Here is a 72,089-nt window from a genome sequence, read left to right as displayed (position 1 = left end):
AATGCAAACCTCTATGAGAGGCTATTCCTATCAGTACCCCAAATCTTGGTATTATTTCTTTAAGTAATACCTTAGTTACTTCCCTAGCTTTGTTGGTGCGAAAGGGGAAAGCTTCTGGCCGTCCTGAGAAGGTGTCAACCAATACCAGGAGATATCTATAATTATTTTGTCTTGGCAATTCAGAAAAATTAAATTTGCCAATAACCTCTGGGGGAATTTCCTTGCCTAGTGGTCCCTGGGGGCGGTCTTTTCCTGGTCATGTCATGATATTTTAAATAGATGGGGCATTTTGCTATTACAGACTTTACTATCTCAGTCATCCCTACACATATAATCGAATTTTGAAGACTGGAAATCATAGCCTCACTATGCCAGTGTGTTTCCTCATGTCTTTCTCCTACGATTTCAGTCATTATCTGCGGTGGAACAATCACCTGTTTCATGGGGGTCATTAACCAACCCTCTTTTTGTTTGCGGTACCTTTCAACAGTGATGCCAGTTGTTGGTCTGCCTTGCTATAATTAGGTCTCCGAATTGGGAGTTCAACCTGTTTTACTGGTACCAATGCAAGAATGCTTTGCTCAGCCACCTCTTTAGCAGTTTTATCAGCCAATCGATTACCCAAGTTTACTGTGGTTTGTCCAAATTGATGTGCTTTGCAATGCATTATTGCTACCTCCTTAGGTTTTTGAACTTCCTGCAGAAGTTGGAGAATTTCTTCCTGATATTTAATAGGTGATCCTCGAGCTGACAACAATCCTCGTCTTTCCAGGTAGTCCCATGCCCATGGACTATCCCAAATGCATATTTTGAATCAGTCCATATATTTACTTTTTTCCCTCCCGCTATCCTCAGGGCTTGTCTCAATGCCACCATCTCTGCCTTCTGGGCTGACATGTTAATAGGGAGGGTCCCAGCCTCTATTACCTGTGTAGTTGTGACCACCGGATATCCGCCCATCCATTTTTCATCTCGAACAAATCTGCTACCACCTGTAAACAGCTCCAAATCAGGATTAATTAACAGTTCATCTTTTAGATCCCGTCTGCTCAAATATATGCATTCCATCGTTTGCAGGCAATCATGGTGGAGTCCCTCATCTCCAAATTCGAAAACATTGCGGGCTTGATCACTGTGGTGGTTTTAAGTTCCACATCATCCTGTTCCAAGAGGATAACTTGATATTTGAGCATATGGCTTGGAGACAGCCAATGCCCTCACTTTTGTTCTACGACAGAAATCACCATATGTGGAACATACACAGTGATTCTTTGCCCTATTGTTAGTTTCCTAACTTCTTGGATTAAAAGAACAGTTGCGGGTACAGCACGTAAACATCCTGGCCATCCTTTACTCACATTGTCCAATTGTTTGGAGAAATATCCCACAGCTCCTCTCCGTGTTCCCAGTCTTTGAGTCAGCACGCCCAGGGCAAGATGTTGTCATTCATGTACAAATAGCTCAAAAGGTTTAAACAAATCAGGCAGTCTCAATGCAGGTGCTGACATCAAAGCCTTTTTCAAGTCCTTAAAGGCTACTTGGCATTCAGGGGTCCATAGTAGGTGGTTCTCTTTTGATCCCTTCAAAGTTTCATAGATGGTTTTTACCAATAGTCCATAGCTGAGAATCCACAGTCTGCACCATCCGACCATACCCAAAAATGCTCATACAGTTCTTGGTTCTGGAGTTTGGCAGATTGCTTCTTTTCTGTCACCTCCCAGTCTCCGTTGTCCGTGTGAAATCTCAAAACCTAAATAAATCATAGTCTCTTTCTCTACCTGAGCTTTACTCTTCGATACACGATATCCCCCTTGTCCTAAGAAATTCAACAGGCTTATAGTCTTCTGTAAACACTCTCCCCAAGTCTCTATGGCCAACAAAATGTCATCTATATATTGCAGTATTGTTCCCTCTGGGTTTCCCTTTTTCCATAATTCCAGCTCCTTTGCCAATTGGTTGCCAAATATTGTAGGACTATTTTTGAACCCTTGAGGTAGCACCGTCCAGGTAAGTTGTGTTTTGTTCCGGTGGTGGGGCTTTCCCATTTAAAGGCGAATATCACCTGACTGTCTTTGTCTAGAGGCACGAAGAAGAAAGCATCCTTGAGATCAAGTACAGTAAACCACGTATGTTTTTCCTTCGAGGATGTCAGTAAGGTATACGGGTTAGCTACTACTGCGTGAGTATCTTGAACAATCTGATTCACAGCTCTTAAATCCTGAACTAATCTATATTCTCTGCCGTTTTGCTTTTTTACTGGCAATATCGGGGTTTATATTCTGATTCGCACTCTACCAGTAACCCATAATTCAAAAATTTCGTTATTAATTCTTCCAACCCCTTTCTAGCTTCCCACTTAATAGGATACTGTTTTTGTCTTACTGGTTTAGTTCCAACAACGCTTGCAGTTTCATGGCTAAAATTTCCTTTACAACTATTAAGTACAGAGTTTAAGTGCAGACTAAGTGGCTCCTTGTCGTGGTTTAGCCCCAGCCGGCAACTAGGCTCGCTCGCTCCCCCTCCCCCAGTGGGACGGGGAGAGAATTGGAAAGAAACTCGTGGGTTGAGATAAAAACAGTTTAATAGGACATCAAGAGAGAAGGAAACGACAATGATAACAACAATAATAATACCGACAAAGGAATGTACAAGAACGAGTGATGCCCAATACAGCGATTGCTCACCACCCGGCGATCGACAGCCCGTCCCCGAGCAGCTATTCCCGCCCCCCAGCTAACTCCGGTTTATGTACTGGGCATGACGTTGTGTGGTAAGGAATATCTCTTTGCCCAGCCTGGGCCAGGTGTCCCGGCCATGCCCCCTCCCAGCTTCCCGAGCACCCCCAGCCTGCTCGCTGGCAGCCCAGCACGAGAAGCTGGACTGTCCTTGACTGCTCAGCAACAACCCAAAACATCAGCACATTATCAACGTTTTCTCATCCCAAATCCAAAACATAACCTCACGCTAGCTTCGGTGAAGAAAACCAGCTCTATCCTGGCTGAAACCAGGACACTCCTGTATCAACTAAAAATTCTACCTCATCGTTCCCCAGCCTTAGTGTAACCAGGGATTAAGCTGGGGATGATTCCCCCGGTCCTCTTCAGGATTCATCATCTAATGTCATCAGCTTAATGGCTTGGATGGCTGGGTCCAGGTTCCCAGCCTGAGGGCATTCCCTTTTCCAATGCCCCCTTTCTTTGCAGATTGCTCACTGATCTTCTGCAAGTCGAGGTTGCACACAGGGAGGTGATTTTCCTCTTCCCCTACTTCTTCCCATCCCTCGATAATCCCTTCCTGTGCCTCCCTCTATAGGCTCCTCTAGGAGCCTCTGTTAAAGCAGCAATTAATCTCCCCTCTTAGGTTTTCCCTTCGAACCTGTCGTGCCTTTTTTCTTCTCCCCGTTATTAAAAACCGTCCACGCTACCTGTAACATCTTTCACAAATCCCTTGAATCTGCCCCTTCTAGTTTTTGAAGTTTCTTTCTTATACCTGGGGCCGACTGTCCCATAAAGATAGAAGCCAATTGAACAGCTGCTTCTGTTTTTTCAGGGTCCAGATTAGTGTATTTCCTGGCAGTGACTTTTAACTGCTCCATGAAAGTGGATGGGGATTCATTTGGTTCTTGTTTAACCTCATATAATTTGGACCAATTAATCACTGTTGGCATAGCATGCCCTATGCCAAATAGTATCCATCTCCGGTATCTTTTTAAAAGGCCCCGGGGTCCCGGCTGGTTGGGATCCCACCCTGGGTCTGCGGCAGGAAAATTCTGATCTATCGTTCGCTGCAACTCCACATTAGCATGTGTCCCTTCTATCTGTTTCTGAGCAGTATTTAATACCATTTTCTTTCTAGTACCATCTAGCAATGTGTCTAATATTACCTGTAAATCACTCCAATCAGGATCTTGGGTCCCGATTATAGTTTCAAACACTTTAGCCACCCTTTCTGGGTCTTCCCTATAAGTACCCGCCGTTTCTTTCCAGGATCTTAGATCTGTTATCGAAAACGGCACCTTAACTGTTACTGGCCCATTATTTCCAACTCCTTGCCAGAGGGGAGCTTGAATAACTCCCCTTGTCTCTTCCTGTCTCCCCCTTGTTCTTCCTGCAGCTGGGCAAAATCCTTCTGCCCCAGCAAACCGCCCTCCCCGTTCGTTCATAGCTACTTTCTCCCGATCCTGCCGTGCTGCCACCAGCCTCGCTGGCTTCCCTACATCCACTTTCTCTTGCCCCGCTCACACTACTAGCATGATCCTCATCATCAGGACTCTCTCCCAGCCTCTGCCAGGGAGCAACCATTAGTTCCAAATCTTCTCCTTCCTCCCTTCCGTATTTCAAACACCTCTTTCCAATACTACAAGCAGAACATCTTTTTGAATTCCTGCCCTTTCCCTTTCCAGGGCTAAAACCATAGGGTCCTGTGGAGTAAGTTCACAAGCCTTTTGCCACTCCGGATGATTTCTTAACGTAAAGAATAAGTCTACATATGGTACTTCATCCCACTTACTTTCTCTTCTACAAAACAACATTAATTGCAACAGGGAGTTGTGCTTTAAAGTTCCATTCTTTGGCCATTTTTCTTGATCATCCAAAGTGTACAATGGTCACCAGTTGTTACAATATCCCACAAGCTGCCTCTTGGTGAGAGGATCTCCCCCCGCCTTTCTCCAATGTTTCATATATATCCTTAGAAGAGAGTTTTTCAGAATCCCCCCTTCCACCGACGGTTTATGACCCATTATAAAATAGCGCAAAAAGCAGCACAAAAGCAACGACTAAACCACAAGACAACAAGACGTTGGGCGCTCAAACTCCTATACCACTTTCAATGGGACTCTAACCCACTCCTTTCCAAATTCCAAACCCGGGTGTCCTACAGACTTTTGTCCGATAGGATGAAATCCTTCCCTTAGGTACCTTTATGGCCCAACACTGTGAGGCTTTTCCAGCCGCGTCTTATGGGCAGGCAACCTTTAACCTTTAATATCCCTTAAAGAAAAGAATGCCTTTACCTTGCCAGGTGTCTTCGTCAGAGCTCTTCGGTCCGGGGATTGGAGGTTCTCCCCAAGAATCCCTCGGTTCCAGAAACTGTTACTGAAAAGTCGGGGAAAGAACTCTTTAACGCCAATGGAGTACTAAAGAGCAGGCATCCTTTATTCGGCGCTGGGTGCATGCCGGATCCTTCCGCCTAACATGCACACCAACTCCTGAGAGGCAGGCATTTTTATATACATGTCATGATTCACATATTCATTGTATTTCCTGGAAGAAGTAGTCTTATGTTGATTAGTTCCCAGAAGTCATTACATAATTTCCCTCCCTTTCGCACATACTCCACACTGTCCGTGGGCGGGGGGTCCCTCGGGTGGCCTCTGGTGGTTGTGGGCCCCAAAGGAATCGTGCTCTGTGTCTCTTGTTCAGGTATCAGCAGCCTTGATTGCAGCAGTTAGCGTGTAGTTAGCATGTCCCCCTCCTAAGCACATATTTACGTATCAACAACTTTGACTGGGACAGGTTGAGTACTTTGGTACTGAGGCAGGGATGTCAGTGGAAAGGAGTGATAAAACGTCAAGCAAAGAGAACGACTTTTGCAGCAGCCCTGTGAATAAATATCTGTAGGGCAAACGTGTATGTGTCTCAAACCTGAGAAAGGTTGTTGCAGCAATGAAGGTGAAAGAGGAGTCTGGCACAGTTTTGGCTGCGAGGCTAGCTAAAAAATCCTGTATCTTGTAGATATTATGAAAAAAGAGTCTGCAAGACTTAAAATAGCCTGGATATATGAAGGTTTAAAAAGAGATCAGAACTGAAGCCTGTGGAGATTGAGAAAGTCATATAAGATATAGAAAATCAGCATGAACTTCACAGCATAAAAGACAGAGAAATGGGAATTAAACTATACTAACTCATACTACCTAGTCTCAACCTGCAGTCACCTGAGCCAAAACAAGCAGACAGCTTTATTTACTGTTTTTTCATTTTCCCTGCGATGTACAAACTGTACATCTGTGCTGTATGCCAGACCTCCCGTGCTTCTCCTGTACGGACCACGTTTCTTGCTTGCACAGGCCTTGCTCTTCTGCCAGCACCTCAAGCATGTGCTTTGGTGGCTACCTCAAAAATTGCCTGGAGGACTGAAAAAGGGAGAAGCAAGAAACTGGCTGTGTCTGGAGGAGCAGGCTGTGTGTGAATCCCACTGCTTTCTGTAGGTCAGACACCTGCCTCAGGTTTGCAGGGTTTTGCAAAGTATTTCATGTGCCACTTTCTCCTGCTGATGGGCTAGGATGCCCACCAAATGAGGCTGGTGTCCTGGTCTTGATCAGGCAGGTGTCAAGCTGCCCAGAGAGCTGCAGCTCTGGCTGTGAACAGGGACCAGTAGCTCACAGCGGCAGCTGCCTGGCAAGTCTTGGCACCACCGGGGGTGTAGCCAGCTGCCCGGGGCATTTGGGACTTCAGTTTTAGACTCAGGACCCTTAGTTAAGCATATATCCCACTCAGGTACTCTAATCTGTCATCTGATTTAACCCTCCATCCCTGCTCAGGAGTATTAAAGGTTTAATTTGGCATTTGCAACAGGACCCAGATAAATGAAGAGCTTAAGGTGAGAGGATGAGGTAAGCAGAGGGGCTGCAGCAGAGGCTGATCCTTGTCCCGTCCGGGGGACAGCAGAGAGCCCTGCCATTCGTGCTGCGCGTTGCTGCCAGCACTGGAGCTGAGCCGGCTCAGTGCGGTTTGGCCAGCCCCTGGATAAGGATGCGGTGCCCGGTCCCAGAGAGACAAGGGCAGCCACGGGAGGAGCAGGCAGGCTGCTGAGGCAGCTGCAGCAATGCCTGGGGTGGCACGGGGAGAGGAAGGGAGGGAACAGCCCTTCTCAAAGCCCTGCTTGGGCAGTCATAGCCTGGTCACAGCCAGGCTGGAGACCCAAGTCTCTTCCAGCTGTAGTTGAAGGGTTAATGCTCCAGCCTACCCCACCCTGGCTCGTCACCATTCTGCTAACCTCGACCTACCCTCCCAGGTTTGTCAGCAAAACTGCTTGTACGCGCTTCCCTCGGCCCTCTGGAGTCGAAGCACGCTGCGCTAGCTCAAGCAGTTGAAGTGCAAGGTCTGCCTGAATCTAGTTCATTCAATTCTAGTAAATAGGTCAAGGAAAGCTGGTGGGGGGGTGTGTGTGCCTGAGTGCTGGGCGAGTGCTAATCTCTTCGGCCCATCGACCTGGAGTTTAAAGCTTGGCTTATACATCTCTGTGGTGATTTGCCCCACGCACCCAGAAGCTAAGGCAGCCGACTTTTGCTTTCCATGGCTTGTTGTGTTTGGTGTGAGCTACGCCGAGAGATCGAGTCTGGTCAGAGGAACTCTAGAGGTGCCCAAACTTTTCTCATCCCCACACACCACTTGACTGCCTCTTCCCCACCTTGGCAGGTACCTACAGCTAGCATATAGGTCCACCTGGGGGTAAGCAAAGCCACACTGCCCTGCACACACTGCCAGGGCACAGTCGCTCCCAGCTGGAACAAGGTGTGGAAGCACTGGGGTGCGGACGGCCCTGGTGGTGCACGGCGTGCACTCCTCTGCCTCGGTGGGGCAAGGGAGCGATGCCACTGAGCTGCCTTCTTGCACCAGCAATTTTCATGCACCTAGTTGCTCGCTGCTAGAAGAAACTGTTTCGGTGCTTCTTTAAACACTGGGATCTTGACCGCTGGACCCTGGCAATGTAAAGGAGAGGGACATGCTCCTCCTCATGCGTGTAATACATGTCCTGTGGTGTAGATGGATTTGGGGTTGAGCTTATGACAGCACAGAATTTGCAAGTTGTCACCTCTTCCTTGCTTCTTGAGCACTCTTAAACCAACACACCACACACTCAAAACAAACCGCTTCCTTGCAAACGTCTGTACTACAAAGTTTTATGTGATTCAGAACTGCAAAATCACTTTCTCTGGATACCTTAGTAAGCATCACTGTGAGATACTTTGACAAGGGATCTGAGGAGACCTGGTGTTCACTTCTCTGGACAAGCAAGAACCTTATTCTCTCTACATAAGATGATTATCAAGGGGGTGTTTGTGCCCATTCTTGTTTTTGGGGACTCTCCCTTTGCTGCCATGAGTCATAAAACTTGTTAAACTAGAGTATGCCTAGCAGGAGAACATTTAATTACATAGCAGTTGCAGGGTAGTGATGGAATTTATGTTTGACAGGCTGATGGCAAGATGGCTTTATCTACAAAGCTGTTTAGATGTCAGTATAACCAACTCCATCCATAAGGCCGGGCAAGACATATCAAGCACCAAACCAGCAAGGGGGAAGGTAAAATACGTGCCAGGAGCAGGCTCGGGACACTGGTGGTTTGCATAAACAGCCTGAAAACCTGCCTGTCATCACCATGTCTGGGTCAACGTGTGGAAACATTATCTGGTAAACCAACAGCCTCATGCTGCAGAGTGACCTAGATAGGAAATACGATGCAGGGAGGGAGAAGGTGAGACTGTGCACTGTTGTAACACATGGATCAGGTTATTTGCTGCTGCTTTTATCTGGCTATAAGAGTTTAATAGTCAATAAACCACTTGGAAACAAGTCCTGGCCTCTCCCTTCTCAAGTAACTCTCACACCAACACAGCGTGCAGCCAAACCAATTCATGAACAATGTATTTCAGCACTTAGCAAAATATTAACAAAATATTCCAAAAACCACTGTACACGTCTCAGCTACGTGTGCACCACTTCAAGAGTACAGCCTTAAGGTTTTGGTGAAGCTGCTCACAGGGATTACACCAACACTGGAGTGCCTACTCTTCTTTTGTGTGTGTAAACAGGTTTGTTTACATGATGAAAACTCTTTCCATTCTGGCCTTTGAGATTGCAGCAGTAGACAACTCAATTGAAGTGGGCTAGGGTGACTTTGCTCACTGGAATCAAAAAGCAAAAGGAAGTGTTTCGGAGATAATGCATGCTACTGTTTGAAATCCCTTCCCATTTGTACATGTTTTGTCACGATGTACTTTAAAAGCCATACATATGACCAAGGAATTTGTCATTGCTTTTGCATTTGTTTTTTTTTTTCCTTGTAATTCACCTTATAATTAGCACATTGTATCATACATTCTAGCCCATCTAAGATCAGATGGTTCCGATTTTAAAACTCTACCATAAAACGTTAACATGCAGAAAGAAGTAAGTACTACTCTGGCACAGAAAGCACATCTCCCTCACCTTTAAAGAAATTGTATCTGGATAACACTTTCACGAAAGCAGAGGGATAATTTTTTCCCTCAGATTTCACATTTTTTCCCCAAAATAATCAAACAGGTAATGGAGCATTCCTCTTTCAAATGTAGAGTAACCAAGATTTTGATATTACCATGAGGCTGAGCTACCAGAAGTCAGAGTAAAATTTTCCTTTTTCAATCACATTTTTTAAGTTATTTCTTTTGAAAATAATACATTAAATTTGACCTCAACAAAATTTTTGTCCCACATTTAAACTGTAGGTAAATCTTGGAAAATACACTGTAGCTAAATTTTGGAAGACAATGCTTTTCAATGTGCTGTCACAATCAAGAGACCTACATTAATCAAAATAGAGAGTGTTAAGACAGATTCTTCTAGCTTCTGTAGCAGTCAGCTGGGTTTCTTCTATATTTACATATTTTTAGAAACAAAGTTCCAAGAGTTTTGCTCTTGGGACTTACTCCAGAGTTATGTTTGTGATTGTTGCATATTATCTCACTCATGACAGTCCATTGGAGCAATTAAAACATTTCTACGTGATAAACTACAGTAATTCTTACAGCATTTATTGCTGCTTTCATTGATGCCAGTAAAATCACTTCTCCATTTGTTCTGGGGAGTGAAGGACCTCTTCAGGAATGTTTCTTGACTGATTGAGGGAATATCAGGTATCTTTCTTTGTCATTTGCAGCTGATGGTTACTGTGGCTGCATTTTCCACTCTGCCAGCAGTAGTTTCGCTGTAGGATCAAAGGGAATTTCTCCCTGCCCATACCGTTTTGGGAAGAGCCTTCCATCTTAATTGTTCTCCTCTCAACCTGTCTGCAGACTTCATCTTACGTTCCAAGAGATCCCGTTCCCTGTCCCGGTCCCACCACACCACTCTGTAACTCTTCTCCGGCTGCCTCCACCAGAGCTCAGCTCTCCCCTGCAGAAGAGCATTGCAAAACCTCCTCGGGGATGAAGACCTCCTCTATTTATAGAGCACTGAGGCTAGATGAAAGTTTCCAGAGAGCATTCTGGAAGGGCTCCCATCTAGCTGCTCTGTTACAAAGGGAAACGAGCTTGCTACCTTGCTTCATAGCCTTGCCCTACATACAGCATTCACTAAACCTTTGCAGTAAAATACATATTGCACCAGCCAAGCATTTCATGGTATACATTGGCATTTATGATCCTTTGAAGAAGTTTTCTTCCTGACATGCCTCATCCATATCTGGATAACAAACAAAAAATCAGAGGCTTGGGGCAGATTCTTTAACATGAACTTACATTCTCAATTGATTTTCATTCTAGGTCTGTTCAGTGCTATCTTAAGATAACAGTGAGGGAGAACTGTTTTCAGTTTTGTGCTGTGGTTTTTTTTCTTAGAAGATTCAGTCTCTTGAGGCTGGTATTTTTAAATAAAAAATAAGGTTCCATTAACAAATGCACTGCTGAGTGTTGCTCCACAAAGATACGATTCAGCATTTCTTTTACTCATGTGACAAATGAAATACAGAATATTTCTTAAAATAGGGGAGAAATGGTCACCCTAGCTAAAATAAGGTAGGAGCCAGGCTGGGTATGCAGAGTAGGCATATCCACAAACACACAAGCCTTTGTGTGTATATTAGCTAGCCACGTGTGGCCTCTCACATTGATAAGTTGCTGTTTATTAAAAAAAAAAAAAAAAAGAAAAAGCAGCAAGCCCTTAACTACTTTTGCCCACCGCACATGGCTTTTATTGGAGGATATGCTTGCACAAGGGAGGAGCGTCGCCTCCCGCACAAATTTCAACAACAGGTACCATTTGATAAATAGGTGAGGACAGAGTCTCTATCTGTTCTCTGCCTATCCCCCCCAGTTCAAACTCTATTTGTATCACACAGTGAGGAAATTGTAGTCTGAGGAACACTTTTAGGAATCTGTTTTTTTAATGGAAACTCCTGAACATGGTCCTAGCATTAGACACAGCCTGAAGTTAACACCCCCTCCCCAAACCAACCAACAACCAAAAAACCAATCAACAACAACAACAAAAAAGAGAATAATGCCAAGGAGAAAACGTAAGCCTAAAGAAACAGTAAGAAAAAAAGTGAAATCTGCCTCCTGACAAGATAAGCATTATCATCTTCCATTGCACTCTGGGTGGATGAAGAATGTGTAAATTGCTTGCTGACCTGTTTTTTGCTTTTGCATAAAAATGAAAGGCCATTTCTTCAAGTACTAATAAATGCCACCTTATCTCTAGGTCACTAATTAGCTAGCTGGGTGAGCAAGGAACAGGTTTAGGGGTAGCAATTCTAACAGTGACAAAGTGATGCAGCACGATAGCAAGAGTCAGACACAACCCAGCCCTAATTACAGCTCTGTAGCAAGTACTATCACTCCAAGAACAAACCAAAGGTGTTAATTCATATTCAGCTGTGTGCTTGCACACACTCCTGGTAAGTTTAATTTTCCAGGACCTAATATTTAGGTACTGCTTTGTAAAATCTCTCCAGTGTACAATTCCAGGATTATGTTTTACTGGATACGTTAACAGTGTTGTGCTATCTGAATGTCCATTGAAAGAGATAAAACGAATAGTGTCAATTTAGATCATGCAAGGGGAAGACAACAAATTTTCATACTAATATAGGAATTTAAATTACTATATATCCACTACTAGCATTCCTGGTTTAGTAAATATCTGTCCTTGGCATAAGTTGCATGGGAAGGGCTTTAAAGCGCTGAAATATCTTACTCTGGTATTAGACTAAGAGTATTTGCACAGAGAGTTGTGCTTGTTAGCATAGGAAACAAGAAGACACAGAACACCATCATAATGAATGTGTGCCAATATCACAATTTTTGATACCACATTTGTTCAGTTACAAAATCTCAAGAACTATTTTAATCAACAGACAGAACCTTTCAACTACTGAAACCTGAAAAGAAAAAAAACAAAAACCAACAAACTTACAAAATGTGAGTCTCTGCCATGCTGTTCACAGAATCAGTAGCCTAAAACACCTCTCTCTGCATTCCTTAGATAGCAGAATCAGCTGATGTTAGCCATCATCCTGTCTTGATATATAATATCCTGCACTTTGGATCTGCTGATTTTCTCAATACAGTTTCAAAAGGAAAGGCTTCTCTCTCGGTTAGGGAGAAAGTAGAAATGGGTTTTGAGTTATATATATGTATATGAAGTAAATAAGGGTGAAGTTACATGACATGACTGAGTCAGCTTACCGTTCTGACTTGGGTGGTCCTGCTTTTCCCTCCCTGACTCCTGGCCCTGCTGGTCCACGCCCTCTCCTCTTGCACCACATCAAACCGCTTGTAACCCAACAGAAAACTCTTCTCTTGAACTGACTCACCAAAGGGCTTGACAAGCATGGTGCCAAGGAGCATGCTGCTGGAGGGAGCAGAACCACCCCTTTTGGTGGGCAGCAGCTCAACACCGTGACTTAAATGTACCACAACCAAAGAAAGCGTTGCAGAAGGGCACGAGAGGAACACTGAAGACAAACACAAGGGCATGGGGTAAAAGCCTGTGTCTTCAGGAAGGATGGAAATGCAAGGAAAGTCACCACAAAGCCCTGGGAAGACACTGAGGGGGGCAATAGCAGGAGTGCAAGGGGACGTTGCATCCTGATATGCGTCAGAGGGGTGCATGGGAACACACAGGCACCGTCCTGGCAGAAGGGGGAAGAGGGAGTGCAGGAAAACATGGTGCTGAGCTGTACTGAGTCCATCTAGACTGCGACAGCTCTTCAGGGTTCAGGCTCACAAAGCTCGTGTGCATGTCTGCAGCCAGCCCTGGCAAAGGTGAGCTCTTCAGGACACGTGCTATCTTGATAGTTTAGCAAAACATAGGTTATAATATTGTATCCCCATTGTTCAAGAAAAGGGGGAGGACACCATTGTTCACTTGGAAAACAAACAAAAATGAAGCCTGTCCCCATTCTTCTTGAGAAATTGCCTCAAAAAAAAAAAAAAAAAATCAAACCCCCAAGTCTTATTGAGGAATAACACCTAGTCAGTCTTATCAGCTCAAAAACTCCCTCATTATTATCTTTTCCTTCCTCTCTTAAATTACTGAGACAGGTTTCTCCTTTTATAACAACAAATGTTTTAAGCTCGCTGTTTTCTTAGAATCTCTCTTACTGGTACAACTGCGTCAATAAGAAAAAGAATTTAGAGATACCAGAAATTGTGCTAGCCAGCTGGAGAAAGCGAAAAGAAACTTAAGTTCACCCAAAGATAGAATGTCCAGTCTTTTAACATCTTCATGGCTTCAGGAACAGTTCCCGAGTTGCTCTCTTGAGCTCTGGGTAATAGTTTCTAGGGAATTGGGGGGGGGAAAGTGGAGACTGTAACTCATTAAGTAGCAGGATATTTTGTAATGCACAAGCTGAGGCTCTCTCAAGCTTCCCAAACCAAGGGGCACAGAGCAAACTGTCCTTCTTGCCCATACCCCAGGGCATCCCTGTTCTCTTTTCCAAAGACAAGGCCAGGCACTGGCAGAAGAATGAACTACGTGCCTGGCAGCTGAAAGACGAGGAAAGAGAAAATACGATGTGCAATAAATCAGGTACGCGCAAAATAATCATGTCAGGCCACATCATCCTAACACTGCTCCGCATTGTTTCCACCTTGATGATCTTTCAGCATGTCATGATGCTGAATCATGATGACACAGGGGCAGGAAGCACATACTGGATGCAAAGTGAAAAGGTCATGTTATGATTGTGGCCCTGCAAAGTGCTGGAGAGACTTTCTTTACGTTGGAGTCCCTTGTTCTCACACTGGAAGACTTGTCTGCACCGAAATTGAGAAAAGCTTCTGGAGCAGTTCAGACAAATTTGACCTACATAGAAATAAAACAAGATTTTTTTTTTTTCCAAAACTGCTTATCTCTGTATCAGTGCGTGGATTTCAAATAGTGTTTAAAAAATGTTCTTTAAAAGTAACTTTCTGTCCATAACTGGACTTTAAGCACCCTGAGGGCCTGCTGGCTTGCTTAAGTTAGAGGCCAAAAATGTACATAATTGTCAATCTTTAGCAAGACAGGGAGTTCTTTCCTAACCAAAGCCAGAAATACTCCCTCTGGAGAAACCTCACAAACAATGTGGAAAAAGCTTTTGAACTTTCCATGGTACAAAGTTTAAAATGAGGACAAAACTAGAATGAGTCAGTCTTGAGCATTTTCTAAGTTCTGCTGCATTTCCATAGCTCTATAGATACAGACATCTGGTAGCAGCATTTTCAGTTAAAAAAAGAAAAAGGGAGGACATTGTCTTGTACTTCCCTAGCGTAATTCATTTTTCTTTAAATATGAATAAAATTATTAAAGCAGGCCAATATTTTAATCTGCATAAATCTCTCTGGATCAGCCCTAACCATATTTTTGGCTTAATAAAATAGGCTGTGTTCCCAGAAGAGCAAATGCATGTCATTTCAGACAGATTCAGGGACAGCAAAAACAATTTTAGTTCAAGAGCCTGGAGGAATCCTGCAATATTAAACACAAGTTTACACAAAGTAATTGAGAATACTTGTCCTTATAATTTAGCCTAACCCATATAATCTTAGATTATAATGAAAAGTTTTTCCTTTAAACATTATACCACTATGATATTCAGTGATAAACTACAAAATTATTCTGTTACTTTAGTTTCAGCAAAAACTTTTAGGGAAACTCTACAATGGCATCAACAAGCACTAAGCGGGATGAGAGGTGGTCCAGGGTACTGCGGATTACTTTCAGGGCTCTGAGCCTGATTCTCCATTGTCCCAAGGGCCGTGTGCCACTTTATATGGCCACAGGAGAAAATCAAGCTCTTGGCATATCAGAGAGATGAAGCCTGGATCTTGCTTGATGGGACCCCGTAGTGGTGTGCTCCTCTGTAATGGTCAGCACCGGCACAGCCAGTCAATAACCCAACACCTTCCTGATCACCTCTCATGGGGGACCCTCACTTTCCTGAAACAGTGGGAAGGGGAGGTGTTTCGGAGATAAATAAGCCACACTAACCCTTGGAGTACCTCAGGAAAAGAGCATGCATTCAACAAAGGAGCACTTGCATAGCCTTGTAGATGTACTTTGTACAGTTTGTCCCAATAAGAAAGGAAGTGAGTTTAACAGAGAATCCATCTCAGAAAAACAGTTCTCTAGTTTTATTTGGAAAAGCTGCAAACCTGTTACAGTTCACTTGCTAGTATGAAAAGCCAGCTTGAAAAATGCCACTGTTGAGACCAGTGAATAATGGTTTAAGTGGAATAAGAGCAGTCAGGCTGAAGAACACAGTGGAGTGGTCTGGGGGGAAGAGAGCAAATGCTACAAGCCCCCAAGTTCTGAATTTTAATCGTGATGCTGTCATGGACACATGTCTATCTGACTGATGCCTTACACTACCACCAACCTCAGGAGCACGTGTAGTTTCCAATTAGCCTTCTGGCAGCAGTGGAAAACTTAGCCTGGAGTCCCAGGGACTTTTTTCCTGTTCACAGCAAAACTATCTGAAGATGAGATTACTTTTTATTTAAACTTTGTTTCTAAGATGATTTTGTTCTGTGAATTAAACTTCTCTAATCTTGTGACTCTGCATTCCCCCCTCTCCCTGGGCTTCAAAGACTCTTTTTTGGTTGCTTATACAACCTTATCGCTGCAGTACTCCAAGTACATACAGCATGGTATAAATGTAACTATTATTACTACTTAATGAAAACAGAAAAGTCATTCATTGACCAACCCTTTTTTTTTTTTTAATTTCTAATAAACATATCAGATCCATATCTAAGTGGTGACAAAAAACTATGACCTCGCATTAAGTTTATCCCACAACATCCTCATCGTGACTGGTATTCCTTTGAAGACTTTTAATCTGCATTCTGTGCAAAGCACTATGTCTCATCATTACCTAGTCACCGGCCAAGTTCTTTTCCAACTTTCACTGAGACAGACAAGAAATTAGCTATCTTGGAAATGCCGTGTTAGGGAGCAAGTGAAGAGTAACCAGCAGAAAAGAAAGAGGAGGAAGTCCCTTCCCCCTCAGTTTTGGCAACCGTCATGTTGGTCATTTTGCTTTGTATACCATATGTTGCTTTTTGTCATGCTTTGTCCTTATGCTGTCTTTTAAGGAATAAGCTCTTTGGCAATGAATAGAGTCTTTATATGCTCGGAAAACATTTCTAGCATGTTGTAGACACTATTGTGATATAAATACTCATTGTATTCCAGAGTTTCCTTATCACCACCACTCTTTGCTGCAGCTTTGTCACTGGACAACAACCTTCATTAAATTGTTTTGTGCCACTGGTGAACTGCTGTAACAGTAAAATATGGCAAATGCTTCATATACCCAATGATGGATTTTGTTGAACTTGACATTTCTGTTGACCACATTGGGGAATAATATGTCAAGACAACATGAAGTAACTCAGCACATTAGCAAATGTAAAAACTAAGACCAAGACTTTTAATTGCATCCCAAAAGACGTATGGGAAAGAAAGGGAAAGAACAAAATACTTTTGAAGCCAAATTAGCCCATGAATTAATAACTCTCATTAGGTTTTAACCAGATACCGTATTTGTCCCTTGGTCTTTTTCTTATTCGTTTCATAGTTGGACTATTGAGTTTCGAGTCTGTGACTTTCATCTCCATTATGTTTGCTAAAGGAGTAAGCAACAAATACAGAAGGTCTTTAACTCCTCAGTTTCTTTCTGGCAGAACATCATTGTTTGCATTTCTTAAGTTTTTTAAAATAACAGCCTTGACTCTCTTCTCATTTAGCCCAGTTTAACAATGCTTCAAAGTCCAAGGAATCCAGCTGCATTAATCTCAATTTAAAGGAGTTTATCCTCAGTTTAGAGGAATGCCTAGCCTAGTATTTGACATACCTCATATACCTGTAGCTAAAGAAGAACTGTCATTAAATCTAGATTAGAAATCTGTCCACTTTATGCTCTGAACTTAAAACTTGTTTTTAACCCACTTCCTTCTGCTTCTACTGCTGTATTTTCCTCCTCTGAAGAGCAATGAACAAAGAAATTACTAATCTGCAACTCTATCTGCTCTTAGCTCCCAGCTTTTCCAGTTCATTTGTTTTGTTTGGGTTTTTTGGTTTTTGTGTTTTTTTTTTAATTCAGCCTTGGAGCTTGCTGATCACATTCACCTTGAAATCTCATTCTTTGGGCTTTCACAACCTTGTCCTCTCAGTCCTCTTTTTGCCTTTCTAATAATTCACCCTGGTTTTTCTTCTCATTTTCTATGTATGTGCTGGCTTTGGCTAGGATAGTTATTTTTCTTCATAGTAGCTAGTATGGGGCTGTGTTTCAGATTTGTGCTGAAAACAGTGTTGATAAAACAGGGATGTTTTAGTCACTGCTGAGCAGTGCTTACACAGAGGCAAGGCCTTTTCTGCTTCTCACACCACCCCACCAGCGAGTGGGCTGGGGGTGCTCAAGAAGTTGGAAGGAGACGTAGCTGGGACAGCTGACCCCAACTAACCAGACCATATCCAAGGGATGTCCCAGACCATATTACGTCATGCTCAGCTATATAAAGCTGGAGGAGGAAGAAGGAAGGCAGGGATGTTTGGAGTTATGGCATTTGTCTTCCCAAGTAACCGTTATGCATAATGGAGGCCTGCTTTCTTGGAGATGGCTGAACACCCACCTGCCCATGGGAAGTGGTGAATGAATTCCTTGTTTTGCTTTGCTTGTGTGCACGGCTTTTGCTTTACCTATTAAACTGCCTTTATCTCAACCCACGAGTTTTCTCACTTCTACTTTTCCCATTTTCTCCTCCATCCTACTGGGAAGGAGTGAGTGAGCGTCTGCGTGGGGCTTAGTTGCCAGCTGGGGTTAAACCATGACAATGTACCACAGGCATTCATAGCCTTAGTACACTTTGTTTCTCCTTTTACATTCTTCACGTAGTACATGCAGTGCCTAACATTCCTCTGAGTCCTATTGCTATGTCAGGTAATTTTAAATCCAGTTCTATATAGAGAGATGATAAGAACCAAACCATTTTAATTGTGTACATAAAGCCATCTCACTATAATAGAGAGATATTGCAGTCTTAAGCCTCACAACAGCCTGTGAGGAGCAAAAGCATTACAATTCCTCTTCTACAGTGGCAAAGAAAAACTGATCACACAAAAGCCTGTGGTAGCCTATGGGTTATGAACCAGAGGATTCATTTCACCTTTCTACCTCCAGATCAGTACATTGGCTCATGTATTTGACACTTCTTGGACTTTAGAATGGATTTGCTTAACTTACAGGCAGTGCACACCAACTGCAGGCACTGCCTCTCACCAGCCCAGCCCATGGAGCGAACACTTGCTCTCTGTTCACCAAATGGTTTTCCAAGAGGGTAGGCAGGGGAACCCACAGCCCAGGAGGAGTCCTTGTGTTGGCTCACCATGAGGCTCTGATGCACCAACCACCATGTTGGGTATTTGCAGCAAATTGGCAGAATACACTCCACTTTACTAACATCTACCACAAGCAAGCAAAGCCAGGGTTAAGCCAGATAGATCAGAGCTTACACATCACCTCAGAAGAGTCCACATCCTCATGTGGCTTCTGACAGCCAATGTGACTCTGTTGGGACCTTGGTCCCTCCACGATGCTCCTCTGACAAACTAGCTTCCTTTTTCCTGTCGGGGGCTTTGCCATGTTGATTACAGCACTGGCCCCAACTCCTGGCCTCTCCTCGTTTCAGCAGCCACATCACCTGCTCCTTTTTCCTGCTTTTTGCTTTTTCTTTTTTAATTGGTCTGACTCCAGCCTTCAATACCATCGAGTTCAGTGGGGCAGAAGCCACAGATTATTTATGAGGGAGGCAGCGCGTGTCCTGCTCTGCCAGCCACCTGGCGGGGATATTTTCGGGCCTACAGGAGTGACAAAACCTGGCCCTCCGCTGTGGCCGGGTGCTGCCGCTGCCACCCTCCCCGTCACTCAAGGCCGCAGTGCCCGGGGGGGCAGAGGGGCAGCTCTGGGGACAGGGACAAGGGCACCCACGGACTAGCGACACACCGCCCGCCGGGGACGGCTAGTCCAGACCGGTGACACCACCCAGCAGTTTCCCCCTCCGTGCCTGGCGGCGGAGGCGGCCGGGGAGGCCGCGCTCCTCGGCGGGCCGCTTCCGCCCGCCTGCCCTCTCGCCGCCGCGAGGGCAGCGCGGCCGAAGCCGTCCCACCCCGGCCCCGGCCCGAAGCCTGGCCGTGCGCTCGGCGCCGGGGCCGGGCCCGGGCCCCGCGGCTGCGGCCGTGCGGCGCGGCCTGCCCAGCCCCGGCCCCAGCCCCAGCCCCGCCCGCCTGGCGGCGCGGCCCCGCCCGCCTGACGCGCCGTCGGCGCTGGCGGGCTGGAAGTGGCGTACGTGCACAGCGGGCCGCGAGAGTGGCGCCTCCTCCTCCTCGCCCCGACACAGCGGCGGAGGCGCGGCGGGGAGAGGCGGCGGCCGCGCCGGCCCGCGCACAGGGCAGAGAGGCCGGCGGGGAGCGGAAGGCAGCCCCCCCCCACCGCCGCTCTCCCCCTCGCGCGCGCTGCCGCCGGCGGGGCGGCGATGAGGCGGCGCTAGCGGCGTTAGCGGCGCAGGGAGGGCGGCGCGGGCCCCCGCGGCAGCCCCGCGCCCGGCCGCCCCCAAGGAGGCCGCGGGCCGGCGGAGGCGGAGGGCGGCGGGGGCCGCGGCGGAGCCGGGCGGCCATGATGCAGTGAGCGCTCCCTCCCCGCGCGGCCGGGCGGGGGCCCGCGTTAGCGCCGCTCCCGCCCGCCTCCTTACATAACCCCTCGGCGGCAGAGCGGGGCTGCGGCGGCACCACCAGCGCCATGGCAAATGACAGCGGCGGCGGCGGGGCCGGCCAGGGCAGCGGCGAGAGCAGCAGCGGCGGCGGCAGTAGTAGCAGCAGCAGCAGCAGCGAGCGGGACCGGCAGTACTGCGAGCTGTGCGGGAAGATGGAGAACCTGCTGCGGTGCGGGCGCTGCCGCAGCTCCTTCTACTGCAGCAAGGAGCACCAGCGCCAGGACTGGAAGAAGCACAAGCTCATCTGCCGCGGCGGAGGTGCGGCGGCGGCGGCCGCAGCAGGGGGCGCTGCCGAGCCCCGCGGCGGGCACCCCCCGCCGACCCGCGCCCACAGTGCCGGGGCCGCGGCGGGAGGCAGCGGCCGGGCCGCGGGAGGGGCCGGGGCCGCGGCGGGGAAGGGCGCAGCGCCGCCGACCCCGGAGGCCCCCCCTGAGGCCGCCCCGCTGACCAACAACCACGTCGTCGCCGCCGCCGCAGCCGCCGGCGGCGAGGCGGAGACCCCGGCCGCGGCCCAGTCCCCGTCGCCCTCCGGGGAGGCGGTGCTGCTGTACCGGGACAAGTCGAACCTGTACCCAGGCGGCGTGCAGGCGGGGCCCGGCGGGGCCGCGCTGCGCCCCAACGGGCAGACGAAGTCGCTGGTGCCGCAGCGGCTGGCGCTGGAGTACATCGTGCCTTGCATGAACAAGCACGGCATCTGCGTGGTGGACGACTTCCTCGGCAAGGAGCTGGGCGGGCTGGTGGCCCAGGAGGTGCGGGCCCTCCACCACACCGGCCGCTTCACCGACGGGCAGCTCGTCAGCCAGAAGAGCGACTCCTCCAAGGACATCCGCGGCGACAAGATCACCTGGGTGGAGGGCAAGGAGCCGGGCTGCCAGACCATCCGGCTCCTCATGAACAGCATGGACGATCTCATCCGACACTGCAACGGAAAGCTGGGCAACTACAAAATCAACGGCAGGACGAAAGTGAGTGCGGGACCCGCGACCCCCGGTGCCCCGCCCCCCCCCTCCAGCCGGGGTGGGGTGGCGGGGCCGGAGCGGGGCGGCGGAGCCGGCGCTTCCCCGGGCAGGGGCGTGTGTGCGCCCACGTGTGCGCCTGTCCGCGGGTGTGCGTGCGCCTGTCCGCGGGTGTGCGTGCGTGTGCGCACGTCGTGTCGGTGTGTCTGTCTGTGCGGGGTTGCCTGTCGGGGCCGGGTTGGCCGCGGCCTGGGCGGCGGGCGGGTGTTGTCGGCGGTCAGCGCCCGGGGGTTGCTCTCGGCCGGGAAGGTGCGAAGGGCTTGTTGGCCTTTTCCCTTTTCCGGCGCAGGTTAAAACAAAAAAAAAAAACCCAACCAAAAAAAGCGATCTCATTTATATCCCTGCTTTTTGTTGAGCTCGACCTGGCAGTTTACCCGTGAGTATTGAAATGCAAGTTCTCCCGTGGTCTCCCGAAAAAACTGGGGGCGATGTACTCACCGGCCCCTGAAAACGGGACGTAGCCTGCGTGGGCACCGGGCGCTCTCGGGAGGAGCAGCACTGCGCACCTTGCCCGCAGCAGCCCGTGCTGACTAGTAGGAAAAAATTCCGTGCATAGCGTTGGCAGGCTCGCGTGAATGGGTCGAGTTTTGGTAAGTCCTGGCTCAGGATGCGGTCTGTCTCCCAAGTGCCAGACTCTTAAAAATGCGGGTAGGAGACCCGCCTGGGTGAACGGGTGTCCCTGTGGCACTGTAAGCGGCGGTGCTGCAGCAGTCACATCCGTGCGGAGCAGGGTGGCTTTGGGGAGAGATTTTTTTTTTTTTTTTACTATCATCAAGTCTCGTCTCTTCAAAAAACGTTGCTTTTCGGCCGTACTTTGGGGCCAGAGAACTGAGTCAAAATCTCCCGTTGTATTAGCCTTATTTACAATTCACTTCCAGTCCTTTAAATAAAATTCACGCCTTTGGTAAAAGGGCTAGTAATGAATATTCATCAGTATCTTTTCAGTGGCGGGGGGGGGAAGCCCCTTCACAATTTGCTACCTCTGTGAAAACATAAGGAAGCTAGTGAATCGGTAGGAACCGTCCCGCCGTGGTGGTTGCACTATCACAGACAGACTGTTGTTGCTGCAGCTGCAGAATCTCAGCTGGTAGGAAGCTGCGGGAGGGAGGAGGGAAGAAACTGGAAGGCAAAAAACCAGCCTTGGATTTGTTTGGGGCACGGGAAACTCCCGTGATAAAGAAAAGTGGGTGGGCATTGTTTAGTTTTGGGTTTTTTTTTTTTTGAAATGCGGTCTTCACGTACCTTTAGTTGAACCAGTACTGTGCTAAAACTTTTAAATGGCAACATGATCTAGATTTCTCCTAGATCCCTGTTAGCTTGGACTTTTCTAAGCCAACTTATCTTTCAGTAAGTCCTAAATCTCTTCAAGGCCCCAGTGTTTCAAACTTGCACTCTAAAAATATACGTGACTTTGCTGAGTTTCAGTATTGTGCAGCAGAGGGGAATACAGCTTTTGTTTCTATGTGCAGCGGTATGCTTCTGTAAATAATACGTGCCAGGGCTTTAGAAAAGGACTTTTGGAACTGTAATCCTGAATCATGCGTGCAATTCCTAGACCACCGAATCTTAACGTTTCTAAATAGTAACTGATACTTTTGCTAATTGTGAAAGATAGAGAAAAAGCTCTTCATGCTGCACACTTCTGTGGAGCAACAGCAAAGCAATGAAGATTGTTTAGCCCCACTTGGTTTTCAGTCACTGCTGAAATTCCTCTGTATTGGGGGGATCAGAACAGGTGCAGGGATTGGATCAGTGAAGGTGCAGTGTTTTTCTCCTTGGTGGTACAGAAGTGCCACTTTCTGTCCGTTGCTTATCTCCCCGCAAAAATTGGTGTTTGTAGTGCTGCAGGAAAGCTCGGTTCCCTACAGCTTCGGCAAGAGCAGAATGAAAACTGGCAGTTGCTCTCACAGGTTCACCCCTGAGTTGAATAAACAGAAGCAGTTGGTGACAAGAGATGGGCAAGTCAGCAGGAGAGTTTGATCTGTTGAAAAGTGGGGTTTGTCAGTGTTGGGGAATGCCTATTCCTAAAGTCAGCAGGGACAGGAGCGATGGGCCTTTCACCTTCTCTCTTTTTTCATCCATGGAGAACGGCACCTTTCCTCTGCCATAAATGCCACAGTAAGTTGAGTCGAAGGGCTGTGGCGGGGGAGCAGTCCGTCAGTGGAAACTTCTTCTGTGCATCCCTTCAGGGCTCCTGGGTGTTTAGAGGGGGAAAGGGAAGATGTAAAAAAAAACACAGAGAAACCTCTTCGTTATCTGAAGTAATTTTTTCTTCACTTGTTGCCCCTGCTTTTTCTGAATCGAGATTTGATTGCGTTGCTGACTGAGTCCCAGTATAATTTTTGTTCTTGGCAGTATAGATGGGTGTGCAGTGGAGATGCTGTTAATAGCTGCAACAGGTTACTCCAGAGCTCTTCTGTTAGTGCACTTTGTGTGGTGACAAGTGCTTCGTTCATTTAGTCAGATACAGTCTGCTTTCAAATCTTGATGGGTATGTCGGACTTGCATTCACAGCAATGACTTTATAAAAGGAATGATCCATGTGTAATATTTATTCTTGCTGGTTTCATTTAAAGTAATAGGACCAAAATGCATGGAGGATGCATTGACTGACTGAGCTCTTACAGAATAGCTTTACTACTCCTGTGTGTGTATGTTGCAGTACTGTGGTTTGCATAGTTGGTGTGTGGAGAACTTCGTGTACCATTTTACTAAAGGTGCTAAATAAACCAACTTGCAGCATCACTGGTGAGACTTGTAATTCCCCAGCATCTGAACCAGCAAGAGAATTCCAGCCCTTGGGGATCCCCCTATCCTCTAAACCACTACCAATGCTGGCCGCACAAGGTGATGGGTTGGCACGGTGTTAAATGATTGCAGTTTGGTACGGCACCTCATGCAACAGGGGACCTGCTAGAATTGTGCTGTGGTGGTGAAGTCTAGGAGATTGTTTCCTCAAAAAGTCATTTACTGAGAAATCAGATGTGGAGTGTTGTAGCTTTGAGGGGAAGGTGATTTTGTATGAACGGTTCTAAAGGTGTGTTGTTTTGGGTTTTTTTTAAGCCTAACTTTATTTTTTTTCATTAGACCTTTAAATGAAAAACAACCAAAACGCCCAAACCGCTTGCAGCCAGTTATTTAAAATATTGTTGTTGGGTTCACTGCAGTGTCTTCTTAGAAAACTGGCTTTGTTTTTGAATGTTGTGCAAGGGTTGGCATTATGTCACAGGAGTCTCAGGAGCTTTTATTGAATCTTTAACCTTTACCAGATCTAGTTCAAGCTCTGTAAGCAAGCATGTCCTATTAGAGGGAATGAATCAAATAAATCTGCTCCACAGTGTGCTGAAATTCCTACCCTTTTTCTATTACTGAGTCTTCAAAAATGTTGTGTTAACTAAATATGCCTATAAAATCTTAAAGGTTTATTCTGTGTGCTTTACCTAGCAGCTGGGTACTTTCAGAGAAATGAATGGATTATTGATCAAAGGTTTTAATGACACTTGATCAAGGCTAATTGTTTTTGGTGTTGGGGAAAAATAGCTGTATATAAAATGGAAGAGGTGATACCTAGCATATCACTTCAAATTTAGTTAAGGCTTAACTTGTATACCTGTTAGTGGTGTTGGCATTGAACTTGCCATCACTTCTGCAAAGTGTAGAAGCAGTACATGAAAAGGGGAAATGTGTCTTGAGATGTATACCCTGCATCTCTTAGCCTGTATCTATCAGGGAAAAAGATACATTGTTTTAATGGAATCCATTTTAAACGGATTTACATTCACCAGCACTGGTCTCTTAAGGTAAAGGACATAAAATAAGGTAAAATGTTAAGTGTGAGAAACCTGAGATGTTACATTTGAAAATCTCTGTTAGGGGTTTTCTCTAGACTAACTGGGCTACCTAGAGCTCATCTACTTAAACTGATGTGGTTCTGCTTAGATGTGACCAGCAGTAGATTACTCTTCAGCCTGAAAGGTTTACACACCAGTAGCCAACTACCTTAGTAGCCAAATACCTACGTATTCAAAAAACTGTAGCTGTGGCACTTCAGGGTATGGTTTAGTGGGCATGGTGGTGTTGGGTTGATGGTTGGACTTGATGATCTTAAAGGTCTTTTCCAACCTTAATGATTCTGTGATACCTTTGAGGTGTGTGGACAGTACAGCAGCAGGTATAAGAGAATGGCTAACTATTTAGTCATCTCAGAAGTCCTGACTTACTGCATTCCTTGCTTTTGTTCTCTTAGTCTCTTTCTTTCCAGACTCGGCTTGCTTTTTTTTCTCTAGCAGATGATGGCACATAATTGCATACATAAGCTGTAGTGTCTTTCTCCTACTTCCTGTTATTTTCTAGGTTTTTCTTCCATCTCTTCCCAAAATATTCTCTTCCCTGCCCCCCGCCCCTTCTTTTATCAGTTACCACACTGGTATGTGTACATATTTCTGTTTCCTTCCTGTCCTGTCTTAGATAGCTAGTGGAGGTATAAACCTGCTTATCGAAGTCAGGGAATGAAATCCTCCTGAATCTCACCCAGGTGAGAAGGTTGTTCCTCCTTCCACACACACAGGGTGAGAAGGTGTTAAGGGAACGGGGGGCAGCTTTATGATTTTTTTGCTAGACTTTTCTTTCCCCTGTTGTGGACTCTGCTGATCATCTAAAACTTCATATAAATCTGAAGTTTGCATCCTTTACTGCTATTGCAGTAATATTGGGACACCCCAGTGTGGACTGGGTTCTTAATAATGACTGTATAAACAGACACCTGCTCTGTCAGCTGTTCCTGCTTCTGCTCCCATCATACCCAGTGCCTTCTAACCCTATTCTGTGCCTTTTATTGGTAGGAGATTGAATAGACAGTTTGACAGTCCCTGTTACGTCCCTTTAGTTTTTGCTTCGTTCCCACTCCTTGTAATCTGTCAGAAGACCTACAGTTCAAATTGCTGCGTTTTAATGCTCTCCTGTCTCTGCCAGTAGGCCAGTGGCACAAAAATTTGCTGTTAGCTACACATTGTGCAAGACTGCTTTTCTGCTTTTTCTTGAAATTGTTGAATTACGTAATTGTTCATCTCCTACTCTCTCCCTGCCTCCAATCTCAAAATAAACTGACCTGCCTGATTGTAAGTACTTTAACTGCTGCTTATAATTCCCTGGATGCTCATCAGTTTTCAATATGATGCTGTGCGCTAGAGCATCCTGGAGTTTTCTGAAGACCAGAGGGCTCTGGATTCAGACTACTCTGACTGTTCCCTATTAAATTAGCTTCTTTCAAAGTTAGAAATGCTCCTTTAGAAAATAATCCTCTAAAAGTGAGTGGATTTCTCATACCTTCCTGTTAGCTTTTCTATAAACTGGAAAGAAGAGGCTCTGTGCTCTGGCCATTTATTTATGTTGCAGCTTTCCTACAAACATGTTGGATTAATGTCAGCAAGGAAAGAGAAATGTAACTAAGGAGCAGTCATCAGCTGATAGAGCTGAAGCTGTCAGCAGCCATGGAGCACTGAGAGGGGGCAGAGGGAACATGGGAGGAGGATATGTTAAATCTGAGTTTTGTAGATGCTGTTTAAAGTAGCATACAGGAGACCCAAGCAAGATTTCTGGATGTTCTTTCTGCTTTATCTTACTCTTCAAAATATAACTGTGAGCAGCATATAAGAAGACAGATGAAAATAAGAGGCAGAGAATAAGGACTGAGCAACCCAGCAGGTACTGGGAAGTGATGATGGTGGCAAAACGCTGGTAGAAGGAAAGTGAGCATAGAGGCGGGAGTGGGGCTCTGCGGCAGCTCGGGTGAGTCCCGCTCTGATCGGAGGACCAGCTGCGGCTGTGGGATCCGGGATGAGGAACATCTGTAAAGTGGGGGGCTTCCCCTCAATTTGCTTGTGGCATGCCTGGTTACAGAGATCCTTCTGTATCACAGTAGAGATTTATTTCACTATCACACCTTGAATTTATTTCATGCTAGAAAACTTACTGATGTATTTGGTTCCTAATGGATGACCATATGGGTTTGAATTTGTCACTGAGTTGTGGGGAAGTGTGGCTAGGTCTCTCTCGGTCTCCCAATACTCACTTGAGTGGCTTGACCTTGTTATAGAATATGACTGATGCTCATCTGACTTTTGACTGAGAAGCACAACATCCAGAAAAGACTTGTTTTTGTCCAGTGAAAATGAAAACGTGGATGTTGTTGAGATTCAGGCAGGTTCTTATACTAGAGAAAATTAGAAAGATGTACTAGTGTCTGAGGGGCAACTGTGTGGTGATTGTAACTTTGAAGTGTGGTATGAATATAGTGCGTCTGAGGGTGGGGAGCACCGCCTGTGACTGCTAGGGACTTCTCCACACCCCCGTGTCTTAGGCTGTAGTTCAACGAACACCTTCGGCTGGCGCTGCTGGAGAAGTAGTCACTCTTCTTTGCCAGCACAAGTATTTACATGGCCATCCTGTGAACTGGTTTAGGGAACTGATCCATCTGAAAAATAAACTGGCAAAAGAAGTGCTCCTGGTTCAGTGTTCGGATGTTTGTGCTGGCACAGAGGACTGGCAGATGGTGAGACTTTCTTTCAGCAGCAAGGCAAATTTATGCCAGCTTAAAGTGTTTGCCAAACTACAGCCTTAGTTTAACACTTAGGGACTGATTATCCCAAAATTTGCCCGTGAAAATTAGAACACGGTTTAAGAAATCTGTGCTAGCTATGTTGTTGTTTTTTTTTTCTTTCTTAATCTTTCTTTTCTTTGTTCCTCCATGTTCAGTGTGAGACTCAATTTTTGCCATCAGAAATGCATTCTCCTGTCCTCCAAGGATCTTCTTTGTGACAGTTTTATACAGAAATTTTGCCAGTCTACCAACGATGTGATCCCATGTAACATGCACAGGGAAAAAAGTATTTTCTCCAAATGAAAATATTTTTTTCCCCCATCTCTGTATCCCGCCCCTCCTCTCAGCTTCAAAACCAACCTACTAGCTAGATTTCTTATGCTTTTTGGGTGTCCCTGTCCATTGTTCTAGAGTTTTATTAGCACCAAAGACGTTCTTGGTTTCTCTGTTTCAAGACAGAGCTGGACTGGCATCCTCTGCGATGAACACTGTGTTGCAGATTGCTCCTGTTTGCTGCTGGCTGCCGCTGCTAAGGAAGGTCCCTGCTCAGCCATGTCCCCTTGTGACAGGTCCAGCACTCATTCTGCTTCAGGGGCTCTGTCTGGAATGGGGCAATTTCAGTACTGTTCCGTTTTTCTTGTCCTGTTTCCTGTCTGCTCCCTGGTGCATTAGGATAGCTGTATGAAATTCTGGGTTGGTTTGTTGCTTGCTTTTTCCCGGCCATTTTTGACTGTGCAACTGCTGTTAAGTTTTTTAGTTGTTGCTGTTCTGGAGATTAGGAACCCGTAGCCTTGTGGTTTGTGCACATCAGTGATTTCAGTACACTATGGGTAATTAATTTCATTTTTTTCCTGTCAGTGCTATCAGTGATTTTCTGACTGTGTCGCTGCTTTGAAGTTCTATGCTGTCTGTCCTGCGCAGAATGGGCTTGATTCAATAACACTCAAAAATCAAGCGGGATGCTTCTCATCATAGCTGTACAGCTCGAGAGGAAGAGCTGTCTTCCCTTGCCGGTGGCCTCTTGGACTGAAATTCCTTGGAAGTGATGTCCTGCCAAGTCATAGGATTGTCTGAACAGCAGTTCTCAAATCTCTGGGTTAGTTATATCAGTAACCTTGACTGGGTGTTGGAGAGATGTTTTCCCTTTTTCTTGATGATGCTTAATTTCTGAATAGGTTGCCAGCCATTTCCTGCAAATAAATCAGCAGTGTATTATTCTTTGTCATCATATTTACCTAAGTTCGTGACATTTGTAATTCACTTGTGGTGTTTAGACTGTCCTGGTTAGTATCTGACAGCTTTTGGCTCAAACAGGCTAAGTTGCTGTTGGAATTTTACAAAATGCTGTCTTTCTAATTGCTACTCTGTTGTCCTGTACTGAGTGCTGGTATGTATATATGTATCTGTAGGTATGTACATAGTATAGTTGTAGCTAGTAAGCTACATTTAACCTTGTAGCTTAAACGAAAGCTTTCTGCTGCAGCAGAAAGGAAACTTTTTTTTATGAAAGGGAAACGGATACTCTGTACAGAGCAAAAATTCCTTCTTGCCCATCTAGAAACTAAATGGGTTTTCTTTAGGCGCCTTGAAGAGCTCTTGTACAAAGACGGCACTTTTTTCAGTTCAAAATTCGGTTTGGCACTGTTGCGAGTGGGCTGGTTAGTTAATTCTTCAGTGGGACGCTCGTGGGGCTCCCTGTCTCTTGTGCTGCTGTATTTTGTTACTTTACAGTAAGGGAGTGACTGTGGACAATCCAAGGACTGTGCAAGTGTTTTTTTGGAAATAAACTTACTCAGAATATATCAATACAAGATCTTTAATCATTGGCATGTTTTTTACACTGCACTAAGGAAATAGTATTTTGAAAGCAGTATTTTCAGTGAACAGAACCGTAAAGTTATCTGACTTTGCAGCTACTGCTGAATGGAGTTATTTATGATACCCTTTTTATCTTCCACGTTTGTGACTTGCTACTTGGACCCTTCAAAAGGAGGACTGATGCTGCTCTTTTGTGGCTTTTTGGAAAAGCCATTTGGTGCTCATTAAATCCTTGTAAACTCCATCCAGTTTCTGATGCTCGTTGGTTAACGATAGCTGACCAAGCGTATTTTCAGTGCAGGTTTGTGCCGGAGCTGGCTGATAAGCGGCAGTCCTAAGCTTCAGGTCGAAAGGGAATTCACTCGCTGTTCCAGGGCAGCGTCTCTCAAAAACAGAGCAATGCTTTTATGCACGTAACAGCTGCTTACACTTGAAGGCTTTCTTGTTCTTTGGTGTTTAACTTAAAACTACTCGAGAGTATTTTTGTTAGCATATAATGTTACAAATAGGAATTAGGGAGAAATGTGCGTGCCTGCACGTCTTATGTGGATGTTGCATGTGAGGGTAGGGCAGTTAGTATATGTTGTGTGCGTAGTGCTCTAACGAAGAGATGAGGGCCATACCTGTAGGGTAATTAATGGGGCCTAGCAAAAAAGACTAGTTTATACCCAAGGATTAATTTTACACATTAATTTAGGGTCAGAGCACACAGTTTGACATTCTGGACTGTACAAATGATGTACAGCTTTGAGGAGATGCTGCTATGTGGCCCCAGCATGCTGCTGCGCGAGCGAAGCCCGAGACTGTCTTGCCTTGCTTCAGCAAAAACAAGCATTATGTCGAAAAAGATACAAAGGTGAATGCAGTGAGGGAGTTCAGGAAGCTGTTCTCCCTCTTGGTCCTAACAGGGTGGAGGAATTGTTGCGTCTGTTGCCAGATGACTGTAAGGAGTTTTAAAACGCAATAAACTGGCTGAAGGCTTGAGGGGTTTATATGTATTTGCTTGGTTTGGGTTGTTTGGTTTTTAAAATACATATATTTAATAAATACATATTCAATATTAAAACATAAGATAAATATTAAATAAATATGTTAAATTATATAAAGGTATTTTAAATCTGTTTACAGGAGGAGCTTGTATTGTCAATTCACATCACTTTGTTCTGTTGATACCTCGAAATTCTTGGTGAAGTGGCAGAGGCCATAGATTTCTCTGCTGGGCATACGCTTGCTGTGGCTTGCTGACCTTCTGGTGTGCCAGGGTCTGTTATCTTCCTGCTTGTGTAGTTCAGAAGGCTGCAGCTATATAGTTAGAACAGTCCTGAAGTTACTAGTCAAATTAAACCAAAAAGTTACAGTAATAGACTAACCTGACTGCTGTGATAATGTGGAATTTAAATTGCTATAGATCAAAAATGTGGTCCATACTAATTTTGAGGCAGAAATCCTCGTATGTTTAAGTTCTCTGCACTGTGAAAAAGTCCAGGGATGCAACATGTGAGAGGTTTCCAAACCAGTTTATAGTAGGTTAATAACTTCTCTTTCTTGTTGCTGCTCTCTGTCCCATTCAAGCATCTGTTCAAGCAGCTAGCCCTCATCGTGGACGCCAAGCTCCCTCAACAACTTCTGCGGTATTCGAAGAGCGTGTGGTCTGTGCGTGGCTGAAGGCACCGGGCCCTTCCAGTTCCAGCAGTTGCTGCATTGTTGTTCAGGCAGCTGGCATGCAGCCTTGCTGCTGTGAGAAAGGAAGCTGTGGCCAGTTGATAAGGGCATCTTAAACTGACTCAGTTTCAGCAGGCATGTTATACGATGCCCAGTGAAGTAGATGTTGGCTAATCGTACCTCTATTTGGCTTAACCTTGTTTGTGTCTCCTTTAGCCTCTATATGACAGGGCATCAGCCAGTCAGTAGCACTCTTCATAATAATGGATTCGCTTTTTCAGGTCATTTTGGGGAGAGCCTGACAGAGCTGGGGCTGTTTATGCTGGAGAGGAGAAGGCATAAGTACGTGGGGGGACTGTACCAGTGTGTACAGATACCTGATGTGGGGAGTGAAGAAGAGGGAGCCAGGCTCTTCTCAGGGATGCCCAGTGATGAGGCAGTGGGCACACTGAAATGCAAGAAATCCTATTTAAATGTAAGAAATGCTTTTCCCACTGTGAAGGTGATCAAATGGAGAGGCAGGTTGCCAGAGAGCTTGTGGAGTCTCCATCCTTGGAGATACTCAAAATGTAACCTGCTGTGGGTGACCCAGCTCTGAGTAGGGGGCTGGACCAGATGATTTCCAGAGCCGACCTCAGCCCTCCCACGGAAAAAAAAATACTGCAGTTTGGAGTGGAGGAGGTACAAAACAAGCCAATTTTTGCAGTCTGTTAAAATATATTTCCCCCCCCCCAGCAATGGCACAGTCAGTAGTAAGTCCTGCTTATTGCATCTCTGAGTGAAATGACCAGAAGTCTGTCTTCCTACTAGTGGTCATTTGCTCCTTAAAGGAACATTGTGGTCAGATATGTAAGTAATGTGACAGTTTGAAATATTCCTGGCTTGGATCCCTTTGGTCATCCAGGTGGTCACTTGTACTACAGTCTGTGCTTGTGCCTCTTCACTGTTTTCTCCCATGTTGCCTGTTTTACAGGCAGTTCATATGTGCATATGCCCGTTGCGCAGTCCTGTCCTGGGATAGCTTGCTGATTTAAAGCATGTGTACACTTCACAAGATTGATTTGAGCAAAAGTTTAAGAAATTAAAATCAGTTATTTATCTATAGGGGGGCTTATACTTTCTCTCAAAAATTTAATTTTAAAGTTATATATGACTTTGGGATGTCTTCTATAGTGAGAGGGCATAGTGTACCAGGGATAGCTATCCTTTCTTTGTTAGACAGACAGAAGAGTGAAATACGCTGTTTCAAAGACACAAACTACCAAAAAGTACTTTAATATTTCCCATATTTTTTACTTTATATAGCAAATTTGTAACAAACATCTGGACAAGTTTATTATTATAAAACTAATAACTACGTTTTAGTTTTATTTACTTAAGAAAAATGCCACCCATGTAAGATTAAAAACAGTTTTGGAGAAGTGTGAGGAGGGAACCTTTGAACAGGTAAGAGTCAGGCTCATACAATTTGTCAGGTTTTTGTATAAATGAAAAACCTGCAGCTCTCAAGTTACAATCCTCGCCCCCCATTTAACTCCTAGCTATTTTTCTTTCATCTGTATTCGCCATGTGTACTTGCTGCTCCTGCCTGTGCTCCCCTGGAGACCTCGCTCCGCAGCGGTGGGCTCCTTTGCTGTTGAGGGAGAGGAGAGGGAGAAGGAGCAGGTGCTGAGAGAGGCAGGCTGCCCCGGCAGGGGTGCAGAGGACTAGGCTTGCCCTGGTTGCCACTCTGTGCCAGGTATTCAGCAGTTGCAGGCGCCCTGTCGATGGGCTATCCTCTGCAAGGACTGCGTTCAAAAGATAAGAGCCGCGTGCCTCGCGGGAGATGCCAGTTTGACCATCCGTGCCCTCTATCTAGTCGCAAATTGAAACCAGATGGAGTTGTGCTCATCTGCAGTGACCTTCTGTATGAACTAGATGCTAGACCATCCCTGAATTGTAGGTTAAAGCTATGTGTTTTTGAGGAGTATCCAGTCTTACTATTAAAAAAAAAATAAAATGCAGTGAAACAGAGTATAAACCAGCTGTTGTTACTGTTCAAACGCTGATGACCCAATCTGCTCAAAACTTAGGCTGTTTTTGCACTCTGGCTAATTAGTTTCGGTTTCTAGCAAGTTTCCTTCTCGTATTTGCTAGATGGGAGTTCTTCCTCATCGGATGCCTCTTTCACACAAGGATTTGTCATCTATGTTCATACCATTATGTATTTGTTTGAAATAATCAATAATTGCTGTGTATATGAAGCTTTGAAATATATATAAACTGGCGCTTTTATATACCATCCATCTTCTGGCAACTCAGGATCTCTCTGAGCCAGAGGTTGCATCTGGACCACTGCTTGTAGTGTGCACAGATGGATGGACATATTTGCCATTAATTTATGTAATCTTGTTTTAAAAGCCATTTGTACTTTTGGCCTCTGCAACATCCTGTAACAACGAGTCCCACAGTTTGATTAGATGGAAAAGGAACTTCCTTTTGTTTAAAACCTACTGCCTGGTGATTTCAATGTCTCCTAGACTCTCTATTGTGAAAACTCATTTCCCAGTAGTTTAACTTTTTATGGTTTTAGAAGTCTGGCATTTTCTTCCATCTATTTTTCAACCGGTACTCTTTCCCTCCTAAACTGAAGAATTGTAGTCTTTTTAGTATTTCTTCAGATGGGTGCTGTTCCACATTTCTGGTCATTCCTGCTGCCCTTCTGCGCAGCTTTTACTTTTCTGGTTCTGCTAACCCCTCTTTAAGGCAACCAGAATTACAGTATGACTGTACAAGTACATCATGAGTTCGTATGCTGGCATAGTGACGTGGTCTGCGTTGCCTTTCCCTGTCTAGTGATGTATGACACTTTAGTTGCTTCTGCTGCTGTGCTGAGATGATGTTCTTAGGGTAACTGTCTGTATTTGCTACTTTTTTTTCTAAAGTGGTGCTAGCCAGTTTAGAAGACATCGCTGAAGACATCACAGTATATAGGGAGGCTGCTTTTCTTCCTTCCCCCCCTGCCCCGACAGTATTCCTTTGCACTTACCCCTTACTGAATTTCACCTGCCATTTTGTTGTCCAGGCACTTGGTATCATTTTACCCTTCTGTGTATCTTTCTGCAGTCAGGGCTAGGGTGGATTATGCAACATATGTCCATAATGGCTGTAAACATTGCCACTCTGCTGCTCACCCCATTTTCCCAGGTCACATATGAAAATTACAGGTCCTGTGGGGATCCTGCTGGTAAATCTCATTTTTCACTAAAAGGAGGTTAGTTTGCTGTAGTGAAATTCCTACTGCAGTTTACTATTTTTATTGCTATTTGCTTTGCCTGTTCCAGTACTTTGGAATGCCTCGGGAGTAAGATCCATACTTAAAATGCTTTATACTTTAAGATGTTTAATTTTTGCATTAAAATTAATGCCTCGAGGAAATTTTTATTAAATCTCCGTTATAGCTTGGAGAAAATGACATGTAGTGACTCCCGAAGGCCTCCTAACACCTGGCACAGACTCAAGAACAACACAGGAGTTCCTAGACTGGAGCCCTGACTTTGTCATTTTCCTCAGCAAAAATAGAAAACAGGAGTGGTCTCTCTCATGAGCCAAAGGCTACGCCAAAAGTATACTGTAGGCTATATAGGTATTAATAAGATAAACACACATTATTTTTACCTATTTAGCCCTATAATTTTATAGAGCCTTGCAAACATGGAAAATAATATTCCTCCACAGGACAAAAAACGTGGATGAAGATACTATCAACTGCCATTAATTTCAGTTTGTCTTCTCATATAGCAACATGGATGTTGCAGAGATGTTGCTTCTGATTTTTACTCTTTACTGTGCCTTTTAGTCTTTCTAAACGTACATCCTGCTGCTTTGAATGTACATCCATTGAAAGGCAAAGCTAGTAAGAAATGACTCTTCCTCACCATTGAGGCTTCAGCTTCTACAGTTCAACTGCTAATAGCTCCATAGTAAAACCCAGGAATTTGCCTTAGAATGAGGGAAAATTCCAAACCACTTTCCCCCCTCCCAGTTTGGGTACAGCTTTCCAGAGGAAGTGAAGAAATTCTTCAGAGCTCGGTGGAGAACGGAATTTGCCAGTGATAGGAAGATGGAGTCCCTTTGAGGTTTCTCCCTTTGAAAAACCCCTTACACTTTTTTTTGTCAGCTGTCTTTTATTTGCGAGGAAGAGTTATCTTGGCTTTGGAGCCCTTAATTGAGGTTGCCTTTATAAAAGAAGAGTCGTCTTGTTTTCTGGAGTAACTTTCGGTAGTCTTGCTGATAGCTGCATGGCATTGCTTGTATTGATTTTATAAATATATTATAGTTGTTTTACTGGCACTTGAGGGTTTGTGTGTGTGCCAAGCTGGGGGACCAGTCCATAGGCTTGAGGGCAGAGCGGCCATTCAGAGAGATAGAGGCAGGCTGAGGGCATGGGCCAACAGCAGCCTTACGAAGATCGGCAAGGGCAAATGCAGAGCCCTGCACCTGGAATTGCCCCGCGCCGTGGTACGGGCTGGGGGCCAGCAAGTGCTGGGTGAGGGGGCTCATCACCTCTCTCAGTCTACAGACTCTGCTCCTGGCAGCGCAGCCCGGGGTGCTGTTGTCCTCCCCAGCTGCCACGGTACACTGCTGGCTTCTTTTGAGCATCCTGAGCTGTGTTGTTTTCCTATCTGTGAATTTAGTTTTAACTAGTTTTGAAGTAACCAGATAATACTATTATGTGTTACTGCCTATAGACTTGAAACCCATTTTGCTCATATGAATAAGCAGTACAAAAACAGTGCTTTCCCTGAAGAATTTATAATTCAATATAAGCTAAATCTTCATATATAATAATTCTGTGTGTACGCATCCTGCACCAAAAACTAGATAATTATTTAGAACATGAAATAAGCTAATTCCACTTGGAACTAATGGAAGACTTTTGTTAGGAACACTGCAGTTATCTCAGTACCTGCAATTTGAATTGACTTTTTTTGTTTCTAGTTAGCTTTTTGCAAGGCTACTCCCTGTGAACATTTTATCTGGAAGACAGATTATGTGAGCAGCCTTCTGCACACGGTGGGTGAATATGAGCCACGATAGTGCTGTGCTGGGCATGGAGCAATGGCTTTTTTTCTTAAATTTCAGTTGCAATTCTGTGCTGAGAGTAACGTCTGATGGCTGAAATGTTTTGTAGCGCAGTTGATTACAGGACCAGAGGACACAGAAAAGCAATTATAGCTGAGGCCTGACGAGGTATCTCAGTCATTAGTGCTTGCAGCTTGATTTCATGGGGTTAGTAGCAGGGCAGTAGCAATTAAAACCCGTGCTGTGGAACTTGCTTCCTTTTGTTATCACAGCTCATGTTTGGCAAGTGCCTCTGCCGTCCACAGGTTCTTACCTGCTGCTCCTCTTCCTCCCTCTTCTTCTCTTCAACCTTTCTCTGGCTTCAAATTGGTTTTCTTCTTCTTTGATTGCACATCTTGGATCAGGTGAAGACTTAAGAGAGGATACAAAGTGCGCTCTGGGATCTGCAGTTATCTTTAGTGTAAAGATGCAGGGCCATCTACTACACGTAATAGAAATTAGTAAATCGGTTGGATGCCCGCAGGTAATGTCCTGAAATGCTGTCTCCTATTCAGAAACAACTGTCCACTGTTAGTGTACAATAATAGATACATGTTTTAGAAGATATGTTGTTTATTTTCAGTAAAAATGTAGAAATTTAATTTTAAAATACTGTCTGTGGCTGAAAAATATACTTCTGCCAACCCTCAAATCTGAAGTGATTGCCTGCTGACTTGAAGGGGAAGTTGATTTCTTGTATAGAAATCTGGAATCTAGTATTTTGCAGAATTGATTGCTATTCCACTCGTTCCTTAGTTCTCATGCTACTCAGCATCGTTTTCCCCCTTCCAGTAATGCAGACTTTTGTCAGTGCTTGAGTTGTTTCAGGGTGTTTGCAAACTGAGTCAAACAGTTTTTCATCAATTATCTTCTTGCCTTTTTGGGTTTTTTTTGGTCACAACTTAAAGCTGGGAACAGGCTTTGAAAAATAAAACTAAAGCTCTGCAGATCTCGCATGTGGGTTGCATAAATATGTCCTATGGAACAGTCCTCACGGTCTGATGTGACACCTCTTATCTAAGCTACTATTGCTAATCCCTGCAATCTCTCCCTACTGAGTATGGTAGATTGTAAAGCCCTGACTGCCCTTTGTTTATCAGAAAAGTTCCTGCTGATTGGATTTTTTTGGGGACATGGTGGTGCTGGATTAATGGTTGGACTTGATGATCTTGAAGATCCTTTCCAACCTAGTGATTCTGTGATTTACGGACAGATGGAAGGTTTCTGCAGAAACATGAGAGAATGGGGTATGCATGTCCTATCTTGAAATCCATCCTTTATGGGTGGGATATAGAACAATATGCTTCCCTTTTTTACTAAATGCAGTGCTTTTAAGAAGGTTTAGGAGTATGTAAGTACTGGCTGCATGCCAACTCAACCAGTGTTGGGATTTCTAACTTTCTGTGTGAGCATTTGGGGAGAGAGGTCCTGGTTCTGTGCTCTTCTGAATGCCTTGAAAGAGGAGAAAGATCTCAGTGACAAGTTGTTTCAGAGAGGCTTTCTTGTTCCCCTCAATGTCAGGTTTCATACACTTACAGCATTTCTTTTCACATCATCATTTTGTGTGGGTTCCACCACCTTCTGATTTTTAGAGTGGAGTTTGAGGTTAGCATCCTGCTTCAAACCATGATACTTGTCGGGTTACAGACAGTCATAGCAACAGTGATTGACAGAATCCTTGACAGATAGCATCAACAGGCATTTTTGTTGTTGTTCACAGAAAAAGGCTGATCTGTGGAGAACCCTACTTGCCTTTTAGGAAGAGTGAATGTATAAAATACTCTTTTTGTTACTGAAATTGTGACAAGGAGGAAAGTAGGTAACTTTTTTGCCTGGATTGGTTGTTTCTGTAGCATGTTTCCCAATGCCAGGTACAAATGGACTTGGAACAAACCAGATAGGTTCCTTTTAATCAATTGATAGCTGGTAATGCAGCACATTTTATTTTTTCCTAAGGCATGAGGGTGATGTGTTTTTCCATCATGCTGGTCTCTTGGGGCATAAGTGGTTGTGATGGATGGGGAGAGTGGGGAAAAGCCTGGTGGAGCAGCACCAGGGAGCTCTGCTCTCTGCAGGAGGTCCTAAAGATGATCTTGTTGCTTCCATGAGCGTAAATTTGCTGTAGAGTCAGCTGAATTGGCGTCTAGGAAGACTGTGGGGCCCTTGTATCGGCTAGGCCAGGATGGGCAGCTTCCTCAGGCGTTTCTTGCTGCCTGGAGTCAGTGTTGGGTACGTGCGGATCTTTCTTGTGCTCACGTGGCCACGTACTCCGAGAGCAAATACATCGCATTCCTGAGCCGCCCTCCTCCAGCAGTTGCACAGAGCCGGCACAGCCTCCCCATCGCGGCAGAATGCCTCCTTAACCGGAAGTAACGTGGGCGGCTCAGCTGGGATGTACATGGAAGGGGTGGGTTTTGGAGTCGCTTCTCTGGCTTGCATGCCAACGTCAGCAGTCCTGCTCCTGGGGTTTATGGTCAGCCTTTAGCTCTGCGTGGCCACAGCTGTTCCTCAAGGCTTTCCCCAAGCCCTGGTGGAAGCCCAGCACAGCTGGAACACCAGTAGATTTGTAGAATGATTCAAAGGAACCGACTCGCAGACGTTGTAAAGCCAAAGCACCTTTATTTTCGCTAGCGGGGAGAGCATAGGGTCCGCACCCTACAAAATGCACCTCCGCCGAGGTAGAATTTCAGTCGGCTTATATATATAGCAATCTTATCGACCATTCCATACATCCTGAGGTTAATCTCTGTTAAGCAAGCGGTCTGGATACAAAACTCTAGTGCTCTATTCTGCCTATTGTAACTAGTTTGGTGGTTTCCTAGATAGTAAGACGTACGTGCCTAAAGGCAGCTGTCTTGGTATATATCGTACCCCTGCAGAGCGGTAGGCCCCTGTTTGCGACTAGTCGAGTTAGAACATCTGGTTAAACCAAGAACTCGCAGTATTTGCTAACTCATACCTGTGCTAAGAGCGGCCTGGTTGTGTCAAACAAACCTTTAAGCCATATTTAATTTCATTCCTTAATTCATAATGCCTGCTTACGTTTGAACTGGGTACGCTGGGTGATCTGGTTAAAACCAAAAATACCCCAATTGTTGTTTATAGCGGCTGGGAGAGAGGCCCCATTACAGTATGGTGGTGAGATTGTAAACAAGGGCTTGGATGGAGACAGTTTATGTGTGAAAGGCCGTAAAAAGCTCTGCGGGCAGAGTCAGCATTTCTTGGATTTTAAATTGTAGGTGACTTGAAAGCATATTACAGGCTGTTTGTTGCTATTTGGTTTTAAACCTTAGTCAGACTTTCATGCAGTGTTGATATAAATTAAAGCAATGCTTGGTCTATTAGCATTTCAGTGCATAGTTATTTGATTTTTAATTTATAAATAATTTCAAAGAATTGTCTGGACTCTAATAGTAGCAGTGAATGCTATAGTGTATGGTGTCAAGTTTGGAATGCTGTGGGCATTTTGAATCATGTATGTCCCCTTCCAAATATCATTAAAAACTATTTTAAAAATAATTTTCCTCAACATACTCTTTATGGCAGTAAATCCTTCTGTGGTTAAAATCTAGAGGTGGTAGCTGAGGCTTGGACACTTCAGTAAATGTTCATGTAGATGCAGTAAACTTAAGATACTTACAGTACCCAAATACCTTCAAGTATCTGGCTAACCATAGTACTAAACATACAATCCTATCACCTTGCAGTTGCACAATGTTCAAATTTATATAAAGATCTATTTCCTGCAAGCTAATTTTCAGTTATGGTTACTGTGCTCCTTAGAGCAGAAACAAAATTACAGTTTTAAGTAAGACATGAAATAACTAAAATAAGTTCTTTTTATCTATCTATCTATCTGTCTGTCTGTCTGTCTGTCTATATATCTATCTCTCCTAGTATTTAGCAAAACCGTTATGTACAGTTTCTTATCTCTATAGGGAAGACTTTTCAGGCTTCTCAGTATCTATAGTTTTGTGAGGAGGATGGTAGTGATGTTGAGTGATGTTCTTTAAATGGCAAATCTTTCAGCCATTCACTTTCACAGATATTACAGTGAGGTTTTGTTTAAAAATAAAACCAAGAAACAACCGCCCCTTGCCCACCCCTAAACCTTAGGGTTTCTTCCTCAGCCTCGCTTGGTATTAGGAAGTATAAAACTTCTCCAGCTTTGAAGTTTGAGCTAGTGTGTATGCTTTATTTTTAAAGTAATGTACGTTCAGTTTATCCAGTAGATCTCACACAACTAAACAAATTCACTGATTGTATAATAATATTCTTAAAATAGGTAAACTCATGTGTCATCCATCAGTGTGCCTGCTGATGTCATGTGGTTCGCACTGGAAATGTGGTGGGCACAAACTACTGTCAGAATATATTTTAAGTGATATACCTGAATGAGACTTAACTTCTTACTATTTTAGTGCACTGTTGTAATTTGTTTTAGTATTGTGTTATTTTTAGTTCTTAAAGATGTTGCTCCTCTGTGCTCTTTCTGAATGCTCAGTGATGAAACTAGTAAGTTGACTAGTCTCACGTGAGAGCAGAACATTCTGCCCCATCTTGGGGGGGAAAAGTTTCAAAGTAGTTATTTTCTAAATGGTATTATTCATTTAAAAGCATTTACGATGTTAAATTAAAAACAGACTTTTAAAATTTGTGTTGATTGACTTACTTCTCTGTCAAATTTTTGTACAGCGCCAAAACACTGAGTCACCAGTCTAGTTCTCTTGGAGGGAATGGAGAGTTATCCATGGAGGCCAGCCAATTCTACAAACACATTTTACAATATTCAACAGTTGTTTGAATCTGAAGTGTATTGGTCAACTTATTTAATCATAATGTAGACAGATTTAGGCTGACACAAATCAAAGTATGCTTTAAACCCTTCTCAGCCACAAAGTCGACTGTTGTCAAGCAAAGCAGTTAGATTAAGTTAATGGAAGGTAGGCCTTCGTAAGATTGAAGAACTGCAAGGTTATTTGTACCAGTTTCACTGATTCAGTTTTAAAACCACTTTTTGCTTAAACTGGCACAATTTTGAGAATAGGAATGTCCTACCTAACTTGGCTAGCAGCCTGGAAAATGCAAATGTGTTAACTATTAAAGAAGATACAATCTTTATTTTTTCCCCTGAAGCTTGTAACCTGACTCAGCAATCTCTTCTCTTTGCCTTTGGAGATTTGAGACTTGCAACTTTACAAGCTCAGGTACAGGAGAGCAGAGAGAACCTTGTTAATGTTTAAATGTTATCTCAGTTTAGTAGCGGTGGGGGCTGCAGAATCTTCATCTGGGAGTTAGGAAGTGTATTTTAGGTCTTCCTGTTATGTCTGTCTAGAAAACTGGCTTCAAGTCGCTCATGGGCTCACCTTTTGAGATGCGTTTCTCTGATTGCCCTGCTTTCCTCACAGCTTAGTCAAAGCCTCTGTGCCAGGGACTGCCTTCTGTCCCCGCAGTGAAAATCTCCACCATCTCTGCCATGTTAATGGCTCTTGCTTGATAGGAGCTTCTCTATCCTATATAAGTTTTTTTATTTATTAGATGTGTTCATCAAAGTGTGAGCACCTCTCACATTCACAGTAATTTCCTGAATATCAGACTTAAGCAACTGCAGTTCTGTTGTTTTTTTCCTGTGCCATTTGGAAGAACTGATGAATTATCCAAACTTGTATGCATGTTTCTTCAGCGATTCAAGAGCTCATGAACATTTCTTAGAGCCTATGCACATACATAATGAAAGGAATGTTATTTGGAAATGAACTTTGTGTGCTGTACTGTTGAGCGCAATTAGAATTGAATAATGAAGGGGATGTACCAAATTTTATGTAGCTACAGTGAAAAATACCTGAGCTTGTTTGCTGAGTGGCAGCCTGGTTACATTCAAGGTGTTTGGATCCAAACTCCATGTGGATCTTCTGGCCCTAGAGTGCTGGCCTGAACCAGCATGGAAGTTTCTGCCTCCTGATTTATGTCAGCTTATTAGGATGCGTGAAGTGAATGCTGTAAGCAGGTAAATGTCACATAAAACTGAAAACAAGAGTAAAGCAGTGACTTCATTTAAAGAGAAGTTGAAGAGCCTGCTGCTGAACTTCTAGGCTGGCAAAGTTTTCTCTGAACTTTGGTCTGAGAAATCAACCTCTGATTGGCAAGCTAGAAATAAGCAACGTAGCAGAAGTGTTGATCTGTTGTGCCAAACTTTTGATGGGGTGTTACGTGGCCTGCTTTTGTATGCTTATGAAATGTGGTTCTATCAAAGCAAGTGTATTGGCCATTGCATTGAAAGGCCTGGGAAGGAGTGAGGTAGGTCAGGTTACCATTAGTTTCTGAACTCCCTAGAAGCTCATGGAAGATATAATCCATGTACATAGCCATGTGCTGATTCTATTTATAGTGTAAGCAGCTATGTCAGCTCTCAGTTTTTCCTCTCTTCCTTCCTATCTGAGTTCATTTTTCGCGTCTGTTCTCAGTTCAGTTCGCCTTCTCTTTGCCAGCTCAAGAGCTGGCAGCTTTGCCAAGCCTACTTCTCTGTTGAAACTTCTGCTGCTACCTTCAGCAGCCACAGGAGAGGAGTGACCCACGTTTGTCACCCATGCCTTCAGTTGTTTTTTCCTAGAAGAGCAGCTTACTCTGTGCTTGCTGGAAGATGACCCGAATAGCTGGTGTTTGAAGTAGTTTGGGTTTTTTGGGTAGTTTGGTTTGGTTTTGTTTTTGTTAATTGGCAGCTAGGTGTTTTACCATATCTGCAGAGGAAAATGCAACAGAAAATAAGAGCTCATATTCCTTTGCTAATAGACAAATTGAACAGCTGTAGTGGTAACAGTACTAGGAGAGAGGGCTTAAAGATAAAGGATTCAAAGCTGCTGCGATGTGTCAGTCTCTTCTTTATGTTAGCTTCTAACTCAAATGTACAGATTCCTGTTCTCTCTTGGGGATACGTGAACTAGTGCATTGGTTAATTTTTAAGCCCATAAGTAGTCGTTTGCTTTCCTCTTGCACATTCTCCAGTTGACGATTGCAAGGCATGGATTTTTAATGAGGGAATCTTTGTGGGGGTGATATTTCTCTCCAGCTTTTCAAGTTTCACCGTGTTGACTTGTGTGAAAATTTGGTTCTCTAGCCTTGCTTACTAGATCACGGAGGATATCAGCATAAAGTTTTACTCAGGTGAAAGTTAGTGTGGAAATACTTGGATTAGCTGTGTCCCAAAGAGTCTATTTTATCCCTTTCGGCTTCCTCTGTTTTGGGTAGGGCTGACAGGAGTTTCTCCCTGTTGATTCTTTCTTTCTGTTGCAAGTTTCTGTCCCTGCTTCTGAAGAGTTTACAGGAGAAGAGTTACGAATCCAAGCCAAATTGTACCATGTTAGCACATTTAAATTGGTAGTATTGATGCTGCTCACACAAGGTAGTACCAATACAGTCGTCTTCCCTTCAATTTGTTAATTTTGTACACCTTGGGAAAAATCTTAGACAGAGGTGTGCTTAAACTGAAATGTATTTCCTCGGGACTGTTGCTTGTCAGGGAACAAATTCTTGAACTAGAAATAAATCACAGATGGACCGAACAGGGACAGATAATTTTTTTTTCCCTTCTTTTTCTTTTCTTTCATTCTTCATTCCAGTGGAGTGTTTTATTTCTTTCTTTGAATAATCTGTCAGATGACCCATGCCAAGGATTTCCAGTGAAGTCTTTGTGAGACCATCTGATAAATTTTGGTAGGAAGTCATCGGTCTTGCATTCAGACATTTTGTTTTGCTCACTGAGATTTGCAGTTGCTTCAGCAAACAGCAAAAGTGACATCTCCTTGACTGATGCAGCTGTCTTTAATCTGAGCTAAACAATAAAGTTATTTTACATTAATAAATTAATATGACAGAACACACATCCTCCCTACATTTTATGTTTGTGGTTTGGGGCTTTTTTCCCCCCTTAAGGAATTTTACATTGTCACGTAACTGGTATTTTCCCCTCTTTCATAAATTTGCTATTATTGCTTCCTTTTTTTTTTTTTTTTAAGGAACAATACCTAAACTTGCAGGTATCCAGCTGTGAGAGGAATGGAGAGGGTAGAGAAAAAAGCTTCAGTCTGTTTACCTGCAAGTCTTCCTTCTTTATATATGGGTGAGGCTGTTATACTTCTGTGTGAAAGGAGGTTGAGGCTACTCCCAAATTAAATCACATTTGCAGCTGCACTGATGTGCTGTGCCTCCCAGTGTTGAGTGTTTCAGCTGATGCCCCTTTACATAGTGAACAAAGCCCTATGGACTATGGATTATTCCTTCTGATGTTACCTTCAGGCATTTAATTGTTGATTAGAGTAACAGCTGACACACTAAGGATGCCGATGCTTAGCAAAATAGCTGTCGTTTCAGTTGGTTCTTCTGTTAACAGCTTAATGTTGCTCGTTTGGGCTGATGGCCTAAAGTTAATTTTCCAGAGTTAAACATTTGCAAGTAGAACATCTGTGTGTGAATGAGCGATCAGCAGCTTCTTAAGTGTGGGGCTACTTGGGTTTGATAGACACAAGTTGGGCAGATTGCAGAGTGGTGAGGGCGCTTTCATGTTTTCTCCATTACTCATGAATTCCAGAGGGTATCTTAGGACAGCACTCATGTGCTAGGCATGAGTGCTCAGACTAAAAGAGAGTGCTGTTGAGTTAAAGAAGGTTAAATCTTAAAAGTGTTTGCAAAGGAATCCAGTGGGTGAACAAATCCAGCGTGTGACTTAAATATATGCTTTGCAGAAATTAAGTGTACTGAATGCTTAAAAATTATGATGCCCAAGAAGCACAGAAGGAGGGGAGGCCTCCTTGTCTATTAAGAAAATGCAAGTAATGCCTTGAATTGAATTAATCGATTACTTTTATCAGATAACTGATGAGACAGGTAGCTTTTTGGTTTTGAGAGCTAACTGCTTTGTTGTTTGTAGTCTAAATGTTAAGGAATCTTGGACGTTCTGCTCTCAAATGCATTGCTCTCTTGACTGCCATTAACAGTGTTAAAAAAAAAAAAAAGCAAGCTGCAAACCCGAAATTTTCTCTCTGCTTGTCCTACATGTATTTGCTTGCTTATTTATACTGTAAAATGATAAAACAACAACAAAAGTATGTGAGTTCATTATTTACCTGGGTCACTTTTTTGTCCTTTCCATGTGGGTAATCTTGCAGGGCATGACAGTTTGACACGAACTCTTTATTGTTTCACAAAGCGATATGTTTCCCATGTCCTGTAAACTGTTGCTTTCTGTGACTTTCCTTATCATAGTTCAGCTGGGGAGAGGGAATTGTTGCACTAACTGGCAAAAGCAACGTGTATTATGTTACACTGGCCGATTCGCCAATTTGTTTGCTTTCCAATTTGCCGCTAAAGGCTGAGTCATTCTTACTGCTATAACAAATACGTATTAGATAAGTTATCGCAGCAAAACTGTTTCTTGTCTCTTGCAGTTGATGATAGCAGAAGTTTCAGACTCTAAAGTCAAAACCAAGGGCTTTTTTAAAACATTGACAGTATTTTAGACTCAAATGACTGTATGAAACACTTCTGACACTGAATGTGGCTGCTTTTTATGTGAAGCTGATGACAACTGGTGTTTCCCCAGACTTCCCAAAAAGTGCTGCTGGTCCTCTTTTTCTTCAGCAATGTTGATGTTAAAGATTCCTTTCTTGATTTCCCTTCAGCAAAGAGAACAAGTACCCATTTTCAGTACCTTATAAAAGAAACTATAGCAGTAGGATGCAAATTTATGCTTCTCTAACTGCAAAGTTGTCTTTTTGAGAAACAGAGAGCAACCAAGTGTGCCCTTGAAAGAAACCACTGTATTGGCCAGAGAGACCTGGGAACTGTCCCAAACTTTTAACACTTTTTTTTTTTTTTTTTTTAGCTCAGTGATGGATATTTAAGTCACTTACGTGCCTGAAGACCTTTCCATATCTGAGTCTTAACTCCTCATGCTTTCAGCAAGAATTGATGTTGCTTTAGCTACTCAGTCTCAATGTTTTCTTCATTCTGAATGAGTAGATGTTTCGCACAGATGTTGAGCAACAATTAATGTGGGGTTTAATTTACATGATACTTCTCAGCAAAACCCCTTAAATTAAAACTTTTCTGTTATTAGAAATGCTGTTACAGGATTGGACCTGGATCTGCTTTCAGCACTGTTCATGCTCCATGGGAGCTTCATAGGGCTTATGTGGTATGCGGGACCTCTTTCAAGAGGGTTGACTTTCAGTGGAAACCAAATATCTTCCTCTTCCAGCCCAGCTTTGCTTTTGTTTTGTTCCTTTTTTCTCTGTAAGAAAGGAAATTACAGAACTCTTATTACATTTTTTGGTATCTTTAACTCACTGTTTTGATTTTTGTGGGTTTATCTTCCTGCAGCAAAACTGATAAGTAATGACTTTGCCAAATATTAGGTCACATTACTTGGTACATGTAGTATGTTTACATAACATGAGACCTGTAAAGATGACTACACTATGATTACAGTAAAGGGATTGAGAAGCTGAAGTGCATATCCTCAAAATTACACGTATATTTGAATTTTGTAGTATTGAATACTTTTCATGTAGTGTAGTTACTTCCATGTCATGTGAATGAAGTTTGGCTTAATATTTAGGGTTTTTTATAACCACAGTGCTACTATATGCCAAATACTATTTTCTGATTTATGCCTAGAAGGAGCTACCAAAAAAATTTGCTTCTTCCTTTAGTGGAGTATATATGGAAATAAAGATTTTTAAATGGTTGCTACTATAGCGAAATCCATTCTGCTTACAAGTGATATACAAGTATTTTACTGGTTGAACTTCAAGTACTTCACACTATTTCTCAGCTTGCTCAAAGCACAGTTTCTTGAATAGCTGTAGAAAGCTTTATTTGTTAGCTTAAAAAAGGGCAGAAGAATTCAAAATTACCGTTATAAAGCAAAAAATGCACTGAAACAGTTGATTTGAAATACTTTAATCTGATGAGTTACATTTTCACAGTAACATTTTATTGGGAAACTATTTTTAATATTTTACGTGAGACGTGAAAGTTTGCAATCCAGACGTCTGCCTTCAGTCGGCAGGTAGGATGAGAGGAAATGATAGGACGAGAGGAAATGGCCTCAAGTTGTGCCAGGGGAGGTTTAGGTTGGATATTAGGGAAAATTTCTTCACCGAGGGAGTGGTCAGGCATTGGAACAGGCTGCCCAGCGAGGTGGTGGAGTCACCATCACTGGAATTATTCAAAAAAACGTGTGGATGTGGCGCTTCAGGACATGGTTTAGGGGGCATGGTGGTGTTGGGTTAACGGTTGGACCCGATGATCTTGAAGGTCCTTTCCAACGTTAATGATTCTGTGATTCAAAGTCTAACTTAACAAGGCTAAATCTAGAGAGGAATTACTGCGTTTAAAAAAAATTAAAAACTTTTAGACAGCAGACATTCATTGAGGTTAGTAGTGTATTGGATTGTTGGTAGAAACTCACTTTTTGGCTTTTCTTTTAAATTCATGTTACGACTTTTTGCAGATAGAATATTGTCACTCCAGACATCTGAGTACTCTGGTGACAGTGGATGACTTGGCCTGGAAAACTTTATTCTGATCTCTTTCAAAAATCTGAAATGATTACTGTTTCCAGCATGTGTAAAGATATGCCGTACAGGGATGTGCTGTACAACAAACCGGCCATGTGAACTGATAGCTAATCAAGCTAATCATCCGTTAGCAAGATGGCCAGTTTGTTTCACGTTCACATCCGCATGTCTGAAGACTCAGAAACCAAACCGTCATCTAGGGCTCTTTCAAGTCATCTGAGCTAAGTGCAGCATGGGAAGTTAAATATACTACTGTACTGGGAATCGTTTGATGTCAGAAGGTTATTGCAGATTACTGTTCGGTGCCTGTTTTCAATTTCTCACTTCTTGACTCGAAAGGATGTTTTTGTTGTACATGTAGGCTTGTTTCAACAAAGGTTCAAAGACCTCCTATGTACAGGACAAAACACAAGCCCAAGAATGCACTTGGAGTGATTGAGTAAGATGGGCTAATGGTCTTGTCTAAAAAGTCTCCTAAAAATAAAGTTTGACACTATTTTTTTGAGGAGGAATTCTGTGCATTGGAAACACGGCCGGGGGCGGGGGGGAGGGAAGAATAAGGTAGTTGTCTGTGAACTTGAGTCTGGAAAACAAGTGTTCTTATCACAAGGAGAAGCACATGCTACTTAACTATATGCAAGCCATTTTTCCTCGCTTGTATTTGATTCAAGGGAGGGAAATCTGAAGGATTAGTCACAACATGGGAGCAGCCCCACCTTCCATACCTTAATTAACAGTGTTCCTCTCAATGTGTTTCATGCCTTTGTTGCAGACATCTGTTTGTGTTCAAAACCAGTTTTTAACTACAACGAAAGCACAGATAAAAAAATTATTTCCCCATTATTTCTAACTTAATTAGTCTGTTGCTTATGTATGAATTACTTCAGAACTAATACAGATAAATTGTAGACTTTTTTCCCCACAACAGAATTAATTATCGTGTTTGGTTCTTTGTCTCTAGGCTATGGTGGCTTGTTATCCAGGCAATGGAACGGGATACGTGCGCCATGTTGATAATCCAAATGGAGACGGAAGATGTGTTACGTGTATATATTATCTTAATAAGGACTGGGATGCCAAGGTATGCCATAATTTTCTTCTATAATTTGTTTTTTACATATACTTGCTAATGCTACGGATCTTTGCTCATGTCCTTATTTATGTGCCTTATTTGTGTTCTTACATTATGTTAACTGCGGATATCCTTTGCCTCCCTGATTCTGCTGTTAGTGAGAGCAGATAGAGACAAGGCATTTATTTTCAAGGTTTTGAATGATGCCAGCAGGAACTCTTTGACAGTGAGATTGAAGGAAAGTTGCATGTTTTTTGTGTATGTTTCTTAATTATACATACAAGTATCTGCTACTATCCAAGTTTCATAAACATCTAATTATGCAACTTGTACATTATTTGTATGGTAACCCCCCCCCCCCCGCCCCAAAGAGTAAGTAAAGAATATTTGAAAGATTTGCTTTTAGTTTATTTCTGATATTCCTGTTGAATCTTGAGTTTACTCTTTGTGCAACTAGATTACTTGAGTATGCTTATAAAAAGAAAGGTGCTGTAGCTTGGGAGCAGTTTCAGATAAGCCAAGTGTTACGGTTATTGCTGTATCAGTATACTTCAAAGCAGCACAAGTCTTTGTATGATTGTACATGCAGGGTGTAGAATAGATAAGGATTTATAATACAGTTCAAGTGGTGTAAGAATTTACTACTAGTGACTCGAAACTCTCTATGATGTAGTCACTATGATAAAGTAACTTTTTTAATAAGGATTTTCCTAGTGATTCAGTGGGATTAGGTAAATTTGAAGAATGGACATAGCTAACTGGCTGTATTGAAAGCATGAGAGAGTAATGCAAAGATAGCTTTGTTTATTCCTTGATTGCTGTGAAGTTAGCTATGGAGAAGTTTATTCTCATTGTATACGAAAAAAAAGATAAAACTACTGATACTTGTATCGTACTTAGGAAGTAGCATGTGGAAGAGCACGTAAGCAGTCAGTTTCTGTGAACTGGGTGCAGCAGATATGGATAACACAGGCTGCAGCTGAGTTTTTCTTTTTTTCCCCTTTTTTTTTTGGTCTTGAGCACTGTCCATCTCTTATAAGAGCTGGATGAGACAATAAGACTGATAACAGACTCACATAACAATGGTGGATCGAAAAGCTGAGTCAGAAATGAATACACCTGAAGCTTTCTGTTTCTGACTTGCTCTTTGAAATGTCAAATTTGATTCTTCAATTAGAAAATAAATTAGTAGCCTTTTTTGCCACAAGAGCATCTTTGCATACAAGTGTTTTGGTTGGACTGAACATCGTAAAATGCAGCTTTGGGGCATTTTTAGTTAATTTATGGTTTCTCTTCTGGGAAAAAAATGAATACGTACCAGAGTGTAGAAGTCAAGCAAATTGCATTTTCACAATACCTGTGGAAAATTTACTAGCTGGGTATTTGTTTTATGAACAAAGGTATTTCATTTCCTGCAAAATCTATTTTAAATTGCAAATCAATATATTACCAAGTATATTGGTTAGTAAAGAAAGAAGCTCAAACTTTCTTTAGGAGAACAACTTGATCTAATTGATCTAAATTGTCACTTCTTGTTCACTGATTTAGATCACAATTAAAAAACAGCCATTTATCAATTTACCTTGTTAATACTTGCACTGTTATGACTTTCCCATGAAGGCCTACAGTGCCTATCTGTAGTTAGATTTAACAACATCAATACCATCAGTAGGAAGAAGTTAACGTAACTTAAAAATAAATAACTCCACCTAGTGACTTAAAATAATTAACTTGTGCTGTTTTCTAAGCATGCATAGGTAGAATTGTAGAATCATAGAATCTTTGGGTTGGAAGGGACATTTTAAAGGTCATCTAGTCCAACCCCCCTGCAATGAGCAGGGACAGCTTCAACTAGATCATGTTGCTCAGAGCCCCATCCAACCTGACCTGGAATGTTTCCAGGGATGGGGCATCTACCACCTCTCTGGGCGACCTGTGCCAGTGGCTCACCACCCGCATTATGAAAAATTTCTTCCTCATATGTAGTCTAAGTCTACCCTCTTTTAGTTTAAAACCATTAGCCCTTATCCTAATAGCAGCAGGTCCTGCTAAAAAGTCTGCCCCCATCTTTCTTCTAAGCCTTCTTTAAGTACTGGAAAGCTGTAATAAGGTCTTCCTGGATCGTTTTCTTCTCCAGGCTGAACCACCCCAATTCCCTCAACGTTTCTTCATAGGAGAGGTGTTCCACCCCTCTGATCATTTTTGTGGCCCTCCTCTGGATCCACTCCAACAGCTCCATGTCTTTCCTGTGCTGAGGGCTCCAGAGCTGGATGCAGGACTCCAGGTGGGGTCTCACCAGAGTGGAGTAGAGAGGGAGAATCACCTCCCTTGATCTGCTGGCTGCACTTCTTTGGATGCAGGCCAGGATATGGTTGGCCTTCTTGTGAGTGCACGTTGACGGCTCATGACCAGCTTTTCATCCACCTTTCATGCCCAAGTCCTTCTCAGCAGGGCTGCTCTCGATCCCTTCATCCCCCAGCCTGTATTGATACCAGGGGTTGCCCCAACCCATGTGCAGGACCCTGCACTTGGCCTCATTGAACATCATGAGACTCACATGAGCCCATTCCTTGAGCTTGTCCAGGTCCCTCTGGATGGCATCCTGTCTCTCAGGCATGTCAAGTGCACCACTCAACTTGGTGTCATCTGCAAACTTGCTGAGGGTGCACTCTATTCCACTATGTCGTTGATGAAGATATTAAACAGTACTGGTCCCAGTACGGACCCCTGAGGGACACCGCTTGTCACCAGTCTCTATCTGGACACTGAGACATTAACTACTACCCTCTGGATGCGACCATCCAACCAGTTCCTCATCCACCCAACAGTCCACTCATCAAACCCATATCTCTCCAATTTAGAGAGAAGGATGTTGTGCGGGACCGTGTCAAAGGCCTTGCAGAAGCCCAGATAAATAACATCTGTAGCTCTTCCCTTGTCCACTGATGTAGTCACTCCGTCTTAGAAGGCCACTAGGTTGGTCAGGCAGGACTTGCCCATGGTGAAGCCATGTTGGCTGTCTCGAATCACCTCTGTGTGCCTTAGCGTAGCTTCTAGGAGGATCTATTCCATGATCTTCCCAGGCACAGAGGTGAAGCTGACGGGTTGATAGCTCCCAAGGTCCTCCTTTCTACCCTTTTAAAAATGGGTGCAATCTTTCCCTTTTTCCAGTCTCCAGGGACTTCACCTGACTGTCATGACTTTCCAAGTATCCTGGAGAGTGGCTTGGAAACTACCTCAGCCAATTTCCTCAGGACTCTGGGATGCACCTTGTCAGGTCCCATAGACTTGTATATGTTCAGATTCCTCAAGTGGTCACGAACCTGATCATTTCTTACCAGTGGGAGGGACTTTGCTCCTCCAGACCCTGTCTTGCAGTCCATTCACTCAAGGAGTGTGGGAAGAGAGACTGCCAGTGAAGACTGAGGCAAAGAAGTTGCTGAGTACCTCAGCCTTCTCCTTCTCTGTTGTTACCTGTTTGCCAGTCCAACAGTAGGTCCAACTGTTTTTCAAAGCCTGGAAGAGAACTAAATTGACCAGGAGCAATACAGATTCAAGCTTTAGTTTGGAGTTTCCTCATCTTTCCTCATCTTAATTACAGAAACATGATGTAAACTTGTGCTGCTATTAAATGAAACAACCTCTTTAACAGAAAAGGGTGAAACTGGGATGTGAAATATAATGTTTCTCTCATCTGTATTGGCATATTTTTAGCCACCTGTGTACTATCAGTCAGTCTTACCCTTTTTTTGTGAGTAGGTAACGCAGCTAAAAAACAACCAATCTAAACCCACAGCTTTTTACTTAAACATGAATGGAGGTTTAATATTTGCAAGCATTCTGAAATTACTCAGTGAAAAATGTGTAAAATGTTTTGTTAAATGTATCAACAGAAAAGCCGTAGATTCATAATTTCTGTAGCATCTGATAAAGGCTTTTATTTCAGTTCCAAGTGTCTGAAATGTTTTCAAATGTGATATCCAATACTTTTAAATACGAGACATTGTTTTCAAGCACTGGTTTTAAATATTTAATCTGTAGGTAAGTGGAGGCATCCTTCGGATATTTCCAGAAGGTAAAGCCCAATTCGCTGATATTGAACCCAAATTCGATAGACTGCTATTCTTCTGGTCTGATCGCCGCAACCCTCATGAAGTACAGCCAGCATTTGCTACAAGGTAGGACTAATGGACTCGCTATATATTGCATGATGCCTCTTTTATCAAGAAATGAGTGAATCCTACTGAGAAATGATTGACACTATGAACTATGACCTGATCCCAGGTCTTCCCATGTACAGTTCCAGTTGCACTATGATGAGGTGGTTTTTTTTTTTCCCTACTGATTGATTAGGCTTCTGCTGTGCTGCTGAGTTTGTACTGATGTCTGATCTCTTATTTTGGAGAAAACATCCTCTTGGGTGGGTAGGAGAGAGGACTGGGAACATCAGAAGTTTCTGAGCATGTACTTGGCAGAACTTGGGTAGGAGCACACAGAGCCATAAGCAGATCCCACCTTAACCAAGGGGTGTTGCCTTTATTATTTCTCTGTAAGGGCTTTACACTCTCCTCCCTTCCTTTCGTCCTTAGCACCTTACTGTATTACTGGAAGATTCACTAGGTACTTCAGTTTTATGTCACCTCTTGTTGGGGGGAAGTTGTTAGAAAATAGTTATTTTCAAACTAAGCCACCACATTCTAGTTTGGGAACTGAGAGAGGGCTGTGGGGCAGAAACGACCACTGATACACACATTCATTCTTTCTCTGGAGTATCAGAGGAGTTGCTCCCAGTCTGAATCACAGGGGGAACTTCATATCTCCTTTGTCCCTCAGTGTAGGACAGTGGATGATGCTAAAGGTACCTGCATTCACTGCCCCCACATCTTGAGTGGCCTTTCCAGATAGCATTAATAGGTAAATCATTGGAGTCGTCGATCCGAACTTCCTGTTGCCCATGTTGCAAGCTGTTTTGATGGCCAGACCACTGAACACTGACTGGAGCTGTGAGATAACACAAGTACCTTTGCAAGAAGTAACTTGAAACTGCCATCAGTGTGTCCTCTTGCAGCCTTTCCGGAGGCTGTACCGCTCTCCCTTCCCACTTTGTGCTCCGAGGAGAGTCGGAGGGTGAAATGCCATTTACTAAAGCTCCTTAAAGTCTTTTCTTAATAGCTGGCATTTCATATTTAAATCCTTTACTGGCAGTGGAAAACCAGAGCAGCTGTGTAAGAAGGGGTAGTTAATTTTCCCTTATGGCGAATGTCCAAAAAAGAGGTTCTTGCAGTGTGATTCAGTGATGGACTTGACCGAGTAAAGTAAAAGATGAGGTCACAGGGCAAGGTAATACAGACTGAGACTGTATTACAGATTCTGGGCAAGAACCGTAATAGCAACCCATCAAGAAAAAGAAGTCTAAGCTTACAGCATCAGTGTCATCCTTTCAATGACTGTTCAGACAATACCTGCTAATAGGAAAAAAAACCTGCTTGTTTTGTGCTTTATGAAATCTTTCTTCTGTCAGACTGCAGAAGTATCATCTCATTTAGGTTGTGTTTTATGTCAAGTGCTTCACTTTTTTTTTTTCATCATAGTTCAGGAGTTCTTTTTCCATCCGTTTCCCTAGGTACGCAATAACAGTGTGGTATTTTGATGCAGATGAAAGAGCACGAGCTAAAGTAAAATATCTAACAGGTAATCTCTTATTAATATCTTCTGTGTTCTTTTTTTCTGGAAGAATAGCTAAGTGGTCCATCTTCATCTCCTTGGCCCACCCTGTAGACAGAAAGGGGGAGAAGGACAGCGTAAGTCAGAGTCAGGTTTTACAGGGAAGGTGACCCAGTGGTTTTGCCGCAAGGCAGTGACTTGGGAAATCCCGGTCAGTGCCTTGTCCTGCTCACACTTCCTCTGAGACCTGAGGCTGCTCAGTATTTTTACACGGGGGATACAGCTTTTCCCTAGTCTTGTCTGTGATAGGTGTGGAGGTTAAATACACACCAGAGACTATGAGGCACTGCAGAACTGACAGCCCTGGGAATAGTTTTGATTGAATATAGTGATTCAACAAGTGAATATAACTTAACTTGACTAGTGTCTCTATATAGGAAAAACAAAAGCCTAAAATTAAAATCTGGAATCGAAGAAAGGAGTTACTTCCTCCATTTCCAATTTCACATATCTAGCATCTGTTTTCCTTTTCTGCCTTTTCCCTGGAGAGGAAGTTGATCTAATTTTCCTGTTCAAATTAGCATTATAAGGAGAAATGGCCTAGGATTTCTGTCATACTTGTAATTGCCATCACGATTTTGTGTTTGTTACAGTAGTTTAAAAATAAAGCAAAATCAGGTGTACTTGCAAGTGCACAGATGCGCAGGGCCAGTTTCTCCGCGGTTTCGTCAAGAGCTCTGAAACCGGTGGTGTTGAAGACCTGTGCCAGTCATTCCCAAATGAGATTTCCATTCATTGCTGTTAGGCATCTGAAGCTCGTAAGTAGCCCCAGAGCTATCTAGCGGCTGCGAAAGCTGCAGTTTAGCTCAGTCCCCCTTGGTGCAGCCAGGGATTTTGTGCGTTTTGGGAGCAGTGAGAGCAATGCAGCCCCTGCCTGGCTCGCAAAGAAACGCAGGGAGTCCCCCGGCTTCGGCCGGGCAGGCTGTCGTGCTACTCGGTGGCGCGCGCCCGGCCGGGCACGCTGGCTGTCCAGGCAGGCGGGAATGCTGGATAACGCCTTCCTGGTCTCCGCAGGAAGCTTGTCTGTCTGTCCATAAGCCGGGCTTTGTGTCAAGCGCGTGTGACCGTGCAGCTCCCGGAGCCGGGAGCTGCATCCTCCTTGCCGGATCAGAGCTGTTTCGGTTGTCTCCGCGCAGCTTCAGCGGCCGCCCTTCCGGAGAGAGCGGAGGGAAGTGGTTCGGGTGGGCGTGTGTCTGCAGGGGAGGTGCTCCCTCTTGGCCCCCCTCCCTCTCCAGGGTCCCCCTAAACTGCAGGCACTTGAGGAAGGAAGGCTGGGTTGGAGGGGTCGTTTAGATTTCAGTATCTTAGTATCAGTATATCAGTAATTGATTTATATTATCATATTGTTGTGGTTTCAGTTTTCATTTGCAATTAAGATTGCATTCTTTGCTCTGTATCTGCGGGAAGAATTATGCTAGATGCCTTTCATTTTCTACTGACAATAAAATATAAAATTATAGAATAAAATATCATTAAATAGAAAACTATTCATTTTTGGTTTAGTGTCAGTCTAACCAAAGCTGTGCAGAATATGTGTGAATTTTTCTTGAACATGGGATACTATGTCTGTTAATGTTTTGATAGCCAAACTTGTATTTGGGGGTACCTGATGTTACCTAGGTCAATTTTTAGAAAAAAGGACAGAAGAAGTATGGGTTGGTTGGTAGTTTTGTTTGTTTATTTTTTAGCAGCAAGTTAAATGGAATGTTGCATTTTAAAAATCCCTCAGAGTTTCTTTACAAAAATAGAAATCCTAGAAACTCTGGGTGTTCTGTTACAGATTTCCTCAGGTTTCCAACTGGCCGTTCCTAAAGCTTACCTTTATAAAGGCTGAGATGATGAGCTTCGGAACTGCACATATGATGTGAAGTATCCAGTTTTCTACTTGGGCAGCCAAATACATGCCTGCTTTCAGAGAGGATGAGTAACCACGGCTCATTAACTTTACAGAGCATGTATGCAAAAATATCTGTCTTACTAGATCATGTGTATAAGACCAACTTCGAATTACTCTCTTAAAAGTAATCTGGAAAGTGATGTAGCAATTCTATAGACTGTACTTTGATAAATGCTGAAAAATAATGCAGATTTCCTTTTCATATTTCTGCAGGTGAAAAAGGTGTGAGGGTTGAACTTAATAAACCTTCTGACTCAGTTGGGAAAGACGTTTTATAAGCCTTTGATTTAGCAACTCCCCTTGCTATTCTCCCTGATAAATCTTGATGCTATCTATTAACTTTTGAATGTGAATAACAAGATAAAGGAAAATCGACAACAAACCAACGTTTTAATAAAGAAGCGAACAGTGTTTCAATGTTGCATCAAATAGAAGGTTCTTTGACTGCTGAAGCATTGTACTATGTGATTGTGACTCCAGGCCTGTGACTGCTTATGTGAAGAAGATAAGCAATCAGTAAGAAACAGCATATGCATCTGGACATAAATAAGTGCCCTACATAGAATTTGTCCATCCTTATATTTTGCCAGACCTGTCATCCAGCTGAATCCAATTCATCTCTCCCTTTTTTTATATGGTAAAAGTTTGAATTTTGGGTAATTTTTGTATGACCAGGTACAGTTTATCAAAATTGAGTCTTAAAAAAAAAAAGAAAAACTGAAAAAAAAAAAAAAGAAAAAAATCACAGTATTCTCCAAAATACCATGGATCTATTTTTGTAAAACTCTTCATACTGTTCTCCTCTGCCATGAAAGACCTAATTTAATGTAAGGGTTGCCAGTAACTGATAATCACTTTAATTTTCTTTACACCTTACGTCAGAAAAGGAGCACTTTAATTACCAGCTAAAAACCTGATTGTTTTATATCATATCTCACACTAATCTTAACTTTTAAAGATTGCTGCTGTATTGTTTTTTTTTGACTATGTCCTCTTGAAACTTATTAACAGAAGCAAATCAGTATCTTGCTATTAGTAACATTCAGTTTGTGGTTTTGTATGTTGAATCCACAGAGGGGAAGTTTCTGTCTCTTTGGTTTTTTTTGGTTTTTGTTGGTGTTTGTTTGGTTGGTTTTTTTGTTTGTTTGGTTTTTTGTTTTGTTTTTTTTTTTTTTTAAGTGACTGGCACTAAGTGAACTTGACACTATCGGTTGCTGTCATTGGCTTTGGGGACCTGGTAAATACCATCAAGTTACAAGAATATACAAGGGCTTTCCTAGGCTATTAGAGGTACCCAGAACCTCCTTATGTACTTGACAGAAAATTTTGAGCTTTCTCCCTTTTCTAAAGAATACTTGCCACCACCCTTTCCTTTGTATATAAGTTAATAGAATACTTAAAATTAACTTTTTTTTAATTTCCTTTTCAAATGTTGGTGTCCCGTGCAGTCTGTAAGTTGACACCTTGATCTATTATATAGTATCAAGGAGATAGTCTGCACACTGAAGCTGAAGTGCATCACTGTAGGCTCCTTGTGCAATACATCTTTAGGTTTTCACTGTGCTGAAGGATTTCCCCAAAAAGGCACTGCCCTTTGACCAATAGTGAGGTATATATTTAGTAAGAAAACATTTACTTTGTTTTACATTGTTTTCATTTTATCAAGGAGAGGGGACATCAGAGAATAAAAGTGAGATGTGCAGAAACTTTGATATTCTTATTTTTAAGAAATGGATGTTTTGGACACTGATTTCTTCTTCTTCTTTCTTTTTTTTCCTGAGCTTTAAAAGCTTGAGAAAACAAAAGCAAACCTATAAAAGACAGCATTCATATTTACAGGAGTTTGGGGGTTGATTGACTTACCCACTGCAGTTTTCTATCTGTCCCTTATTTCCTTACTTAGCCAAAACAATGTGAGTGTACAGAAATATTTCTGTATATATTACAACTTGTGACAATTTTAGCATCTGTATAGTTTGTATTCAATTAGAGACCTTTTCTATGGAAAGCTCAGTAATTTTTTATTAAAAAGATTACTATTGTTCATGTAAAACATGAAAAAGCTAATTGTTTAGTAACAAACTGACAGAAGGGGGAAAAAATTCAGTATTGGTATATCACTTAGGAGAACCAACAGAAATCCCAGGTTTGTTTTGATTTTGCTCTTCCTTTTTTTAATAAGTTCTTTCCCTTTACAGTTATCTTCCTCTTCCCTCTTTTCTTCCCAGAAAAACAGACAGGATACCTTTACTGCAAGTGCCTCTGCCAACCTGGCCAAGGAGTGCAAATCTCCATTACTGTCTGGTCTGCAGTGCATTTAGGCTAGCAATGAAACAAGCAAAAAAGCCACCTCTTCTACTTCATCTTCTTTAGTGCTACTTTAACGGAGGTTTGGTTGGTTTTGTTTTAGAAATGTAAGCATAAGCCTTTAAACTCATTTCAGTCCCTCTGTAATTCAAATTTCTGCAGTTACACGGCGTATCAAATTCTAATCACACTGTAGGTTTGTGCTTGCCAGACAGGTTTAAAAAGTGCTTAATTTTTCACTCCATGTGAGTCATTACAATAGGGTCAACAAATCAGGTCAGCCATTTCTTCCATGTTCTTTAGAAACTGTTCATTTCATGTCGGTTGAATATTCAGTCTTGAGCATCACCAAGCAGGTCCTTGTTTTAAAACTATTTTTTAAACTGTCTTATGATCTGTATGTGTCTAGTCCTGGTTAAAGATAAAGCTTCATAATGCTATTTTTATTCATGATGTTAGCTGGCTGTGAAATATGAGACCTTTATCTATAGCAGGCAAAGAAATTCAGGATTCATTTACAGGTTGCCTATAAAGTTGTGTAATTTGAAAAGCAGTGTTCATTATGAAAGAGCTCTCAAGTTGCTTGTAAAGCTAATCTAATTAAAAAAGATGATGTATAAAGGTTCTTGAAAACTATGTGGTTATTTGTAATCTTTGTAACTTTCAAAACTACTCTGTAGCAAGTAAGGATTTTTGGTGGTTTTCTAGGGGATATTTTGTTTTGTTTGGGGTTTTTTTTTTTTTTTTTTTGTGTGTGTGTTTTGATTTTTCGTTTTTAATCAGAGCTCTGGAGAAGGGTCTGTTTGGGTGTTTTTAGGCTGCCTACAGTTACCTGGGGGTGGTGATCATTTTCCTGATGATTTTCTCCCTCAAAAACAGCACAAAGTTTAGGCTGGCTGGAGAGTGACAGTGGACATAGAGGCAGCTCTAGTTATTTCACCACTTTTTGACAGGTACGTGAGGTGCAAAATGAAAGTCCTCTTCAAACAGGATTTGTAAGGTTTAATGGGAGCTCTTCAGTTTTACGTGGCTCCCGATGAACTATGGGCCCTTTGAAGATGTCAGAAGAATGGTATGAGTCTACAGATGCCAACCCATACGAGATGCCACACAATTTCCCTAAGCTTTTTGATGAGCTTCGTAATGACTGTATGGTAATCAAGGAAACATCTGGCTGGCTGTGCTTCTACCATTGCTCTAACTCTTGCGAAGCCACTTTGCTTCTGCTTGTCTGTCTCGTGTTGGTTCGGGAAGCGTTACCTGTATCTCCGGGTGAGTCTGCCAGCCTTAGTGCACCTTTCATGGCACTTGGGTACCTCTTGTGCTCAGTTCTGCCCTAAGGTGATGGTTCTTGCCAGTGCATTAGGCTGAAACCTAAGTGCAGCAGCACTGACCGGATCCCAAAGTGCTTTGAGGCTTTTTCCATGCTTCAGTGCTGTGTAATTTCTTACATGTTCTCTTGAAATAGCATCTTCCCTGTCTTTCTTTTACATTGAACAAGGAAGAAGCCTTTCTAGCACTTGGAACCATCCTGTATAGACCTGTTTTTTTTTTTTTTTTTAAAATTATCACATTGTTGAGCACTATATGCAGGGGGATCATTTTGCATAGTAACGTCAAACACTGCACTGGGGAAAGATGAAGTATCTCTTGGGTGTTTCTCAAAAGAAAGACACTTGCAAATCTAAGCGGGAGCTAGCTGACAGCCTGGATCTTATGTAAAACATCTGGCTGTGCTGACCACTTTAAGGTCAGGAGTGGAAAGATCACATCTCTGAGTCATACTGGTAAGTATAATCAGACTGGAAAGTACCATTTTTGTGCTTGCTGAAAGCTTTGAAGAAGAGGGAAGAGTGCTAAGCGACAATAGCAAACTCAAAGTCTCAAAGCCCCGGAAGTCTAGCCTTGCGTACCTTGCCTGCAGGCATGCAGATATGCAGATAGCAGTGTGCACTTGCAAATACATGGTGGGAATTTAGGAGTACTGAGCAGTAAAGACTTTGAAGAAATTCATAAATTCATGGGACTTAACTGGATTTGGATCTCATCTGCTTTATTCTTTTTGTGGGGGTGGGTATGAATCTGCAGAAACTTGGGTCTCCCATTGTCGGCTTTCATACAAAATACTCGCTTAGCTTTTTTGGCGGATGTAAAGTAAAGCTTGAATGTAAGTAATTACTGCATATGCACTGGAGTCTCTTTGTGCTATTACACTGCTGCAGGAGCTGTGTTCACTCTGCAGCGTTTGCCGAATCCGAGTTGCCTGACGCTGTCTAGTGGGGGTGCATAGCAGCTGACAGAAGCAGGTTCAATGTCCTCTGTCCTACCAGACAAAACCAGTTCCAGAGAATTTGCTCTCTTGACTTTTGCTACCGCTGACGCAGCCATCAAGTTTTTCCCCATAGCTTTGAAGATCAGGGAAAATACAGCACATTTTTCCCTTCCCTGAAATAAGAAAAAAACCCCAACCCCATAGCTCCCAACTGGGCAAACCAGGTACTAAGAGTTGGCTCTAAAAGTGGAAGGGGCAGATGAGATGCAAACCACCAACCCATTGGAAATAGACTCAAGTCCATAGCAGGACAGGGAGGAAGGAATGTGTTGAATAGAAATGGTAAAGTAGGATGGGAAGAGACCGATGCATGAGATCAAGATAAAATACGTGTGTGGGGTGGGTATGAGGTATATGGGACATGCCAAGTAAAACTGTGCTATAGGTGTCTGCTTTGGGGAAGAACACGGAGTGAGGAGAACCAGTACACTATGTGTTTGCCTCACGAAAAACAGTTGTTGATGCATCCCATCCATCCTTTCTCTTCACGGATGTGTGTTGTAAAATAGCTTATTTTTATCTCTGAAGATGAGAGGTTCATAACTTTTTGCTTGAACTATGAGTTGGTTTCCTCCTCTGTCTTCTAGTTCTAAGTTGGACTTTGGGGATTTTTCCCCCCTCTTATTAAATGTGCAGCTCAGGATTAAACTTCTATTGGTAATAGTTTATGGGTTCTCCTGGAGAATTTACTATAACTACCTTGCACATAACGTGGTGATAAATGCTGGAAAACGTGACCAGCTCGTTTAGCCTATAAGCCCAGTACCAGCATCTTCACATGGCTAAAATTTTGCTGGGCATGCCTCACATCTGAACGTGGAGAGATGTAGAACACACAGATGGACTAACAACTAGCCAGTTATCACACACAGCTGACTCACTGCTTCAGGGCAGTGTCTAAACAGGAAACCCATCATTTCTTTCAAATACAGTTGGAGACGGGAAGCCAAATTTAATCTCTGAATATTCACCATGTGGATGGAGTGATCCTTGTGGTGGGCCTGTCTGTGTGTCAGTGTGGTTTGCCAGGGTGGAACCAGTTCCTCTCCTGGGCTCGTTTCAAGGGCTGGTGTGGTTCAATTTTATTTCTGCTTTTAAATAGATGAATCCAGAATGACTAAAATGCAGAGATTTGACTCCTACTCACAAACAGAAAGCCTAATACCTGAATATTTTATTGGGTTGTGAGCTGGTATTTCACTACCTAAAGAAAGCAAGGGTCAAACAAAAAGCCAAACCAAAAAATGATGAGAATTGTCTTAACGCAAGTTACTTAGGTTGTAAATGTATCTTGCTTACATTACTGTATCTAAGCAGGCTTTAAAAAGCTATTAATAAAGATTACATTATAGCAGAGGAATCTAGGAAACATAAGGAAACTAGAATTTTGGAGCTTGATTAATTGCCGTTGCAATCCTGAGAAGTTTTTCCGTAGAGTGAAGATGGGAGTGAATGTGTCAAAAAAACCTCCAACAAACCACTAGCCAGGAAGAAAACTACATGCCACCACCCCTAAACCTGAGAAGTGCAATCTTGGCTGTTGGTAAGTTCAGTACCTTGGGTGACCGGAACAGAAAGATTTCAGAAGAACTGTTTTTATTTGAGCACTTGGCAACATCTTTGGACATCAAGAAAAAAATACTTCTCCAAGGAAAATGTGATTGTGGACACCACTAACGTTTGGCAATCGGGGCCATGGGTAATAGCAGAATTTGTTTTGTGAGATTAGAGTCCAGTTGATGGTGTTCCCGACAGCAAAGAGCAAGGTTTGAGCTGTCAGATTGGGCATATTTATTTTCCCTTCACTTCCCCAGCCACGACATAATAGTGAGTGATGTGGTGCTGGGCACGTCCTGCGCAGTCATATTTAAATGAACAAGCAAAAACTGTCGTAAGTTAACTCTCTTTGGTCCTTCTGTTACATGTAGGACTCTTTAGTAGGATGTAGGTGGCAATTTCTAAACAGCTTTCGTTACTTCTATTTTTCCCTACCTGCACTGTGAGAACACTTTAGTTTTTAAAAAAGCCCTTTATTTAAAACAGCAAAATAGCAAACAACTGTAGACAGTTAGGAGCTGCTGCAAGTTCATAACCATGCAACGTTACGCAATGGCGTAACCAGGCAAGGCATGTATTTTACAGTGAAAAATTAGGCTTATACAAATCGAGGAAACCACGCAGGGTGCGGGGGCTTTGTGCGGGTGAGCAGGGGAAGGTGCCTGCGGCACGGCTGTTACGGGGGCGCGGGGACGCAGAAATGCTTCGGGAACCTGCTCCCAGGGACAGCTGGAGGCAAGAGCGGGTGACTGAGTCCCCTCGGCGTCCTAACCGGGACCAGGCCTCCCCCTAAGAGCAGAAAAACGTGCTCTTAGTGTCCTAGAGACCACAAAGAGGCAAGTCGCTCTGTTTTAGGTGGAGGATGTTGTGCTGCGCAAACAAAAGTTATTTTAACTTGTAGGGATCAAAGGATGTGTGTTTTGGTCGGGAGGCTTTTTTGTTGTTGGATTACGATGGCGTAAGCTCTTGTTTAGATACTCACGAGGCAGCTTTACCTACAACTAAACATCCACCGGTGCAGGGATGAAGGAGCGGGGGAAGCAGGAGGTGGGTGGTTACACCTCCAGTCCCTGCGGCGGGTTTGCAAATTTGCCCTAGTACCTGCAGGCGGGAGGGCAGGGAGAAGAGCAGCTCTGCTTCCTGCCTCCCCGGCGCGCTCCCTGGCCGCGTCTGCTGCCGCACACGCCCGGGGGCCTCCCCTGCCCCTCGCGAACCCAGCGCTTCTGCGCCCTTCCAGCTGCGTTAGCTCCCCGAGCGTCGTCCCGTGTGCTGGCAGCCGGGCTGGCAGCTTTTGCGCTACACCCCTTGCGTGGGTGTTGGATGAAATTATGAAATACTTGGCTGAGGAAAATGTTTGGGTTTTTTTTTTTCTCTGAGATGAAGGCTGGCAGCAGCCTGGTGGCTGCTTTTCCAGGTGGCCAGGTGCTACCTAAGCCCTTGGCCGAGAGTTGCGAAAAATGCCTAGAGCGGCTACCAAGCCATGGCCAGCAGTGTAGCCTCTGGCTGCTGCTGCTACCTGCCCTGAGTTTGTGCTGCCTGACAAAAGCTCTGTGTGGCAAGCTGCTGACCGTCTCGGGGAAGCAAACTAATCTTGAATTGCTGAGGGTGCTCCTCCTCTTTTGGTAGAGGTGGTGGGATTATACACAGTGGCAGTTCATGGGACATACCCTTCAGCTGGCACTGAATTCAGTGTATCTACCCATGCTAGCATCACCCAGGAGCAGTTTCACGCCAAGTAGTCTTTCTGTTGAAGAAAGGAAAGGGAGAGACACAAGGAGACTGGAAACTGGTGCGGGATCCACAAACAGGACACCTGCTTGTCCCTCTCCTGAAAATGGTATCACTTCAACCCCAATCCACAGCCACATGTGAAAATACACTCAGGGCTCGGATCAACCCATCATATAACAACCCAAAGCTGAGTGAGGACGCTTGCCCAACAGCAGAGACCTCCAGTCGCTCTTCCTGAGGGAGTTAAGGCAGCATTTCCCTCAGTACCTGCTGCAGGGGGGGTGCAGATGGACCACAACCCTACGTGTGGCTCAGCGTCTGCGCCGCTAAGTGCAAAGCGTTAGTTTAGTGTGGGAGCGCTCCACGGCAGAAGAATCCGAGGGAAGGTAACATTTCTGGAGCGTGTAAAGGGATTAAGAGGAAGGCTGCATTAAGGCAACTTTAGGCGTTTTCCTCCAACCTCAGGTCTCCTTGTTCCTTCGGGGGATGCTTGTATCCGTAACACCTTGCAAAAAGCTCCAAAGTCGTGACAACACTTACCACTCGGGATGTGTGCCTGCTTTGACAAAACTGCTCTTCAAGACCTAAGCGTCAGCCCAAATGCTAGCAGTAAAACCTCTTGGGTGTGTCCTCTTAACTCTGCCAAATTGCCTGGGAAATGTTGCCAGCTAGCTTGAATAGTCTTTCGGGGTTTTGCAGCGCCTGAAATACCTCCTATTTCCTGTCATCAGGTGCTTTTCCTGCCTTCTAAATCTCTTACAGGTACATTCAAAGTTAATTACATCTGAGCTTTAATTCACGTCATCTGCAGGGCTGATAATCCTGACCCCCACACCCTCACCCCATTTTGTAGCTTAATGAGGAAGCAGCAATTAAAACCTGCCTTTCCAGGGCAGGCCGTGAGAAGCGGTGACCCAGCTACCTGCTGCTCTGCTCGGCTTGGCAGGGCAGAGCTTCCTCGTACCTGTCTTTGTGTTGTGGCACGTGCCTGGCTCCTGCCTGAAGTTCCCCAGTCTCTGATGCGTGGGATGGGGGACTTGTCCCTCCCGGACGTGGCCTGGGTGGTGGCAGTAATGAGAGCTGCCCCTGCCAAACCTTGCAGGGAGAGGAAGAAACATGCAGCTGGAAATGGTGGTTAGAGGTGGTGTGAGCACTCCTGGGCTGTGCCAGCACAAGGGCAAGCAGATGGATCTTAACTGCCTTCAGCTGTAATTCCACTCTGTCGAAGCGCTCATGGGGTTGTTGGACAGAAACCCAGGGCTGTGGAGGTAGAAGGGGCTCCTGGAGATGGTCTGGTCCAGCCCTCCTGCCCTGAGCAGGGTCACCCAGAGCCAGCTGCCCAGGACTATGTCCAGTTGGGGTTTGAGTATTTTCAAGGATGGGGACTCCACAACCTCTCTTGGCAACCTGTTCCTGTGTTCAACCACCCTCACTGTAATAAAGTTGTTTCTTACGTTTAAATTAGCTCTCCTATAGAGGTACTGCTAAATGCAAAGCTAAAGACTAACCCAAATAATTGTTGGCAACATATCCTGCAGAAGACAGCAGACTGAAGTCCCCAACTTGCAGCTTTCCGTAACCCACCTGGTAGAGATGCCATCCTCTCTGAAGCCCCCGGGGTGTTTTATCCTCAGAACGACTCTTCCCTTTGGATGTGTTCCCATTTGTCATCTGCCAGAAGAGCCCAGACTTTGTACCGTATCCTTCCACAGCCACGTTATCTGGAGCAGCCTGTGCCAAGTTGTGTGGTCCTGTCGCACACCAGGGAGTTTGTCTTGCTTGGTTGAAAAACAGCTAGTGCAAGACGTGCTGTGGGCTATAAATAGCACAGCCTCTATGAGTCTTGGGAGTAATGCCTGTAAAATAGCAAGTGTGTGCTGGGTTACGCATAAAGCCCTTGGACTTGGTACACTGCGCTCGAAATGAAGAGGCATAAAAATTAAACTGCTCTGGTCAAATCATTTCTTCCTTCTGAGGAGTGCTGCCCTTGAGCTGAACAAAATGGTCAGTGCTTCCTCAAGCCATATGTGGGTCCTGCGGGCAAGCTGCGTCCCACCGTGCGCCGGCTGCAGGCAAGTGCTGCAGAGGCTGCGCCAGCTTCTGCAGGTGGGCACCCTCCGAGGAAGCTTCTTTTGCTTTGTGCCTCTGTCAAAACACAACCCACACCCTGCCAGTGAACCAAAATCCGCTTACAAATGGGTGGCAGCACACTCACTGGATGGATTCTTCTGGGAAGGAAGTGGATAATTACTAGGATGCTTCTGGGAAGAGACCGGGGTGGTCAGTGGGAGGGCAAAGGCAGGGGAGAGAAGCAGTGGGGAGGAGGCAGAGTAAGAGCAGAGAAGACCTTTGGCTGTTCCCCCCATCAGTGAGTCACTGAATGAAACTACCAGAAGAATTAAAAACCCCAACTAAACCATATTCCTATAGGTAAGATACTGTACTGGGACTTCACTGAGCTCTAGTCCACATTTTACCCCAGACTTTCTGCAATTAGTAACATCTCTGAAGAGAAGGTACTTGCAGTGAACACACAAATTACAGTCCAGAGATCAACGTCATTTAAAGAAAAATAAAGTATTTACTGCTTCTAAATTAAGCAATGGGGGAGTCAAGTATTTGGCTTGTTGGTTTTCGCTCCTTCAAACGTTCTTTGTTATGCACTTTATGAAATGTCAGGTCTAAGACTTACTAGGACAAAAAAGCAGATGAAATGATGTGAAGGATAGCGGATGGTTGGGACAGAGCTATTCAGGCCAAGCTGCTGCACCTTCTTAGAGACTTAATCTAGTCTTAAAGCGGCCTGGCCTGGCAGAAGCCAAAAGGGAAGGGAGGGATTAAGGACAGGCCGTCTCCCTATTTTAGCTTTCACACCTACCGTACGCTACCCTTTCCTCGGCCTGTCGCACCCCTCCAGCTCCCTGGTTTAGCCAAGGAGCCAGAGAAAAGTTTTGTGGTTTATAAACCCCTCTGGCTCCCTACAACTTTATCCTGCCTCTCTTGCCGACCTGGGTTGATGCCATATGGCAACAGAAAATTAGATTTTTCACTGCAATGGATGCCAAGTGGTGCGGCAGATACAGACCACAGAAGGATGCCTTTTGGGTTATTCACTGAACCCTGAACTAGAAAAAGGAGCTACTGGCTCACCTTCCAAGTCCCTCCTGCAGCAAAGTTAAAAGACCCAGTTAGATGTAAATACTAGTTCTCAGCTCTCAGCTAGTTGAAGACCTCGCTCCACACCCCACACGTAAAATCTAACTTGCTTTATGGGCCAGTGGGGGTTCCTGCTGATCCATCTTCAGGCTGGAGGGCAGGTGTAGGTGAAAGACGAGGCTGCCAATTCTGCATTTTCTCCTCTTTCCCCGTACAGGTTGGAGATGAAGAACGAAGGATTCCCGAAGTGCAAGGAGTGCCACCTAATGGCCTCTTGGAGAATCCCAAAGCTCCACACAGCCTGGAGTCTTGGCTTTTCCATTTACTCGAGTACATGAAAACAGGCACAGTATGTTTTCACATACATACACTGAAATGCAAGGCTCTTCCATGGCCTGTCTACCCTTATAAACTACATTTTAAGGCTAATGCAATGTAGACTCTTTCCGTTCCTACACAAGCAAATGTTTCTTTAAGCTTAAGACTTCAAAACAGCTGTAATAATCACAGAATCATTAAGGTTGAACAAGACCTTTAAGATCAAGTCCAACCATCAATCCAACACCACCATGCCCCTAAACCTTGTCCCAAAGTGCCATGTCTACATGTTTTTTGAACACTACCAGTGATGGTGACTCCACCACTTCCCTGGGCAGCCTGTTCCAATGTTGGACCACTCTCTCAGTAAAGAATTTTTTCCTAGTATCTAGTCTAAACCTCCCCTGGTGCAACTTGAGGCCATTTCCTCTTGTTCTATCACTAGTTACTTGGGAGAAGAGAACAACCCCCTTTCAGGTAGCTGTAGAGTCCAAATGCAAGTAAGAATTCAGGTATTTAATTTGTAGTGTAAAATTCATGAGTGCTGGCAAGCAAGTAAGAAACAGCTGATGGACAGCTGCCATTTCATGGCTGTCATTACTGTGTCAGGCAGTATCGATCATATGCTCATAGGGGAATTTAGGTCAGATGTAACCTCAGGAGGTCACCCAGTTCAACCTCTTCGTGACTTTTCAATTTAAGGTGGCAAAATGCAACAGCTGATGCATGGACACCATGTTCAAGGATGACCAGCCCCAGCAGTAATGAAGCAAAGAGCTGTGGTGGCAGCCCGAGCAGCCCATTACCCCATCATCACCATGAATTGCACTTTTGAAGAGACATCCATCTCCCTTTTTTTCAGAAACTCACCCTTTGTTCTTTCTCACTGTTAGGCTTCAATACAACGTAACTTGCTTTACTTTTCTGTAGGGTGTTCCATATGAACAGCATTTAGTTGTTCTCTTGAAAGACATTCCTAGAAAGGAATCTAGGTAACTTAATTCCCACACCGTTTGAGCAGCAGCACCTTCCCAGCCTGAGAAGTGTACTTCCACCTAGACATAAATAACCTGCTCATCAGCTTACGCATAGGAATTGGAGTTGAACTTGCTGTAAGGATACACTTCCCCTGTGACCTAGATACCCCAGGCAAATACAAATAGTGGTTGGACTACTGGAGATGGTAAAATATAAAGGAGTGGCATACTATCACTTCTAAAATGTGTTATTTCTATTATGTATCTTCTTGCAAGATACTAATTTATTTTTACTAGTCCAGAGAAAAATGCTACTTCCATTTCCTTCATCAGAACTCATCAAGTATTATGAAAATTTCCTAGATGACATCTCCCTAACAAGTAAAAACGTACTTGAAAACATTTGATCTTCAGGACTTCTTGCCCAAAAACCAGTTTCAAGGCAACTTAAGAGCAGCTTCTTTCATTTCAATAATGAAATATCTAAGTAATCCCCATTTAGGTGGTTTAACCTCTAGAAAGGTTACCTGAACCATGCTGAGCAATTCCAGTCGATCACCACAGAATGAGGTTGCTTTTGCCTTTAGTTTGCAGAACCATTTGTTGCCCCTCTCTCATACCTGATTTGTCTCAGAAGTCAAGGGTATTAACTTACTTCTCAGATTTCCAGTCAGGCAACTTATTTTGCAGTTCAGTGAAGCATGTTTGTTCAAGATTCATTACTAGTTTGTGTTGTTATAGACAGTCTCTAAGCTCACTCAGGACAAAGTCAGCTGATATGGAAGATGAGAAATTCTCACCTTTGACCCACATTTACCAACATACTGCAAAAACATAGTGGTAGTCATTGTTGTAATTGTGGGAAGGACATTGCATTCGAGAACAAAGTCTTATAGAAACAGCATTCACTGTAACATGCCTGAAAACACAAGGCCATGACCTGTTAATAACGGCCTGCAATAGGTAGCGACTGCAAAGCCTATCCACCCAGCTCTTTGTCACCTTTATAAAAGGGATCTTGGCATCATAGAACTTCATTGTAAAAACATGCATGGGCAGAGGTGGTGTTTTTCCACAGCTGGTCCAAAACTGCTCCATGGTTTTGAAAACAGATCTGTTTTAGGACACTTGTATATTTGAGACAGGACTTGCCTTTAGCTTAAGTTCCCCCCGCAACGCCCCTTTGTTGTTCAAATAAACACTGCTGGTGTAAAAGACGACTTTACAAAATAAATACATTTGGATATGAAAATGTATTTAACAATGCCCTCAATCCTCCCTTCCTGCAGCAATCCTTTGCTCTTATCAGTTGCTGTGGGAAAGACAAATCAGGAAACTGATGGGAACAATAGTAAGGGAAATACCTCTAACAAAATGCTTCATGATGTGAGACACCATTCATGACGTGAATCTAGTCCTTGTCTTAAAAATACATATGATAGTACAAATACTTCTGAGTAGTTCTGTCCTTGTAAATGTCAAGTTTCACTGGGAATACTGACAGGTACTGCAGTTTTAAGAAGGAAGTATGGCAAATTAACCTGTCAAATCAAGTTTTAAAATCTGTACTTGTAAAATGTTCCACAGAAATGCAATAAAAGTAAAACTGTACTAAAAATATGATGGAGAAGGCAGAGGTTGATGCAGTCTATATTCACCAACACCTGTTTTTACAGGGAAACTTAAGAAGGAAAAGTGTTAATACATAACAGTCAGGCTTAATAGATCTTTTATTAGATGCACAAGTGAGCCCACTGGTGAGTAACGCAAGATGGCCACAACTACCATGTGAAACCCAGGCTTAAGAAAATTTAAAATTCAGTACCAATTTATTCAGAATATGCAAGAAAAAACGATTCGTATTAAACATCTGTATCATCAGTATTAAAAAAAAAAATACACCAATGTTTAAAATGAGTAAAGGTATCATTTGCCAAATGCCATTGCACATCAGTTTATTTCCCAATTTCAAAAGGGAGCAGCAAGTAGTTAATTATATAAATGCAAACATATATGCATCTGAGGCTAATATAGCCATTTAAAGTTGTAGCAACAATATATGAAAGAGCATAATATTTTTTTTTAAACAAAAATATTTATAATCAGTTTCAGAAATAAGGAATCAAGCTGTTACCTGTTTAACCAGTTCGATACTTTCAGTGCAGCAAGAGAACTGTTAACATTTCAGAAAGTTTATATAGGAAACACATCTGCTCAGCATTCGTAACTTCCACAGCACAATGGTTTTGGTACTCAACTGACTGGCTTGTTGAATACTAACCACCAAGCTGGCTGGCTTCCAGAGGAAGCAAAACAAAGACTGTCAGCTAATGTCAATTTAATGCCATTTTGATCTGTAAAGCACTGGAAGTTTTAACTGAAAAATCATAAAGGCTTTTATGACACAGCCAGGAACAGTCTTTACCAGTATTGCTACCAATATTCCTCACAACTTTTACTTACTAGTGTCAGCATATGGGGGTCAGTTACTCATGCATGTAATAGCTATATCCTAAAAACTAGTGAACTTTCAACGTAGAGTTTCTGCAAATCATCAGAAAGAATGGGTGAAGAGTCTAGCCGGAATCCTGAACCAAAAGACACATAACACAGATGTTCACTAGCTTCCATTTGACCACTTCAACTTTTAACAGTATAGCTAACTTATAAATCCTTTTTGTAAACAAGCTCCTTGAAAGGAATTTATTTTTGTTTTTTTTTTAAATTGAGCTATTAAGTGTAGGGCCTTCTCCTCATCTACCAAGTATCTTCTGCTTAATTTCCTAGCACCTTCATTGCCCTTCTGGATCTTCTCTTTCCCTGCTACAATCCACCCATTAAATCTAAATGGATGCTTTGCTATGGATTTGATGCCTATGCCTCTCCCATCTTTGGCAAAAGCCCATATTTGAGATTCTCACCCTCATCTATCTTTTTGAAAAGGCCACAGGTGAGAAAGACCACCTGAGAGTGTAATAGTGGCTTACGCAAAATATTTACTATTCTAAAAATACCTGCCACTTAATTACACTGCAGTACACAGAAAAATTCTTATAAATTATAGGTGGTTAACTTTAAGTATGGCCAAAAACATCTAGAAAAACCAACACACAGGGGTTTTAGAACAAAGATAGATTAGCAAGATTAAAGAAGTCTTAATTTTAAAAACTGCCTTGAAAACATGCAGTTCAGCAAGTATCCACCTCCTCCTCCATTACCAAGACTCTG

General features: G+C 43.5%; 1 protein-coding gene across 1 annotated transcript; it reads left to right on the top strand.

The window, feature by feature from the left end:
* Positions 1 to 20,043: 20,043 nt before the first annotated feature.
* EGLN1 (egl-9 family hypoxia inducible factor 1) lies at positions 20,044 to 56,761 on the top strand (the record flags this gene model as incomplete). Its single annotated transcript, XM_081997718.1, has 5 exons — positions 20,044 to 20,982; positions 48,752 to 48,871; positions 52,904 to 53,040; positions 54,486 to 54,553; positions 56,697 to 56,761. 5 exons carry the CDS (start codon positions 20,044 to 20,046, stop codon positions 56,759 to 56,761), a joined length of 1,329 nt encoding a protein of 442 aa, XP_081853844.1.
* Between the last annotated feature and the right edge of the window lie 15,328 nt (positions 56,762 to 72,089).

This window comes from Phaethon aethereus (genome assembly GCF_964289735.1).
Source record: "Phaethon aethereus genome assembly, chromosome: 3".
NCBI classification, from domain to species: Eukaryota; Metazoa; Chordata; class Aves; order Phaethontiformes; family Phaethontidae; genus Phaethon; species Phaethon aethereus.
The sequence above is the reverse complement of the archived record's forward strand: the minus strand, read 5'-3'. Positions and strand labels throughout refer to the sequence as shown.